Source organism: Antechinus flavipes, chromosome 4 (assembly GCF_016432865.1).
Source record: "Antechinus flavipes isolate AdamAnt ecotype Samford, QLD, Australia chromosome 4, AdamAnt_v2, whole genome shotgun sequence".
NCBI classification, from domain to species: domain Eukaryota; kingdom Metazoa; phylum Chordata; class Mammalia; order Dasyuromorphia; family Dasyuridae; genus Antechinus; species Antechinus flavipes.
Window position 1 is genome coordinate 327,055,817 of NC_067401.1, and position 72,089 is coordinate 327,127,905.

Consider the following 72,089-nt stretch of genomic DNA (forward strand, 5'->3'; position numbering starts at 1 on the left):
CAAGGTTTTGCTCAAAAACCCCCATTGTAGAAGATTGCACAACATCCCAAAACAATATTCATTTTTGAGAGCTTCAATTAGGAATTTTTACCTCTGCGATTTTCTTTAAAAAAAAAAAAAAAAAAAAAAAAAAAAAAAAAAAAACCTTTTTATTTACAAGATATATGCATGGGTAAGTTTTCAGCATTGATAATTGCAAAACATTTTGTTCCAATTTTTCCCCTCCTTCCCCACACTATGTCCCCCAGATGTCAGGTTGACCAATACATATAAAATGTGTTAAAGTATAAGTTAAATACAATATATATGTACATATACATACAGTTATTTTGCTGTACAAAAAGAATAAAACTTTGAAATAGTGTACAATTAACCTGGGAAGAAAGTAAAAAATACAAGCAGACAAAAATAGAGGGATTGGGAATTCTATGTAGTCCTTCATAGTCATCTTCCAGAGTTCTTTTGCTGGGGGTAACTAATTCAATTCATTACCGCTCTATTGGAACTGATTTGTTACATCTCTTTGTTGAAGAAGGGCCATGTCCATCAGAATCGATCATCATAAAGTATTGGTGTTGAAGTATATAATGATCTCTTGGTCCTACTCATTTCACTCAGCATCAGTTCATGCAAGATCTTCAGACCTTTCTGAAATCATCCTGCTGTTCATTTCTTTCTTTTTTTGTATTAAAAAAAAAAAAAGTTAATAGCTTTTTATTTACAAGTTCTATCTATGGGTAATTTTACAGAATTGACAATTGCCAAACCTTTTGTTCCAATTTTTGCCATCCTTCCCCTCCCCACCCCCTGCGATGGCAGGATGACCAGTAGATGTTAAATATATTAAAGTATAAATTAGATACACAATAAGTATATATGACCAAACTGTTATTTTGCTGTACAAAAAGAATCAGACTCTGAAATATTGTACAATGAGCCTGTGAAGGAAATCCAAAATTCAGGCAGGCAAAAATATAGGGATTGGGAATTCAATGTAATGGTTCTTAGTCATCTCCCAGAGTTCTTTCACTGGATGTAGCTGGTTCAGTTCATTACTGCTCCATTGGAACTGATTTGGTTCATCTCATTGCTAAAGATGGCCAGATCCATCAGAATTGATCATCATATACTATTGTTGTTGAAGTATATAATAATCTCTTGGCCCTGCTCATTTCACTCAGCATTAGTTTGTTTAAGGCTCTCCAGGCTTTTCTGAAATCGTCCTGTTGATCATTTCTTACCGAACAATAATATTCCATAATATTCCTATACCATAATTTATTCAGCCATTCTCCAATTGATGGGCATCTACTCAGTTTCCAATTTCTGGCCACTACAATATATTTTCCCAGTTTATTGCTTTCCTTCTAATCTTGTCTGCATTAGTTTTGTTTGTACAAAAACTTTTGAGTTTGACATAATCAAAATTTTCTATTTTGTGATCAATAATGATCTCTAGTTCTTCTTTGGTCATAAATTCCTTCCTCTTCCACAGGTCTGAGAGGTAAACTATCCTGTGTTCCTCTAATTTATTTATAATCTCATTCTTTATGTCATGAACACATTTTGACTTTATCTTGGTGTAAGGTGCTGGTCATTTATTACAGAACAACAATATTCCATAATATTCATATACCATGTTATGGAATATTGTTGTTCTGTAAGAAATGATCAGCAGGATGAATACAGATAGGCTTGGAGAGACTTACATGAACTGATGCTAAGTCAAATGAGCAGAACCAGGAGATCATTATATACTTCAACTACAATACTATATGAAGATGTATTCTGATGGAAGTCGATTTCTTTGACAAAGAGACCTAACTCAGTTTCAAACTGATCAGTGATGGACAGAAGCAGCTACACCCAAAGGAAGAACACTGGGAAATGAATGTAAACTATTTGCATTTTTGTTTTTCTTCCCTGGTTATTTTTACCTTCTGAATCCAATTCTCCTGTGCAACAAGAGAACTGTTTGGTTCTGCATACAATATGTGTAAGACACATATTGTATCTAGGATATACTGCAACATATTTAACATATATAGGACTGCTTGCCATCTAGGGGAGGGGGAGCAGGGAGGGAGGGGAAAAATCGGGACAGAAGTTAGTGCAAAGGATAAAGTTGTAAAAAATTACCCTGGCATGGGTTCTGTCAATAAAAAGTTAATGTAAAATAAATTAAAAAATCAAGAAAAAATATTCATATACCATACTATATTCAGCCATTCTCCAATTGATGGGCATCCCTTCAGTTTCTAGTTTCTGGCTACTACAAAGAGGGCTGACACAAATATTCTTGCACATACAGGTCCCTTTCCCTTCTTATGATCTCTTTGGGAAATAAGCTGAGTAGGATCACTGCTGGATCAAAGGGTATGCACAGTTTGATAACTTTTTGAGCATAGTTCCAAATTGCTCTCCAGAATGGTTGGATGTATTCACAATTCCACCAACAATGCATCAATGTCCCATTTTCCTCACATTCTCTCCAGCATTCTGCATTATCTTTCCCTGTCATTCTAGCCAATCTGACAGGTGTGTAGTGTTATCTCAGTGTTGCCTTAATTTGCATTTCTCTGATTAATAATGACTTGGAGTATCTTTTCATATGGCTAGAAATAGTTTCAATTTCTTCATTTGAGAATTGTCTGTTCATATCCTTTCACCATTTGTCAATTGGAGAAAGGCTTGATTTCTAATAAATTAGAGTCAATTCTTTATATATTTTGGAAATGAGGCTTTTATCAGTACATTTGACTGTAAAAATGTTTCCCAGTTTGTTGCTGCCTTTCTAATCTTGTCCACATTAATTTTGTTTCTACAAAAATTTTTCAATTTCATGTAATCAAAATTTTCTATTTTGTGATCAAAAATAATCTTAGTCATAAATTCCTTCCACTTCCATAGGTCTGAGAGGTAAACTATCCTATGGTTCTCTAATATATTTACAATCTCATTCTTTATGCCTAGGTCATGAATCCATGTTGACTTTATCTTGGTATAAATGTTAAGTATGGATCAATGCTTAATTTCTGCCATAATAATTTCCAATTTTCCCAGCAGGTTTTGTCAAACAGGGAGTTCTTATCCTAAAAGCTGGAGTCTTTGGGTTTGTCAAATACTAAATTGTTAAAGTTATTGACTGGTTTGTCCTTTGAATCTAACCTATTCCACTGATCAACTAGTCTATTTCTTAGCCAATACTAAATGGTTTTGGTAACCACTGCTTAAAAATATCATTTTAGATCTGATAAATTAAAAAATCAAGAAAAAATATTCATTTACCATACTATATTCAGCCATTCTCCAATTGATGGGCATCCCTTCAGTTTCTAGTTTCTGGCTACTACAAAGAGGGCTGACACAAATATTCTTGCACATACAGGTCCCTTTCCCTTCTTTAAGATCTCTTTGGGAAATAAGCTGAGTAGGATCACTGCTGGATCAAAGGGTATGCACAGTTTGATAACTTTTTGAGCATAGTTCCAAATTGCTCTCCAGAATGGTGATTAGATCTGATACAGCTAAGGTGGACTAGAACAATTTGATTTTTCTTTTCATTAATTCCCTTGAAATTCTTGACCTTTTGTTTTTCCTTATGAACTGTGTTGTTATTTTTTCTAGGTCATTAAAATAGTTTTTGAGGAGTCTAACTGGTAGAGCGCTAAATAAATAGATTTGTTTAGGTACTATTGTCATCTTTATTATATTTGCTTGCTCTGTCAAAGAGCATTTAATATTTTTCCAATTGGTTAGATCTGACTTTATTTGTGTGGAAAGTGTTCTATAGTATTGCTTATATAGTTTCTGGTGTTCCCTTGGCAGATAGATTCCTAAATATTTAATACTATCAGTAGTTACTTTAAATGGAATTTCTCTTGTAACTCTAACTGTTGGATTTTGTTAGTGATATATAAGAATGCTGATGACTTATGTGGGTTTATTTTGTATCCTACAACTTTTCTAAAGGTGTGGATTATTTCTAATAGCGTTTTAGTAGAATCTCTGGGGTTCTTTAAATATACCATCATATCATCAGCAAAGAGTGATAAATTGGTTTCCTCTTTACCTACTCTAATTCCTTCAATCTGTTTCTCAACTCTTATTGCCAAAGCTAGCATTTCTAATACAATATTGAATAGTAATGGTGATAATGGGCAACCTTGTTTCACTCCTGATCTTATTGGGAATGGTTCCAGTTTATCTCCATTACATATTTTGCTTACTGATAGTTTTAAATAGATGCTATTGATTATTTTCAGGAAAAACATTTATTCCTATATTCTCAAGTGATTTTTTAATAGGAAAGAATGTCGGATTTTATCAAATGCTCTTTCTGCATCTATTGGGATGATCATATAGTTTTTGTTAATTTGGTTACTAATATGGTAAATTATATTAATAGTTTTCCAAATATTGAACCAGCCCTTCATTTCTGCTATAAATCCTTCTTGATCATGGTTAATTATCCTGTGGATGATTTTCTATAGTCTTTTTGTTAAAATCTAATTTAAAATTTTAGCATCAATATTCATTAGGGATTTTGGTCTATAATTTTCTATCTCTGTTTTCAACCTACCGTGTTTCCCTGATAATAAGACCTATCCCGAAAATAAGCCCTCCCCTTACTGTGTAACATTCCTCTAAAATAAGCTTTCCCCAAAAAATAAGCTCTATTGAGATTGCTACTGTAGTGAAGGTAATCCCCTGCGCTACACACTACATTAAGTATGCACCGTTTCCTCCCCTTCCCCTGGGTGAAATGCATGCCACGCTCTGAGCTGCATCCAATCAGAGCTGCAGCAGTGAGTGCATCATCCTGTTCCTCCCCAGTGATTTGCTTGCTGGCGCCATTGAGAGCAGTGCTGTGGAGGAGAGCTGAGGCAGGACAACATAAAAAGGGCATGAAGGAGGATAAAAGGGGCATGATGGAGGATAAAAGAAGAACTCACGGGGCATGATGGAGGATAAAAGAACTCAGGGGGCATCATGGAGGATAGAAGGAGCACTCAGGGAGCATGATGGGGTTAAAACATTATTGAGGGGCATGATGGAGTGAAAAGAAGGACTGATGGTCATAATTTTATTATTCTGTCTGCATAGGTCACCTGTGTTTTGGCAATTCATTTGGATGGAAAGAAAGCTACACATCTAATCATCAGTAAGGGCAAGAAAGATAAGATTAAACGTGTATCAGGCATTTACATTCTTGAAACCGAAAAAGCCTAGTGTACACAAACCGTTATAAGAAAGTGGGTTGATTTAATGCTGCCACTTGTTATGCGAGGTAACCCAAGAGGTCTGATAATCTGGGATTCAGCCAGCACTCACCGCGCTAAAAAAATGAAGAATTTCCTTACACAGAGAAGAATAGATCAAGTAATGATTCCTTCAGGAATGACTACCTATCTCCAGACCCTTGGTATTATAATAAACAAGCCATTCAAGGACCATTTGTGCATGGAAGTCAATGACTACATTGAAAATAGAACAGAAAGAAATCAGCGTGGAAACTTTGTGAAGCCCTATCTGCAAGAAATCCTGACTTGGGGGAAGAAGTCATGGGATAAAATTACTGACAGTTGTGTCACCAAGGCATTATGAGCAGGTTAACTGGAGAAGACATGTTCATTTAAAGAGAGCTATATTACTGGACATGACAGATTGGGTCCACTTCTTCTGAAAGAAATAGAGATGCAAGACATACAGAATGGAATTCAGGGTATGGACACTTATGACGATGTTGTTGAAGAAGATGACATGATCATTATTGAATAAAGGTACTTTTTTTTTTTGTTCACATTTACCTGTTTATTAAAATTGCTGTCAATGTTCATTAAAATAAGCCCTCCCCTGAAAATAAGTCCTCTGGTGTTTTTCTGTCCAAAAAAATAATAAGACAGTGTCTTATTATCAGGGAAACACAGTACCTGGTTTAGGTATCTGTTCCATGTCTGTATCATAACAAGAATTTGGTAGGCCTCCTTCATTCCCTGTTTTTTCAAACAGTTTATATAGCATTGGGGCTAATTGTTCTTTAAATGTTTGGTAGAATTCACATGTAAATCCATCCAGTGCTGGGGATTTTTTCTTAGGAAATTTACTGATAGCTTGTTCTATTTCTTTTTCTGAAATGGGACTATTTAAGCAATTTACTTCCTCCTCTGTTAATCTGGGAAGCCTATATTTTTGGAGGTAGTCATCTATTTCACTTAGGTTATCAAATTATCAAATTGGCATAAAGTTGGGCCAAGTAACTCCTTATTATTTCTCTAATTTCTTCTTCATTGGTGAAAAGTTCTCCTTTTTTTTTCATTTTTAAGACTAACAATTTGATTTTCCTCTTTCCATTTTCTAATCAATTTACCAAAGGTTTATCTATTTTATTGTTTTTTTCATAAAGCCAATTAATAGTTTTATTTATTAATTCAATAGTTTTTTTTTTTACTTTCAATATTATTAAATTCTCCTTTTAATTTTAGAATTTCACATTTAGTATTTCATTGGGAGTTTTTATTTTGGTCTTTTTCTAGCTTTTTAAGTTGCAACCCCAATTCAATGATCTTCTCTTTCCTTATTTTATTCAAGTAAACCTCTAAAGATATAAAATTTCCCTTTATTTTCACTTTGGCTGCATCCAACAAATTTTGGTATGATGTCTCATTGTAGTCATTATCTTGAGTGAAATTATGAATTGTGTCTATAATTTGCTATTTCACCCAATCATTCCTTAAGATGAGATTATTTAATTTCCAATTACTTTTTGGTCTATTTACCCCTAACTTTTTGTTGAATGTAGTTTTTATTGCATCATGGTCTGAAAAGAAAGCATTTACTATCTCTGCCTTCCTGCATTTAAATTTGAGGTTTTTATGTCCTAACATATGGTCAATTTTTGTATCTGTTCCATGAACTGCTGAGAAGAAAGTATATTCCTTTCTATCACCATTCAGTTTTCTCTAAAAATCTATCATACCTAATTTTTTCTAACATTCTATTTACTTTACTTTCTTTCTTATTTATTTTGTAGTTTGATTTATCTATTTTTGAGAGTGCAAGGTTGAGATCTGCCACTATCATAGTTTTGCTGTTTATATCTTCTTGCAACCCTCTTACTTTCTCCTTTAGGAAGTCAGATGCTATACTACTTGGTGCATACATGTTTATTATTGATATTGCTTCATTGTCTATGCTACCCTTTAGCAAGATATAATTTCCTTCCTTATCTCTTTTAATTAGATCTATTTTTGCTTTTTTCTTGAACTGAGATAAAGATGGCTACCCCTGCGTTTTTGACTTCAACTGAAGCATAATAGATTCTGCTCCAACCTTTTACCTTTCCTCTGTATGTTTCTCCCTGCTTTAAATGTGTTTCCTGTGAACAACATATTGTAGGGTTCTGACTTTTGATCCAGTCTGCTTTCTGCCTCCGTTTAATTGGATAGTTGATCCTAGTCACATTTATGGTTAAAATAATTAATTCTGTATTTCCTGCTATATTATTATTCCCAGATTATGCTTTTCTTTTTTATTGTTGCCTTTTATCCTCTTTACCAGTATTAAACTTATCGGCACCACTTGCATCATTCAGCTCTCCCTCTTTAGGATCTCTCACATCTCTTTGAATCCCTTCCCTTTTCTTGTTCCCTTCCATTATTACTCTTTTCTTTTTCTCTTTTCCTCTCCCACTTTTTAATGAGGTGAGTGAAGAGTGTCTGTAAATCAAATATGTCAATTATTTTCTCTTTGAGCCAACTCTGTTGAGAGCAAGATTCACACAATGTCCCCACCTCCCACCTTCTTTAAATTTCCTCAGATATGATAGATTTCCTTTGCCTCTTAGTGGGATATAGTTTCCCTCTTTTTATCTCCCCTTTCCCCTTTTTCTGACATTATCCCCTTTCCATTTATACTTCCCTTTTTTATATCAGTAAAATCAAATTATATATGTATTATTTATGTATATCTCCAACAGAGATATACATAAAGTTATCGAGTTCTTTTCACCTTTTTCTGCTTCTCTTGAGTTCTATGGTTGGAGATCATTTTTTTTTGTTTGTTTAATTCCTGCTATATTATTATTCCCAGATTATGCTTTTCTTTTTTATGTTGCCTTTTATCCTCTTTACCAGTATTAAACTTATCGGCACCACTTGCATCATTCAGCTCTCCCTCTTTAGGACCTCTCACACTCTCTTTGAATCCCTTCCCTTTTCTTGTTCCCTTCCCTTATTACTCTTTTCTTTTTCTCTTTTCCTCTCCCACTTTTTAATGAGGTGAGTGAAGATTGAAATCTGGAGATTTTCCCAGGATAAATTCTGGGTGAAGGCAAAAAAAGCCAAAGAGAAGATAATCTTTCTCTTGGGTTAGTCCCTAAGATTGGATCTAGTCTAAATGAACCCAGAGTTCTGGGAGGCCATGAATAATATAAAGTCAAAAATGAAATGATTCCCATATTCATGGTGATGTAAATTCTATCCTCTTTAACCTTTTTTTGGGGGGGCCTGATGTAAACTGTATTCTCTTTGTGGGGAAGGGTGCTCCTGATTCTCAAATCCTGGGAGGGGCACACCTTTCCCAGGCAACTCCCAGATAAGTAATCTCATTCAATTGGAAATCTCAGTCTGGGGCATAGTTTTCCTTAGAAACAAATGGAATTCATCACTTTCATTAAATTTCCATTTTCTTCCATGAAGAAAATGCTTAGCTTAGCTGGGTAGTTTATTCTTGCCGGCATTCCAAGTTCTTTTGCCTTTCAAAATATCAGATTCCAGGCCTTTCAATCTTTTAATGTGGGATTAAATAGATCTTCAGTGATCCTTATTGTGGCACCTCAGTATTTGAATTTTTTTTTCTGGCTGTTTTTATTCTTTTTTACTTATTCTGATAATTCTGAAATTTAGCCACAATATTCCTTGGAATTTTTATTTTAGGGTCTTTTTCAGAAGGTGTTCGATGAATACTTTCAATGACTTTTTTACCTTCTGATTCTATTACATCTAAGAATTTCTCTTTGATGATTTCTTGTAAAGTAGTATTTATGCTCTTTTTTTCATCATACTTCTAAGTCCAATAATCCTCAGATTATCTCTCCTAGATTGTTTTTCCAAGTAGATATTTAAAAATTTTTATAGTTTTTCTTTTTTTCTTTTTTTTTTCTTTTTTTTTGGTTTTGCTTGACTGATTCTTGATGTCTCAGTGAATCATTCATTTCTAGTTCAGTTCTGATTTCTAATGAGTTATTTTCTTCATTAGCTTTTTTTTTTTTATATTTCTTTTTGTATATGTTCAATTGGGTTTTCAAATGAGTTGTTTTGCTCTATAGAATTTTTTTCCATTACCCTATTTTTAAATTATTAATTCATTTTTTTTTTTACTGAGTTATTTTCTTTTTCCAGTTCACAAATCCTACTTTCTTGGGAGTTCTTTATCTTTTCTAATTCACAAATTGTCCTTTCCTGGGAGTTCTTTACTTTTTCAAATTCACAAATTCTGTTTCCCTGAATTTCCTGGGAGTTCTTTACCCTTTCCAATTCACACCAGGAAGTTGTTACTCTCTTGCATAGCTTCTCTTTCCTTTCCCCATTTTTCTTCTAGCTCTCTTTTAAGATTATTCTCTCTCTCTCTCTCTCTCTCTCTCTCTCTCTTTTTTTAAATAACTTTTTTTATTGATAGAACCCATGCCAGGGTAATTTTTTTTTTTACACCATTATCCCTTGCATTCACTTCTGTTCCGATTTTTCCCCTCCCTTCCTCCACCCCCTCCCCTAGATGGCAAGCAGTCCTTTACATGTTGAATAGGTTACAGTATATTCTAGATACAATATATGTGTGCAGAACCAAACAGTTTTCTTGTTGCACAGAGAGAATTGAATTCAGAAGGTAGAAATAACCCAGGAAAAAAAAATGCAAGCAGTTTATATTCATTTCACAGTGTTCTTTCTTTGGGTGTACCTGCTTCTGTCCATCTTTGATCTGAATTAACTCTCTTTATCGAAGAGATCCACTTCTATCAGAGTATATATTCAAACAGTATCGTTGTTGAGGTATATAATGATCTCCTGGTTCTGCTCATTTCACTTAGCATCAGTTCATGTAAGTCTCGCCAGTCCTCTCTGTATTCATCCTGCTGGTCATTCCTTACAGAACAATAATATTCCATAACATTCATATACCACAATTTACTCACCATTCTCCAATTGATGGGCATCCTTTCATTTTCCAGCTTCTAGCCACTATAAACAGGGCTGCCACAAACATTTTGGCATATACAGGTCCCTTTCCTTTCTTTAGTATCTCTTTGGGGTATAAGCCCAATAGAAACAATGGTGAATCAAAGGGTATGCACAGTTTGATAACTTTTTAAACATAGTTCCAAATTGCTCTCCAGAATGGCTGGATGTGTTCACAATTCCACAAACAATGTATCAGTGTCCCTGTTTTCCCACATCCCCTCCAACATTCCCCATTATCTTTTCTATCTGACAGGTGTGTAGTGGTATCTCAGAGTTGTCTTAATTTGCATTTCTCTGATTAATAATGATTTGGAGCATATTTTTATATGTCCATAAATAGTTTCAATTTCTTCGTCTGAGAATTGTCTGTTCATATCCTTTGACCATTTATCAATTGGAGAATGGTTTGATTTCTTATAGATTAGTCAATTCTCTATATATTTTGGAAATGAGGCCTTTATCAGAACCTTTGTTTGTAAAAATGTTTTCCCAGTTTATTGTTTCCCTTCTAATCTTGTCTGCATTTGTTTTGTTTGTACAAAAACTTTTCAATTTGATATAATCAAAATTTTCTATGTTGTGGTTAATAGTGATCTCTAGTTCTTCTTTGGTCATAAATTCCCCCCTCTTCCACAGGTCTGCGAGCTAAACTATCCTATGCTCTTCCAATTTATTTATAATCTCATTCTTTAAGCCTAGGTCATGAACCCATTTTCATCTTATCTTGGTGTATGGTGTTAAGTGTGGGTCAATGCCTAGTTTCTGCCATACTAATTTCCAATTGTCCCAGCAATTTTTGACAAATAATGCATTCTCATCCCAGAAACTCGTGTCTTTGGGTTTGTCAAACACTATATTATTAAAGTTATTGGCTGTTTTGTTCTTTGAACCTAATCTATTCCATTGATCAACTATTCTATTTCTTAGCGAATACCAGATGGTTTTAGTAACCGCTGCTTTATAATATAATTTTAGATCTGGTACAGCTAGGCCACCTTCATGTGATTTTTTTTTTCATTAATTCCCTTGAAATTCTTGCCCTTTTGTTTTTCCATATGAACTTTGTTGTTATTTTTTCTAGTTCATCAAAGTAGTTTTTGGGGAGTCTGATTGGTATAGCGCTAAATAAATAGATTAGTTTAGGTAGTATGGTCATCTTTATTATATTTGCTCGCCCAATCCAAGAGCATTTAATATTTTTCCAGTTGGTTAGATCAGACTTAATTTGTGTGGAAAGTGTTTTGTAGTTTTGCTCATAAAGTTTCTGATTTTCCCTTGGCAGATAGATTCTTAAATATTTTATACAATCACTAGTTACGTTAAATGGAATTTCTTTTTGTAACTTTAACTGTTGGGTTTTGTGAGTGATATATAAGAATGCTGATAACTTATGTGGGTTTATTTTATTCCTGCAACTTTGCTGAAGGTGTGCATTGTTTCTAATAACATTTTGGTAGAGTCTCTCAGGTTCTCTAAATATACCATCATATCATCAGCAAAGAGTGATAATTTGGTTTCCTCATTGCCTATTCTTATTCCTTTAATCTCTTTCTCAACTCTTATTGCCAAAGCTAGCATTTCTAAGACAATATTAAATAGTAACAGTGATAGTGGGCAACCTTGTTTTACTCCTGATCTTATTAGGAATGGTTGCACTTTGTCCCTGTTACATATGATGCTTACTGCTGGTTTTAAATAGATGCTACTGGTTATTTTAAGGAAAAGTCCATTTATTCCTATACTCTCAAGAGTTTTTAATAGGAATGGATGTTGGATTTTATCAAATGCTTTTTCTGTATCTATTGAGATGATATATGGTTTTTGTTAATTTGATTATTAATATGGCCAGTTACACTAATAGTTTTCCTAACATTGAACCAGCCCTGCATTCCTGGTATAAATCCTACTTGATTGTGGTGTATTATCCTGGGGATGATTTCCTGTAGTCTTTTTGCTAATATCTTATTTAAGATTTTAGCATCAATATTCATTAGGGAGATTGGTCTATAATTTTCTTTCTCTATTTTCAACCTACCTGGTTTAGGTATCAGTACCATGTCTGTGTCATAAAAGGAGTTTGGTAGGACTCCTTCATTCCCTATTTTTTCAAATAGTTTATAAAGCATTGAGGCTAATTGTTCTTTGAATGTTTGGTAGAATTCACATGTAAATCCATCTGGTCCCGGGGATTTTTTTTTAGGGAGATGGTTAATAGCTTGTTCTATTTCTTTTTTTGAAATGGGACTATTTAAGCATTTTACTTCCTCCTCCAATAATCTGGGAAGCCTATATTTTTGGAGGTAGTCATCCATTTCGCTTAGGTTATCAAATTTATTGGTATAAAGTTGGGCAAAGTACCCCCTTATTATTTCTTTAATTTCCTCTTCATCAGTGGAAAGTTCTCCTTTTTCATTTTTAAGACTGCCAATTTGATGTCCCTCTCTCCTTTTTCTAATCAGATTTACCAAAGGTTTATCAATTTTATTGGTTTTTTCATAAAACCAACTCTTAGTTTTATTAGTTCAATAGTTTTTTTTTTTTTTTTTACTTTCTATATTATTAATTTCTCCTTTTAATTTTAGAATTTCAAATTCAGTAATTGATTGGGGGTTTTTAATTTGGTCTTTTTCTAACTTTTTAAGTTCCATGCCCAATTCATTGATCTTCTCTTTTTCTATTTTATTCAAGTAAGCCTCTAAGGATATAAAATTTTCCCTTAGTACTGCTTTGGCTGCATCCCATAAATTTTGATATGATGTCTCACCGTTGTCATTATCTTAAGTGAAATTATTAATTGTGTCTATAATTTGCTGTTTCACCCAATCATTCTTTAAGATGAGATTATTTAGTTTCCAATTACTTTTTGGTCCATTTACACCTAACTTTTTGTTGAATGTAGTTTTTATTGCATTGTGACCTGAAAAGAAAGCATTTACTATTTCTGCCTTCCTGCATTTAATTTTGAGGTCTTTATGTCCTAATATATGGTCAATTTTTGTGTAGGTTCCATGAACTGCTGAGAAGGAAGTATACTCCTTTCTGTCACCATTCAGTGTTCTCCAGAGATCGATCATACCTACTTTTTCTAATATTCTATTTACCTCTTTAATTTCTTTCTTATTTGTTTTGTGATTTGATTTATTTAAATCTGAGAGTGCAAGATTGAGATCTCCTACTATTATAGTTTTGCTGTCTATTTCTTCTTGCAACTCTCTTAACTTCTCTTTAAGGAAGTTAGATGCTATACCACTTGGTGCATATATGTTTAATACTGATATTGCTTCATTGTTTATAGTACCCTTAAGCAAGATATGGTTTCCTTCCTTATCTCTTTTAATTAGATCAATCTTTGTTTTTGCTTGATCTGAGATAAGAATGGCTACCCCTGCTTTTTTTACTTCACCTGAAGCATAATAGATTCTGCTCCAGCCTTTTACCTTTAGTCTGTATGTATCTCCCTGTTTTAAATGTGTTTCCTGTAAACAACAGATTGTAGGGTTCTGACTTTTGATCAAGTCTGCTATCTGCCACCTCTTTATGGGAGAGTTCATCCCATTCACATTTGCAGTTAAAATAACCAATTCTGCATTTCCTGCCATCCTAATATCCCCAGGTTATACTTTTCTTTTTCTTGCCCTTCTTCCCTTCTTCCCTATTGGTCCCACTAATGTCGCACAGCTCTCCCTCTTTAGTATCCCTCCCTCCTCTCTTTGAATCCCTTCCCATTTCTTGTACCCTTCCCTTATTACTCTTTTTCCTTCTCCCTTTTCCTCTCCCACTTTTTAATGAAGTGAGAGAAGAATCTCTGTAAAACAAATATGTCAATTGTTTCCTCTTTGAGCCAACTCTGATAAGAGTAGGATTCACACAGTGTTCCTCCCCCTCTCTATGTTCTCTCAGATATGATAGGTTTCCTTTGCCTCATTGTCGCATGTAGTTTCCCTCTTTTTATCTCCCTTCTTCCCTTTTTCTGACACTATCCCCTTTCCATTTCTACTTCCCTTTTCTATGTTATATCAGTAAAATCAAATTATACATATGGTTTTTATGTATATTCACAGCAGAAATACAGTTCTCAAGAGTTCCTTTTACCTTTTTCTACTTCTCTTGATTCCTGTTGTTGAAGATCAAATTTTTTGTTTAAGTCTGGTTTTTTCCTTAGAAACAGATGGAATTCCTCTATTTCATTAAATGTCCATCTTCTTCCATGGAAAAAAAATATTCAGCATAGCTGGATAGTTTATTCTTGTCTGCATTCCAAGTTCTTTTGCCTTTCGGAATATCCGATTCCAGGCCCTTCGATCCTTTAATGTTGAGGCAGCCAGATCTTGCGTGACCCTTATTGTGGCATCTCTGTATTTGAACTGTTTTTTCCTGGCTGCTTGTAAAATTTTTTCTTTAGTCTGAAAATTCTGAAGTTTGGCCACAATATTCCTCAGAGTCTTTATTTTAGGGCCTTTTTCAGAAGGTGGTCGATGAATTCTTTCAACGCCTCTTTTCCCTTCCAGTTCTGTTACTTCTGGGCAGTTCTCTTTGATTGTTTCTTGTAAAATAGTATCTAGGCTCTTTTTTTCATCATAATTTTCTGGTAGCCCGATAATCCTCAGGTTATCTCTCCTAGATCTATTTTCCAGGTCTGTTGTTTTTCCAAGTAAATATTTGACATTTTTTTCCCAATCTTTCATTTTTTTGGTTTTGCTTGACTGATTCTTGATGTCTCAATGAATCAGTCATTTCAATTTGTTCAGTGCTGATTTTTAGTGAGTTATTTTCTTCATTAGCTTTTTTTACTTCTTTTTGTATATGTCCAATTGAGTTGTTTTGCTCTGTGGAAATTTTTTTCCATTTCACTATTTTTTTTTTTTTTAGTGAGTTATTTTCTTTTTCCAATTCGCAAATTCTCTTTCTCTGCACTTCTTGGGAGTTTTTTACCTTTTCCAATTCACATTTCAGGAAGTTGTTTTCTTTTTCCACTTTATCAAATTTTTCTTTTAGTGAGTTATGTGCCTTTTCTGTGCTCTCTTGCATAGCTTCTCTTTCCTTTGCCCATTTCTCTTCTAGCTCTCTTTTAAGGTTTTGAATAGTCTCTTCTAGGAGAGCCTTTTGTATTGGAGTGGAAACAATTGTCTGGAGACTGTCTGCTATTGGTCTCTTCAGGGTTGAAAAACTGTTCTCTCTCTGTGTAGAAACTATCAATCATTCTTTTGATTTTTTTTACTCATTTTGTTAAAGCCTGTAGGGTCTGCCTTCAGAGCCAGGAGATTACTAGCTTCCTCTGCAGAGCAGTGAGAGGTGTATGGATGGGTAGCTGTCCTGTCAGCTGGCTACAAAAAGCAGTGAGGTACTGGAGTGCTCTGGGAAAGAGTTCCCCATCTGAAAGTAACTCAGGCCTGCAGGTCCGGGCTGGGAAAGTGCCCTTCAAACAACCCAGTTGTGTGAGATAACAACTGCCCTGGGGCTAGACACTTAGCAGTGAGAGTTTCACTGCCCCAAGCCAAACGCTGCCCTGGGGCTATGGGTATTAGCAGCTGAGCAGTGAATGGATTTGCAGGGACTGGAAGTGTCTGCTGGGAAAGTGCAGTCAGCACGGGAGGTTCTAGTGCCCCAGGCTGAGCCCCCCACTCTGCAGATTAGAGGCTGCCCAGGCTGTGCCGCCCTGCCGTGCAGATTAGTAACTGCCCCTGCAAAAGCCCCGAACTGCAGGATGTTGCCACAGGGCTGCAGTAAAGTCTGTCTGAGTCACTTCCGAGTTTGAGGGGTTACAGCCAGATCTTGTTAGGTTCTGGCGTTTTTTAGAGGAACCTCTGTTTTAGGTTTTAATTTCTCTGCCAGTTTACTGCTTTGTAGTCAAGGCAAAGCATAGCTTATAGCAGAATCATCTCTATAACTTCTTTAGCCACAGAGATCACCCCCGCTTCTGGTTTCCTCAGGATGCTAGCCTTTCGCTGCCTGTGCTAGTCTGTTACTGGCCCCTCAGGACAAACCTTTCCTGGAGAGCTTCCGGATGGACTTCGGCTGGTAAATTGTAGTGCTTCTAATCTTCCTGAATTTAACCAGTGAAGAGCTATTTTTGAGCTGGATTAAATAGTTGGTTATGAGGGGAATGAGAGGAGCTTAGAGAGTCGTGTGTGCCTGCTCCGCCATCTTGGCCCCACCCTAAGATTATTTTTCATACTTTGTTCTAGGAGAGCCTTGTGTGATAAGAACCAGGTTACATCCCTCTTTGGGTATTGCCTGGAGACTGTCTGCTATTAATTTCCTCAGGGTTGAAAACCTGCTCTCTTTCTGTATAGAAGCTATCTATCATCCTTTTGATTTTTATACTCATTTTTAAAAAATTTATAGCATCTCCCCTCAAGGCAAGGAAGTTACCAGCTTCCTCTGCATAACAGAGATAGGTATATGGACAGTAGCTATCTTATCAATGGGTTGCAAAGAGTGGCCGAGCTGCAGGGGTGCTCTGGAAAAACTCCACACTGGAAGTGACTTAGGCCTGAGTCCCACGGGCCCAAGCTGTGGATGCCCTGCAAGGAACCCTGCTGTGAGAATTAGTGACTGCTTTGGGGCTAGAGCCTGAGCAGTGAAAGTGTCACTGATATCCCCACTCCCTCTCAAAAGCCCTCCTGGGGCATTAGCAGTTGCCCTACCCCTCACAGAACTGGAAGTATCTCTGCCTAGGGAGCACAGTCACGCTGCACAAATTCTATTGCCCCAGGCCAAGCCCCACCACACTACAGAGGCTGCCCTGTACTATGCCCCTCTCTTGTGTGGATTTGTGACTGCCCCCATGAAAGCCTCTGCTGCAGAATGTTGCTGTACAGATGTGTTGTGGCCCGTGCTAGTTCCTTTATTTCTGGTTTTGTGTGGATATAGCCAGATCCTGTTAGATTCAGGCATTTTTTAGAGTACCCTCTACCTTTGGCTTTAATTTCTCTGCTGGTCTATTGCTTTGCAACCAAAACAGAACAGCCCAATCTATGGTAGAGTCCAATTTGTAAATTTTCCAACCATGGAGATCAATCTTGCCCCTGGTCCACTCCAGATGCTAGCCTCTTGTTCTATCCTAGTTTCTGTTGGTCTGCTTCTATCAACTCAGCACAAAGCTTTTCTGGCGATCTTCCAGATTATCTTCGATTAGTAAATTGTACTTCCAATCTTTGTGAATTTTACCAGTCAAGCACTATTTTTGAAGCTGATTTTAATAATTAGTAATGAGGGTATGAGAGAAGCTCAGAAAGTCATGTGTGCCTTCTCCGCCATCTTGGCTCCACCCTTCCCCTTCTATTTTCAACCTTAATTTTCCCTCTTTGCAAATTTAAATCATTATTCATACTTCTTCCTTGTGGCATCAAATAGAACAAAAGTTCAAATACTTTTCCATGTGATTAAGCTACAAACTTTTGAAGATATCTATCCTGTACTACTGAGGCAGCTAAATATGTCCAATATCATATCCTATATTTTCAAAAGAGGAGAATTTGCTTATCAAAGTATGCATTTAAAATGTATTCACTAGTTAGAGCCATGTCAACCGCTAAAATAAATTTAAAATAAAGATTTTTCTCTACTTTTGTACACACTCAACAAATTCACATAGAGAAATGCTAAGGGAGTAGTACTGAGAGTTAAATAGATATTTGAAGGATAGTCAAGATTTCCATAGGCTGACATAAGTCTATGGTTGCTTTAAAAAAATTACTTACAGTCAATGGATCTATATTAAATTCTTACTCTGTCATTTACTAGCTGATCATTTGTTGGTGACCTAGGGAAAATCACTTGGACTATCAGGGTGCCCCTGTTATCATTTACAAAATGAAGAGAGTTAGAATAAGTGATATCTATGATCCCTTCCAGTTGTAAATGATATACATAATTGAATTATCACATTTGAATTTTAATATCCTCATTTATTTGTATGTGTAATGTAATGATGTACCATTCTATGTTTTACACTTAGAAATAAAATTTTGAGATTAAAATTACTAACAAAATTTAACTTTCTTTTTAATAGTATAATTTATTATATGCTGTAAGAAATGCTATATTGAGATGTTTAAAAAGTTTGAGAGACATTGTTTCTGGTTAATTAATAATCAATTTTTTTTTAAATTAGGCTAGCATATAATCAATAAATTGAGATCAGGAGTTGTTTCAGAAACTAAGGAACCTGCAGAAAGACCACAATGTTAAATGCCCTTGAAAAAGAGTGTGTTCTTTATAGTGAAATTCTCCTCTCATTGGTTAACAATTAATGAGAGAATGGATATTATAATGAGAAGCAGGCCTTCTCCAGTGAGGGGCTGGGCATATGGCTTTGATAAGTCAGAGCTATTGAAAAATATAAACTCATCTTCACCCAGACCATCTAAGCTGAATTCAATGGGCCTGAATTCACCTAGGTGAGATTCCTTTTACCCTTTAATCAGATATAAGCCCTCTCTCTGGGTGGGATCCCATCCAAGATTGAGGAGACTATCTCATTGTCAGAATTGTCTTTCACAAGGAATGAGTTTTGAATGAAGAATTTAAAAGTGAAAAAAAAAAACCACTAATAACTACTCTATTAATAATTGGTTATTAATAATACAAAAGAGGATCTTTGTATCATATATAAATTGATTATTAATATAATAACAAACAATCATTTTCCTCACACATAGATATTTATGTGAGTTTACAAATGTGTCAAGGCAGCAATTGTTCACTTCTGTATTTTTTGGATGCCAGGAAAGTTTTTTGTTTGTTTGTTTGTTTGTTTGTTTGTTTGTTTTTTTTTTTTCATCCTGTAATATTAAGATTATTTCCCTAATCCACCTGGATGATAGTTTGATCAGAGCCTTTTAAGTAACTTCTAGTTTTCTTATACTCTGGCTTTGGTTCATTAACTTTTCACCTAGGGAATCTAGTAAACAGAGAAAAATCAATTATTACTCAATCCAGTTCTTGAAACTTTCTAGAAGACCTGTCCAACACAGAAATCGTGACCCTAGAGATTTCTCTTTTATAGAGAATATATATTAACTTTGCCAGTTATTTTGCTCTGTGAGTTTTCCCATCTTTCTTCCTATACTTCTAGCCTCATTACCCCTGTGTAAGCTGGCCCTTATTTAAAAGGCCTGAAATACTGTAGCTTCAAATTCTACTTCTGACATTCAATATTCTTTTCTTTTGTATATTCATAACACACTTTACTGATTTTTAAATATCTATTTTTCTCCTTGAGATTTACCCTCCAAAGAATTATGAGAAAGTCAGAAAAATCTGTGACTTTCTAAAAAAATAACAAAATCCTGTTGAGAATCATCCTAAATTGTATTAGTATGTGAATTTTGAAAATTACAATTTTTTTTTCATTTTAACTATGACTATATGTTTTCTGACTTTAGCAATCACTGAAGTCATTCTTATCTTGGAATATAAACTTTTAATAGAGTAAATAAATATACCAGGGAGCCCTGAGAGGCAAGAAATTTGAAGACTAAATTCCTCAAACTCTCTCCTCAGCTGCAACTGGTATCTTTCTGATCAACTTTTGCTGCCTATGCCCAAGAACACAAGCCATGGACATCCAGTTCAGAAATCACTATGGACATGTCTATAGAAAATTGAGAGATTAAAATTAATAACAATTTGACTGTCTTTTTAGTAATAAAATTAATTATATACAGTATGAAATGCTAAAAACAAAAAGCACTTTTGATCTTTAGTACAAAATGAAAGTTATTGAGTCCCAAGATGTCATTGGGTGATTGAGGTTTAGGACAAATTCTTAAAGAAGTTAACAGTTCTGGCCCAGTCCAGTTCCTTTTCCTCTTTTGGTAAATGATCAGGTAAAATAGTGTACCACCTGAAAATAGTACTACTATTTTCTGACTATAGATAACAAACTTCCTAGGTAAATGCTGTGCAAATTGGATGTAAATGTATCCTAATGCAAATGTTAAATAAATTTTGCCTACTGTAAACATAAAAAAAAAAAAATCAAAATATAGCCAAGAGAAAACATAATCAATCATACAAATCCTAGCACTTGGAGAATCAGAGGATACAAGAAAATGCTGGAACCATTTCAAATTGACTTGTATAAACTGATCATTAATTTTTTAGTGTGAGCATTTAGACTTCAGTAATTGGCAAACACTACAAGTCAGAGAATTATATATTGGTTAATTGGTAGTCTAAACTTTAAAAAAGAGGTAGAAAAATATAAATAATGCATATTGAAGTTAAATATCTGTATCTATCTCTCTCTCTCTCTCTCTCTCTCTCTCTCTCTCTCACACACACACACACACACACACACACACACACATATATATATATTTTTTCCTAGACATACCAGCACATATCCATCTAAGATCTTTGTGGAAACTGCCTGTATATGATAGGATATATAAGGAAAGCTAGACATTTTAGTATAGTTTACCTTGATTTTGTTATTTTTATTGATTCTATCCTAAGAATAAAAGTGTTTTATTTAGTATCCAACTGTCCTTGCTTTTTCCTTTTAAAATGTCTTCATTATCTCAGAGAATATACTGGATTTAGGGTTATGATGTCCTTAATTTTGATTCTATTTTATACATTTACTAATTGTATGAAACTAAGTAATTATTTAATCACTCAACCTCAGTTTCATCATCAACAGCTTAAAAATAGGAATTTCAGAGTAATTATGAGGAACAACATAATATTTATAAATGTCATTTGATATGAATCTAAATTCTATATAAATAGTATCTGTTCCTTAGTAACCTGAAATGATCAAGAAAAAAATAAGTTTCAGGAAAAGTCAGCATTGCCAGAGGTGTTCCCTTAAGAAATGATTACAAATTCATGATCCCTAATCCAGGTGTTAGTCATATAGGTTCCATAAACTAGATTTCAAAAAGCTTTTGAAATTGGACTATATTTGAATATAGTTAGTTTTCTTTGCAGTCCTATTTTATTTTATGTTTTTAAATTATCATTCAAAATAATATTATTCTAAGGAGACCATAGCCTTTATTTTAATCCAGTCATTTTTCAATAGTGTTTAACTCCTTATGATTCTATTTGAGGATTTTCTTGGTAAAAATACTGGACTGGTTTGCTTTTGTAGGGTTTTTTTTTTTTTTTAATGAGAAAACTTGGACAATCAAGATTAAATGATTTACCCAGGTTTACAAAACTGGTAAATGTCTGAGGCCAGATTTGAACTTAGGGAGATGAGTCTTCCTGACTTCAGGTTTGAAGTTCTATGAAGCTCTATGCCATGAGTTACCAAGGTTCTCTAGACTGCCAAATGGGTCTCAAACAGAAATAGTAGCAGCAGCAACAACAGTGAAAAATCTCTGCCTTGGATAGATAGTGAATCAGGGCAGAAACCCAAGCAAATGGATGGAATATAGATGATCCTCTACTCTTTGAGAGTCAGACAGAGTTCAATATATTCTCATCAGAGTTTTTGTAAGGTATTTTATTCAACATAGAGAGAAGCATGTTCCTGTTATGGTCAGAGATAAAGTGTATTTAGTTTAAAGAAAATGCACATTTTTATTCATTTATGCATTTTAATGCATTAATTGTATGTCTGTGTTTGTGTGTGTTTCTGTATTTGCATGTGTGTGTTCTATCAGCTTCCAACAAGGACTTAAAAGAACAGCCTGGATAACCAAGCTCTGATTCATTTCAGCTTTTCATGGAACTCATTAATCAATAAACATCTAATTATATTTTTCTTTCTCAGGATGAAATTACTAAATGATTCCACTGAATTGAACATATACATTTGGAACCTGTACTAGGTTAATGGGAGGAAAGGCTACAGTGATACTAAAGAAAAATCACCTAAGTGAATAAACCTGGCCTACTGCAAGCATTTGCTTTCCAGCTAAGCTTGACTCTGATCTCAGTTTCCTGGTTCACTCCCCACAGCTGTTCCAAACCTGGATTTTCTCTATTTTCCCCTTCTCTTTAACCCTCTACCATTTATGATAGATAAGCTTACATCTTCATTGAAAAGATTGATCTCTTTACCTCTCATTGTCATGGAACATACCCTGTCACTATATCTACTTCCTTCTCCTATCCTACAACATTAGGGAAAGGTATCTTTCCTCCAAAAGGAAATTTTATCGGGTTGAGGTACTTCAGCAATTGCTTCAATCATTCTTCTAGTTGTTACTTCCCTTTCCATACTAAACATATTCTTACCCTTATATTTTTCTCCCTACCTTCAATGTCCTACTCCTCTATCCTCTGACAATCTAGATCCTTGTAGTTGTTTCTGTGACCATATCAAGTTAACTTCTCCCTAAAGCCTTCCCAGATTTATAGTGTAATATTTTGCTTTAGCTTTTATTTTTAATTCCATTACCATTTAAATAGAAGTCCATACCTTTAAATAACTCAAGAGTACATAACTAATATTCATCTCCTTAGATTGTATTCTGCCTTTCTCAGTGTGGTGTGAGGTACATTGTAGGCACTGGTTAGAGTTCTGTTGTAATTCAAGTATGTAGTTTCTCATCCTAATAAAAATATAACTTTTTCACAATAGGGGATGATATCTTCCACTATCTGCCATTTAATAGTGTAACAACAACAACAACAAAAAAGGACTGCCTCAAGAGTTTGAAAACCTGCATTCAAATGCTATTTCTTCTGTACATACCTGGTTGATATTAAATAATTTCATTAGCCACTCTAGGTCTTTGTTTACTCACATAAGAAAAAAAGGCGAATAGACTTGACTTGTGAGTCTCTTTCATTCTATGATCTAATGAATGAGAATGTATTAAATGCCTACTGTGTTCAAGATTCAATGACACTGCAAAGTTGAAAGACAAAATGTAAACACAATCCATGCCTTCAATATCCAAGGAGCTTGCATTCTACTAGAGTAATAAAACACATTTTAAAAAGTAAATAAATAGTTGACTTGAATAAGTGGAAACATATCTGTAGACATAAGATTGAGCACTGTGAGGACACCCTCTGAGGACATAAAATTATCTTTATGCAATGATAAAGTAGTTTAGTGGAATATTTATAGCCTACTTCAATTTTATAGGAAAGCATTTTATCCAAGACTGGTTTGTGTAAAGAAAAAAATATATAGAATGATGATCAAATATAGCATGAAGTATGTGAACATTTTAAAGCTATTTCAATATAATTAGGATTTTTGGTATCATTATATTGTATTTTATCAATTATAAAAACAATATGACTCTGAGACATGTTCCTAGGTTTTCACACTATCAAAAGGGTCCATAATACTAAAATGATTAGGAATACTTGCTATTTGATTGCGCTCATTTCACCAAGATGCCTTCTGTAATCCATATACTTAATGATTGTTTATTCTTCCCATTCAGATATGTAGTTTATATGCCCGCCTATGTTTTGAGTTTGCTGATGGAAAGAATCATATCTTTAACTGTCTATGCCAGAAATAATTTTACAGTGGTATGGTACAATAAAAAAGCATCTGCAGATTGAAGTCAAGTTATTAGGTGACTTGAATTTTGGATTTTACCTCCTTTTAATCATGTGATATAGATCAAGCAACTTAATCTCTGTGAGCCTCTTTTATTAAATAAAATTTGTGAATTGTAATTTTGTGAATCTTGTGAATTTCTCTATTAATTGATAGGGATTAAATATTTAGTTTGAATAAGTAGCGTGAAACATGAGCAATTTTTAAAAAGCCATTTAACTCTGAGAAAAAAAAAAAAACAAACCAAAATACCAACCTGAAGATTGACTAGATGTTTCTTCAAATGTGCAAAAGTATATTAAATACCGAATAAGATGAGTTATGTTCTGTTTCCTTTGGGCAGCTCACAAAGTATGAGCTTGAAAGATAGCCTTGTAAATTTAGGTTAGGCACAAGGATTAAACTATTGATTGTAAGAAATATTTGCCATTGTAACCTCCCTCCATTGATATAAATGTCCTCCTACTCCTTGCCTCCAAATTACTCATCTAGTACAGGGAAAGATCTGTAATATAGAAATGAGGGGTAAGGGTGGGAGATGAGGTAAAAAAAAAATACCATTAGATTTTGAAATGTTTTACAGTATAAAGAGTCTGATTAGGACCCTAGTTTCCCAAAGTCTTGGATGATTAAGGAAAGTACTTTTCTTTAAATGTCAATCTTTGCATTGCTTCATAAAAAGAAAGATAAGAAATGCAAGATGAGCATGAAGTACTTTGAAGAAAAAAAAAACAATAACACATGTCTCTGTGTGCCTCTCTGCGGGTATGACCTATAAATTCAGTATGAATAAGAAAAATAACAGGGCAGGCAAAAAACATCCATTTGATTTCAGCCAGCATAAGAGAATCATAGCATCCAAGACTAGAGAAATAATAGTATCCCTATACTACATTCTGATCAAAACTCCACTTGAATTTTGTTTTCAGTCCTGGATGCCACATTTTTGGAAGAATGTTTACAAGATGAATAGCATCAACAGAAGATAACTAGGTTAATATAAGGCCACTGAGATTGTGCCACATAAAGATCAGTGCAAAGAACTGCTGATGTTGTATAATGAGAAGATAAAAGAAATAGTCTATTATTTGTCTTAAAGTAGAAAGATAGCCAGTATATGGAAAAAAGATTGTTTTTTTTTTCCTCTTCTGGTGCCAGAATGGTAGAAATAGGACAACATAAGTGAAAGCTGGAATGAGATTGATTTAAATCTGCTGTATGGAGGAAGTGGGAGGATAAAAATTTAATCACAAAAAAATGTTAATCATGAATATTATTATCAAAATTTGAACCTGTCTCACTAGGTACAAAATGATCCATGGAGAAAAGACTAGATGGCTATTTTTGGGTCTTCCTTCTTTATGGAGGTATGGGACTAGATGACTTCTGGGTTCCATCTGACCATGAGATTCTGTGCTTCATACTCCTATCTGGTTAAATATTTATGCATCAACATTATAACTCTTTTCTTGTCCTCCTTTACATCTTTTGAAGTACTTATGTATCATGACTAAAAGATTCAGATCCAGTCCAAATACCTGCAGGGCCTCAGTATATGCACGCATATGTATATGACTATTTCCAAAAAGAATTCAAAATGTATTTTATAATTGCAAAAGTTTAGAGAGGTCATGGCTCTGCTAAAAAGGGTAGACATCATTTAAAATATGGTTATCCTTGATTTGAGGTAAATCAGTTTGACACAGTTCCCAAACTACTCCCAGAAATTAATACAGCATATAAAATACATCAGCTGAACTTCAGAGCACTGAAAACTACTCCAAATGACTGGGAAATTAAGGGTCATTATTTAGCTTCAGTGAATGTCAAGGACAGAAAAAACAAAGAAGGCAAAATGAAGTTTTAACTCTATTAAACCATGAGTTAAATGGCTGGGGAATCACCTAGAAGAGGCCTGAATGAAATGCTTTTCAGTGATCACCAGCACTTTACCAGAACTGGTAAAACTTTACATATCTTATGATCCAAATAATATGTTTGATTCCAGACTTGAATTTTGTCTGCATTACTAGACATAGTGTAATTATTGAAAGGATGAGGGTGTGAATTTATTCAATGTGCTGCTTACTTTTATCCCAACTATTCCATATCCATTTTATTCATTTATTATCACATCATCCACCTTAACCCAGGGACATTTGGTAATTAAGGCTATTTTTTAAAGTTATAGTTGTTGGATACCCATTGTTCTGGAGTGAAGAAAATGGCAAAATATCTGAAAAAAACTAGAAGAGTACAAAACAGATTCTAGGCTGGCCTAAAGTATTGGACAAAAAATTAAATCTGAACATAAGAGAGAGGAAAAGGGCCAGTTATTCTGGAAAGGAAAATTACAAAGATAAGCTAACTATGAAGAGTGTTTTACTTTTGATGGTTAGTAGTCTCACTTTGTGGAAGTCTTTAAACAAACAAACAAAAAAAAGTCTTGATGATTACTTGTTAGATATTTTTTTAAAGTGGGAATTAATATTCAGGTAGAGATGGGTGGCAGGATTGTCCTTAAAATAATTTCAATTTTGTTTCTGTGATCCTAAAGGACTTTTTATATTTAGCCACATTATATTTCATTTCTTTATTTTTTTTCTTCTAGGCAATTGAAAAATATCAGTATCTTTCCTGACTGTTAGATAGTGTGTTAACTATTCTTCATTTTTATTTCATCTGCAAACTTGATAACCATGCCAGCTAAAACTTTATCCAAGTCACTTATGAGAAATAACAGAGATATATATTTTAAGTTATTAATTAATGGCTTTTCTCCAAATTGTCATGTGCCCATTAATACTTTCTTAGACTTTTCAACCAATCATATTCAATAAACTGTGTATTACCTAGCCAACATCTCTCCATTTATCTTCAAGAGTAGCACAAAAACTCAGTTAATGTTTTGCTTAATCTAAGTATTGCAATTTTTCAAACAATCCTGATGCACTAATCTTATAATCTTTTTTTTTAATTAAAGCTTTTTATTTACAAAGCATATGCATGGATAATTTTTCCAACATTGACCTTTGCATAACCTTTTGTTCCAAATTTTCCCCTCCTTCCCCCCACCCTGTCCTCTAGCTGGCAGGTAGTCCAATACATGTTAAATATGTTGAAATACATGTTTGATCCAATATATGTATATATATTTATATAATTATCTTGTTGCACAAGAAAAATCAGATCAAGAAGGAAGTGAAAGAAATACTGAGAAAGAAAACAAAATGCAAGGAAACAAAAACAGAGTGAAAATGAGAATGCTATGTTGTGTTCCACACTCTGTTCCCATGGTTCCCTTTTCTGGGTGTGGATGGCTCTCTTCATCACTGAACAAGTCAAACTGGCCTGAATCATCCCAATATTGAAGAGAGCCACATCTGTCAGAATTGATTATTGTCTAGTCTTATTGTTGCTTTGTATATGATCTCCTGGTTCTGCTCATTTCACTTAGCATCAGTTCATGTAGTTTCTCTAGCCCTCTCTGAAATCATCCTCCTGGTCGTTTCTTACAGAAAAATAGTATTCCATAACATTTCTGTACCATGATTTATTCAGCAATTCTCCAACTGATGGGCATCTACTCAGTTTCCAGTTTCTAGCCACTACAAAGAGGGGTGCCACAAACATTTTGGCACATACAGGTCCTTTTCATCTTTGTAATATCTCTTTGTGATATAAGCCCAGTAGTAACACTGCTGGATCAAAGCGTATGCACAGTTTGCTAACTTTTTGAGCATAATTCCAAATTGCTCTCCAGAATGGTTGGATATATTCACAGTTCCACTAACAATGTATCAGTGTCCCAATTTTCCCACATCCTTTCCAACATTCATCATTACCTATTCCTGTCATTTTACCCAATCTGAGAGGTGTGTCTCACAGAGTTGTCTTAATTTGAATTTCTCTGATTAATAGTGATTTGGAGCGCCTTTTCATGTGGCTACAAATAGTTTCAATTTCTTCATCTGAAAACTGTCTGTTCATATCTTTCAACCATTTATCAACTGGAGAATGGCTTGAACTATTTTATAATTTGAGCCAATTTTCTCTATATATTTAGAATTGAGGACTTTTTCAGATCCTTTGGATGGAAATATGTTTTCCCAGTTTATTGCTTTCCTTCTAATCTTGTCTACATTAGTTTTGTTTGTACAAAAACTTTTTAAATTAATATAATCAAAATTATCTATTTTATGATCAATAATGGTCTCTTATTCTTCTTTGGTCACAAATTCCTCTTTCACACAAGTGAGAGATAAACTATCCTATGTTGTTCTAATTTGTTTATAATATCATATTATAAAATATCATAAAATAGGTACTTGGGAGTTTGATTTGTATAACACTAAAAAATAGATTGGAGAGTATTACCATTTTTATAATATTTCCTCAACCTATCCACGAACATTTGGTATTTTTTTCTAGTTGCTTAGATCTGAATTTATTGGTGTGGAAAATGTTTTGTAGTTTTGCTTATATAGTTCCTGACTTTCCCTTGTAGTTTTGCTTATATAGTTCCTGATGAATTCCCAAATATTTGATATTATCAACAATTATTTTAAATGGAATTTCTCTTTGTATTTCTTGCTATTGGATTTGTTAGTGATGTATAAAAATGATGATTTATGTGAATTGATTGTATATCCTGCTACTTAGCTAAAGCTGTGGATTATTTCTAATATATTTTTAGTTAATTCTCTGGGTTCTCTAAGTATACCATCATATCTGATAAGAGTGATAATTTAGTTTTTTCCTTGCCTACTCTAATTCCTTTAATCTCTTTTTCTTCTCTTATTGTCAAGGCTAGCATTTTTAATATAATATTGAATAGCAATGGTGACAGTGAGCAAGCTTGTTTCATCCCTAATCTGATTGGGAATGGTTCCAGTTTATCCCCATTACATATGATGTTTACTGATGGTTTGAAATAGATGCTACTGGGTATTTTAAGGAAAATTCCATTTATTCCTATTCTCTTTAGTATTTTTAATAGGAGTGGTTGGATTTTATCAATTTTTTTTGCATCTATAGAGATAATTATATGGTTTTTGTTAATTTAGTTACTGATACAGTCAATTATGCTACCTTATAATGCCATATAATGGTTTCTTTGCCTCTTTCTGAGATATAATTTCCCCCATTTTACCTCCACTTTCCCCCTTTTTTTTTTTGTTGCAAAATCCCTTTCAACTCTAGTTTCTAGTTTATATTACAATAGTAAAATAAGATTTTACAGATACTATCAATGCATATCCATAACAGAAATGTAGTTCTCAGTTTTTTTTTTTCTTTTTGCATTTTTGTGATTCTTTTTTAAAATAACTTTTTATTGACAGAACCCATGCCAGGGTAATTTTTTACAATATTATCCCTTGCACTCACTTCTGTTCTGATTTTCCCCCTTCTTCTCTCCACCCCCTCCCCGAGATGGCAAGCAGTCCTATACATGGTAAATGGGTTACAGTATATCCTAGATACAATATATGTGTGCAAGACCAAACCGGTCTCTTGTTGCACAGGGAAAATTGGATTCAGAAGGTATAAATAACCTAGGAAGAAAAACAAAAATGCAAGCAGTTTATATTTACATGTGCCTTCTCCACCATCTTGACTCCGCCCTCCCCTTTTTATGATTCTGGTGAGTTCTATATTTGGAGGTCGAAATTTTTCTTTAGCTCTGGTCATTTCATCAAAAATAAATGGAATTGGGGACTTCTGGGGGCAGAGCCAAGATGGCAGAAAAGGCACACATGACTCTCTAAGCTCCTCTCATTCCCCTCATAACCAACTATTTAATAATTCAGCCTCAAAAATAGCTCTTTACTGGTTAAATTCATGAAGATTAGAAGCACTACAACTTACCAGCTGAAGTCAGTCTGCAAGATCTCCAGGAAAGGTTTGTCCTGAGGGTCCAGGAACAGATTAGCACAGGCAGCAAGAGACTAGAGTCCTGAGCAGACCAGGGGCAGGGGTTACCTCTGTGGCCAGAGAAGTTATAGAGATGACTCTGCTATAGGCTAATTGCTCTGCCTTGACTACAAAGCAGTAAGCTGGCAGAGAAATTAAAGCTTAAAACAGAGGGTACTCTAAAAAAATGCCAGAACCTAATGAGATCTGGCTGTAACCACTCAAACCCAGAAGTGATTCAGGCAGACTTTAACACAGCCCTGTAGCCATATCCTGCACTTGGGGCTTTTGCAGGGATAGTTACAAATCTGCACGGCAGGGGGGCACAGCTTGAGCAGTCTCTAATTGGCACAGTGGGGGGCTCAGCCTGGGGCAATAGAACTTCTCCAGCAGATTGTGCTTCCTGGGCAGACACTTCTGGTCCCTGCAAATCCACTCACTGCTCAACTGCTAATATCCACAGCCCCAGGGCAGGCTTTGGCTTGGGGTAGTGAAACTCTCACTGCTCAGCATCTAGCCCCAGAGCAATTGTTATCTCACACAGGGAGAGTTCTTTGCAGGGCACTTTCCCAGCTTGTTCTTGCAGGCCTGAGTCACTCTCAGGTGAGGAACTCTTTCCCAGAGCACTCCAGTACCCCGCTGCATTTTGTAGCCGGCTGGCAGGACAACTACTCGTCTATACACCTCTCACTGCTCTGCAGAGGAAGCTGCTAACTTCCTGGTTCTGAAGGCAGACCCTACAGGCTTTAACAAAATAGGCGTTGAAAGAATTCATCGAACACCTTCTGAAAAAGACCCTAATATAAAGACTCCGAGGAATATTGTGGCCAGACTTCAAAATTTTCAAACTAAAGAAAAAATTTTACAAGCAGCCAGGAATAAGCAGTTTAATAACTGAGGTGCCACAATAAGGGTCACACAAGATCTGGCTGCCTCAACATTAAAGGATCAAAGGGCCTGGAACCAGATATTCCGAAAGGCAAAAGAACTTCGAATGTAGCCAAGAATAAACTACCCAGCTAAGCTGAGTATTTTGTTTCCTTGGAAGAAGACAGACATTTAATGAAATAGAGGAATTCCATTTGTTTCTAAGGAAAAAAACCAGACTTAAACAAAAAATTTGATCTCCAACAACAGGACTCAAGAGAAATAGAAAAAGGTAAAAGGAACTCTTAAGAACTGTATTTCTGTTGTGGATATACATAAAAACCTTATGTATAATTTGATTTTACTGATATAACATAAAAAAGGGAAGTGGAAATGGAAAGGGGTTAGTGTCAGAAAAAAGGGAAAAGGGGAGATAAAAAGAGGGAAACTACATGCAATGATGAGGCAAAGGAAACCTATTATATCTGAAGGAACTTAGAGAGGGGGAGGAACATTGTGTGAACCCTACTCTCATCAGAGTTGGTTCAAAGAGGAAATAATTTACATATTTATTTTACAGAGATTCTTCTCTCACTTCATTAAAAAGTGGGAGAGGAAAAGGGAAAAGTAAAAAGAGTAATAAGGGAAAGTTATAAGAAAGGGGAAGGGATTCAAAGGGGGGAAGGGATTCAAAGGGAGGAAGGAGGGATTCTAAAGAGGGAAAGCTACGTGACACAAGTGGGACCAATAAATTTAATACTAGGGAAGAAGGAAAGGAGGGCAGGAAAAAGAAAAGTATAATCTGGGGATATTAGGATGGCAGGAAATACAGAATTAGTAATTTTAACCGTAAATGTGAATGGGATGAACTCTCCCATAAAGAGGAAGCGTATAGCAAACTGGATCAAAAGTCAGAACTCTACAATATGTTGTTTACAGGAAACACATTTAAAACAGGGAGATACATACAGAGTAAAGGTAAAAGGCTGGACCAGACTCTATTATGCTTCAGGTGAAGTCAAAAAAGCAGGGCTAGCCATCCTTATCTCAGATCAAGGAAAAGCAAAAATTGATCTAATTAAAAGAGATAAGAAAGGAAACTATATCTTGCTAAAGGGTACCATAGACAGTGAAGCAATATCAGTATTAAACATATATATGCCAAGTGGTATAGCATCTAACTTCCTAAAGGAGAAGTTAAGAGAGGTTGCGAGAAGAAATAGATAGCAAAAGTATAATAGTGGGTGATCTCAATCTTGCACTCTCAGATTTAGATAAATCAAACCACAAAACAAATAAGAAAGAAATTAAAGAGGTAAATAGAATATTAGGAAAATTAGGCATGATAGAACTCTGGAGAAAATTGAATGGTGAGAGAAAGGAGTATACTTTCTTCTCAGCAGTTCATGGAACCTACACAAAAATTGACCACATATTAGGACATAAAGACTGAAAATTAATTGCAGGAAGGCAGAAATAGTAAATGCTTTCTTTTCAGATCACAATGCAATAAAAACTACATTCAACAACAGCAACAAAAAAAGGTGTAAATAGACCAAAAAGTAATTGGAAACTAAATAATCTCATCTTAAAGAATGATTGGGTGAAATAGCAAATTATAGACACAATTAATTATTTCACTCAAGATAATGACAATGGTGAGACATCATACCAAAATTTATGAGATGTAGCCAAAGTGGTAATAAGGAGAAATTTTATATCATTAGAGGCTTACTTGAATAAAATAGAGAAAAAGAACATCACTGAATTGGGCCTGCAACTTAAAAAGCTAAAAAAAAGACCAAATTAAAAACCCCCCAATCAATTACTAAAATGGAAATTTGTTGGAATCCTTACTAACTGCTAAGTAATTAGAGTTGATCTAATCTTACAAGAAGATGTTTTGGGCAGAACCTGAAACAAGGTACTAAGTAGAACTACCCATAATCCCTCTCTCTGGAAGGAGCATAAATAGGCCAATGGGCCAGTCGGAGAGGTCTTGAGAGGAAGACGCTACAAGTCGAGATTTCACCGGAATGACATGAAGACTGGAGCTCCAAATTGTGGTGATATTTTTCTTCTCAAAACACAGCCAGGTGATAAAAGTTCAGATCTTTTATTGTTTCCAATATAGCCCGGTTAGCTTAGAGGCCTATCTCTCTGCTTGGTTCCAAGAGCTCTCTCCAAATGTCTTTAAATCCAAAGGTCTGGTCCTTCAGCCTCTGCCTCTGCTTTCTTCAGCCTCCCCAGCTCCAGTCTTCATGTCATTCCGGTGAAATCTCGACTTGTAGCGTCTTCCTCTCAAGACCTCTCCGACTGGCCCATTGGCCTATTTATGCTCCTTCCAGAGAGAGGGATTATGGGTAGTTCTACTTAGTACCTTGTTTCAGGTTCTGCCCAAAACATCTTCTTGTAAGATTAGATCAACTCTAATTACTTAGCAGTTAGTAAGGATTCCAACATCTCGCTCTTGGAATAGTCAGTCACTGGTCCTGTACTCTAATCCTTTCCAGCTTGGTAGGACCTGCCAGAAGTTTGTGTTCCCCTGGCTCAGTCTTTGAGAATCCCAGGTCACTTTCACATCAAGAAGAGATAGACGAGTACTTATGACTTTTGCAGAGGACCATTTAACCTATACTATAAAAAGATGTTGGAATCCTTACTAACTGCTAAGTAATTAGAGTTGATCTAATCTTACAAGAAGATGTTTTGGGCAGAACCTGAAACAAGGTACTAAGTAGAACTACCCATAATCCCTCTCTCTGGAAGGAGCATAAATAGGCCAATGGGCCAGTCGGAGAGGTCTTGAGAGGAAGACGCTACAAGTCGAGATTTCACCGGAATGACATGAAGACTGGAGCTGGGGAGGCTGAAGAAAGCAGAGGCAGAGGCTGAAGGACCAGACCTTTGGATTTAAAGACATTTGGAGAGAGCTCTTGGAACCAAGCAGAGAGATAGGCCTCTAACAGAGATGGAAGATCTCTCTTATCTCCTTCTGGGGAGCCCAGCACCAACTTGCCGCGGAGAGAGGGCTTCTGGCGTAGCTCCACTGAAATCCCAAAAGTGTTCTCTGCAGCAGAGTCGTTTCTCTCGAGTCTAGCGCGATCAGCCAGCCAAGAGGAAAAAAATGTATTCTGGAATGGCTGTCTCGCCTTATATGTGAACCTTCTGAGAGAATGGGATTATGGGTTTTCTCCCATAGTGCTCTCTGGCCCAAAGAGCTTTAAGGTGTGGACTTTGAGTAAAGGTGGGAACACAAGCCTTGTCTTGATTAGTTCTACTTAGTACCTTGTTTCAGGTTCTGGCCAAAACAACTTCTTGTAAGATTAGATCAACTCTAATTACTTAGCAGTTAGTAAGGATTCCAACAGAAATTCTAAAATTTGAAAGAGAAATTAATAATATAGAAAGTAAAAAAAAAAAAAAAAACTATTGAACTAATAAATAAAACTAAGAGTGTGTTCTATGAAAAAACCAATAAAATTGATAAACCTTTGGTAAATCTGATTAGAAAAAGGAGAGAGGAAAAATAATTGGTAGTCTTAAAAATGAAAAGGGAGAACTTTCCACCAATGAAGAGGAAATTAAAGAAATAATAAGGGGCTACTTTGCCCAACTTTATGCCAATAAATTTGATAACCTAAGCTAAATGGAAGTCTACCTCCAAAAATATCAGCTTCCCAGATTATCAGAGGAGGAAGTAAATTGCTTAAATAGTCACATTTCAGAAAAAGAAAGAGAACAAGCTATTAATCAACTCCCTAAAAAAAATTCCCAGGACCAGATGGATTTACATGTGAATTCTACCAAACTTTCAAAGAACTATTAGCCCCAATGCTTTATAAACTATTTGAAAAAATAGGGAATGGAGCTAGAAGAAAAATGGGAAAAGGAGAGGGAGGGTTGGCAAGAGAGTCTGGAGAAGTCATCCCACTCAGTTAAAGAGAGACTGGATAAAGAAATAAAATCCTTGAAAAATAGGATTGGTGAACTGGAAACAGAAAATAGCTCTCTAAAAAACAAAATTGGCGAAATGGAAAAAAAATCCACAGAACAAAAGAACTCAATGGGACAATTAGAAAAGGATTTTAAAAGAGTGAGTGAAGAAAACACTTCATCAAAAATCAGAATCGAACAATTGGAATTGAATGACTCAAGGAGACAAGAAGAATCAGTCAAGCAAATCCAAAAAAATCAAACAATGGAAAAGAATGTGAAATACCTTCTGGGGAAGACAACAGACCTGGAAAACAGATCCAGGAGAGATAATCTGAGAATCATTGGACTCCCAGAAAAGCATGATGAAAAAAAGAGCCTGGACACTATTTTCCAGGAAATTATCAAAGAGAACTGCTCAGAAGTCATAGGAACAGAGGATAAAATAGACATTGAAAGAATTCATCGATCACCTACTGAAAGGGATCCTAAAATCAAAACAACAAGGAATATAGTGGCCAAATGCCAGAACCCTCAGATGAAGGAAAAAATATTGCAAGCAGCTAGAAAAACCCAATTCAAGTATTGAGGAGGCACAATAAGGATCACCCAGGATCTGGCAGCATCCACATTAAAAGATCGAAGGGCCAGGAATATGATATTCCGAAAGGCTAAGGAACTTGGTATGCAACCAAAAATAACTTACCCAGCGAGAATGAGCATCTTTTTCCAGGGAAGAAGATGGACATTCAACGAAGTAAGCGAATTTCACCTATTTTTGATGAAAAAGCCAGAACTTAACAAAAAGTTTGATCTACAAATATAGAACTCAAAAGAAATCTAAAAAGGTAAAGATTAATCTTGGGAACTATATTTGGCTATAAAGATGTATAAAGAATACATGTATACCTTATTCTAGAAACTGATGTGGAAAGGACATTGTACCAGAAAAAGGGTAAAGTGGGGGTAGTACATCTCATGAAGAGACATAGGAAACCTATTATATCTGAGAGAAAGAATGGAGGGGGATGAATATAGTGGGTATCTTACTGCCTTCAGAGTTGGCTTTAAGAAAAAAAAAATTAGACATATTCAATCTATGGTGAAGCTTCTCCCACCTCATTGAAAAGTGAGAAGGGAAAAGTAAAAAGGGAAGGAATAAGCTAAGCGGAAGGGAATACGGAAACTGGGAGGGAAAGGGGTAAGATAGGGGGAGGAACTCTAAGGCGGGGGGAGGGATACTAAAAAGGGAGGGCTGTGAGAAGCAAGTGGTGCTCACAAGCTTAATACTGGGAAGGGGGGTAAAGGGGAAAGAAGGGAGAAAAGCATAAACAGGGGATAACAAGATGGCAAGTAATACAGAATTGGTCATTCTAACTATAAATGTGAATGGGGTAAACTCCCCCATAAAGAGGAAGCGGTTAGCAGAATGGATTAAAAGACAGAATCCTACAATAAGTTGTTTACAGGAAACACACCTGAAGAGGGGAGATACATGCAGGTTAAAGGTAAAAGGTTGGAGCAAAATCTACTATGCTTCAGGTGAAGTCAAAAAAGCAGGGGTAGCCATCCTGATCTCAGATCAAGCTAAAGCAAAAATTGATCTAATTAAAAGAGATACGGAAGGCCACTATATCTTGCTAAAGGGTAGCATGGATAATGAAGCACTATCTATATTAAACATATATGCACCAAGTGGGGTAGCATCTAAATTCTTAAAAGAGAAATTAAGAGAGCTGCAAGAAGAAATAGACAGTAAAACTATAACAGTGGGAGATCTTAACCTTTCACTCTCAGAATTAGATAAATCAAACCACAAAATAAATAAGAAAGAAGTCAAACAGGTAAATAGAATACTAGAAAAATTAGATATGATAGATCTCTGGAGAAAATGTAATGGAGACAGAAAGGAATACACTTTCTTTTCAGTAGTTCATGGAACCTACACAAAAATTGACTATATATTAGGACATTAAAAACCTCAAACTCAAATGCAGTAAGGCAGAAATAGTAAATGCATGCTTTTCAGACCACGATGCAATGAAAATTACATTCAACAAAAAGCCAGGGGGAAGTAGACCAAAAAATAATTGGAAACTAAATAATCTCATACTAAAGAATGATTGGGTGAAACAGCAAATCATAGACATAATTAATAACTTCACCCAAGAAAACGATAATAATGAGACATCATACCAAAATGTATGGGATGCAGCCAAAGCAGTAATAAGGGGAAATTTCATATCTCTACAGGCCTATTTGTATAAAATAGAGAAAGAGAAGGTCAATGAATTGGGTTTGCAACTAAAAACTAAAACCCCCAGTCAAACACTAAACTTGAAATTCTAAAAATAAAAGGAGAGATCAGTAAAATTGAAAGTAAAAAAACCTATTGAATTAATTAATAAAACTAAGAGTTGGTTCTATGAAAAAACCAACAAAATAGACAAACCCTTAGTAAATCTGATTAAAAAAAGGAAAGAGGAAAATCAAATGGTTAGTCTTAAAAATGAAAAGGGAGAACTCACCACTAACAAAGAAGAAATTAGAGCAATAATTAGGAGTTACTTTGCCCAACGTTATGCCAATAAATTCGACAACTTAAAGGAAATAGAAGAACACCTCCAAAAATATAGTTTGCCCAAACTAACAGAGGAAGAAGTAAATATCCTAAACAGTCCCATCTCAGAAAAAGAAATAGAACAAACTATCAATCAACTCCCTAAGAAAAAATCTCCAGGACCAGATGGATTTACATGTGAATTCTACCAAACATTTAAAGAACAATTAACTCCAATGCTAAATAAACTATTTGAAAAAATAGGAATTGACGGAGTCCTACCAAACTCCTTTTATGACACAGACATGGTACTGATACCTAAACCAGGTAGGATGAAAACAGAGAAAGAAAATTATAGACCAATCTCCCTAATGAATATTGATGCTAAAATCTTAAATAAAATATTAGCAAAAAGATTACAGAAAATCATCCCCAGGATAATACACTATGACCAAGTAGGATTTGTACCAGGAATGCAGGGCTGGTTCAGTATTAGGAAAACTATTAGCATAATTGACTATATCAATAACCAACCAAACAAAAACCATATGATCATCTCAATAGATGCAGAAATAACATTTGATAAAATCCAACAGCCATTCCTAATAAAAACACTTGAGAGCATAGGAATAAATGGACTTTTCCTTAAAATAGTCAGGAGCATATATTTAAAACCATCAGTAAGCATCATATGCAATGGGGAAAAACTGGAAGTTTTCCCAGTAAGATCTGGAGTAAAGCAAGGTTGCCCACTATCACCATTTTTTTTAATATAGTATTAGAAATACTAGCCTGATCACAAAATAGAAAATTTAATTACATCAAATTAAAAAGCCTTTGTACAAATAAAACTAATGCAAACAAGATTAGAAGGGAAGCAACAAACTGGGAAAACATCTTCACAATTAAAGGTTCTGATTAAAGGCCTCATTTCCAAAATATATAGAGAACTGACTCAAATTTATAAGACATCAAGCCATTCTCCAGTTGATAAATGGTCAAAGGATATGAACAGACAATATTGATCAGAGAAATGCAAATTAAGACAACTCTGAGATACCACTACACACCTGTCAGATTGGCTAAGATGACAGGAAAAAATAATGATGAATGTTGGAGGGGATGCGAGAAAACTGGGCCACTAATGCATGTTGGTGGAGTTGTGAACAAATCCAACCATTCTGGAGAGCAATCTGGAATTATGCCCAAAAAGTTATCAAATTGTGCTTACCCTTTGATCCAGCAGTGTTTCTATTGGGCTTATATCCCAAAGAAATACTAAAGAAGGGAAAGGGACCTGTATGTGCCAAAATGTTTGTAGCAGCCCTGTTTGTATTGGCTAGAAACTGGAAAATGAATGGATGCCCATCAATTGGAGTATGGCTGGGTAAATTGTGGTATATGAATGTTATGGAATATTACTGTTCTGTAAGAAATGACCAGCAGGATGAATACAGAGAGAACTGGCGAGACTTACATGAACTGATTCTAAGTGAAATGAGCAGAACCAGGAGATCATTATATACTTCGACAATGATATTGTATGAGGACATATTTTGATGGAAGTGGATTTCTTGGACAAAGAGACCTAACTGAGTTTCAATTGATAAATGACGGACAGAAGCAGCTATACCCAAAGAAAGAACACTGGGAAACAAATGTGAACTATCTGCATTTTTGTTTTTCTTCCTGGATTATTTTTACCTTCTGAATCCAATTTTCCCTGTGCAACAAGAGAACTGTTCGGTTCTGCAAACATATATTGTATCTAGGATATACTGCAACATATCTAACATATATAAGACTGCTTGCCTTCTAGGGGAAGGGGTAGAGGGAGGGAGGGGAAAAATCAAAACAGAAACGAGTGCAAGGGATAATGTAAAAAAATTACCCTGGAGTGGATTCTGTCAATATAAAGTAATTATTAAATAAAATTTTTAAAAAATAGGGAATGAAGGAGTCCTATCAAATTCCTTTTATGACACAGACTTGGTACTGATACCTAAATCAGGTAGATTGAAAGCAGAGAAAGAAAATTATAGACCAATCTCTCTAATGAATATTGATGCTAAAATCTTAAATAAGATATTAGCAAAAAGACTACAGAAAATCATCCCCAGGATAATACACCACGATCAAGTAGGATTTAACCAGGAATGCAGGGCTAGTTCAATATTAGGAAAACTATCAATATAATTGGCCATATTACTAATAATCAAATTAACAAAAACCATATGATCATCTCGATAGATGCAGAAAAAGCATTCGATAAAAGCCAGCATCGTTTCCTATTAAAAACTCTTGAGAGTGTAGGAATAAATGGACTTGTCCATAAAATAATCAGTAGCATCTATTTAAAACCAATAGTAAGTATCATGTGCAATGGGGACAAACTGCAACCATTCCCAATAACATTAGGAGTGAAACAAGGTTGCCCACTATCACAGTTACTATTTAATATTGTATTAGAAATGCTAGCTTTGGCAATAAGAGTTGAGAAAGAGATTAAGGGAATAAGAATAGGTAATGAGGAACCCAAATTATCACTCTTTGCTGATGATATGATGGTATACTTAGAGAATCCCAGAGACTTTACTAAAAAGTTAGTAGAAACAATCCACACCTTTAGCAAAGTTGCAGGATATAAAATAAACCCACATAAGTCATCAGCATTCTTATATATCACTAACAAAACCCAACAGTTAGAGTTACAAAGGGAAATTCCATTTAAAATAATGACTGATTGTATAAAACACTTAGGAATCTATCTGCCAAGGGAAAATCAGTAACTTTATGAGCAAAACTACAAAACACTTTCCATACAAATTAAGTTTGATCTAACCAACTGGAAAAATATTAAATGCTCTTGGATTGGGTGAGCAAATATAATAAAGATGACAATACTACCTAAATCTATTATTATCTTTATAATATAAATATTAACCTATTTATTTAGTGCTATGCCAATCAGACTCCCAAAAAACTATTTTGATGAACTAGGAAAAAAAAAAGTTCATATGGAAAAACAAAAGATCAAAAATTTGAAGGGAATTAATGAAAAAAAAATTAAATGAAGATGATCTTGCTGTACCATATCTAAAATTACATTATAAAGCAGCAGTTACCAAAACCATTTGCTATTTCCTAAGAAATAAAGTAGTTGATCAATGGAATAGGTTAGGTTTAAAGGACAAAACATCCAATAACTTTAATAAATTAGTGTTTGATAAATGCGAAGACCCTAGTTTTGGGGATAAGTACTCACTATTTGAAAAAAAAAATTGCTGGGAAAATTGGAAATGAGTATTGCAGAAACTAGGCATTGACTCATACTTAACACCGTACACCAAGATAAGGTCAAAATGTGTTCATGACCTAGGCACAAAGAATGAGATTACAAATAAATTGGAAGAGCATAGGATAGTTTACCTCTCAGACCTATGGAAGAGTAAGGAATTTATTTCCAAAGAAGAACTAGAGATCATTATTGATTACAAAATGGAAAATTTTGATTATATCAAATTGAAAAGCTTTTGTACAAACAAAACAAATGCAGAGAAGATTAGAAGGGAAGCAATAAACTGGGAAAACATTTTTGCAGTCAAAGGTTCTGATAAAGGCCTCATTTCCAAAATATAGAGAGAATTGACTCTAATTTATAAGAAATCAAGCCATTCTCCAATTGAAAATGATCAAATGATATGAAAAGACAATTCTCAGATTAAGAAATTGAAACTATTTCTAGCCATATGAACAGATACTTCAAGTCATTAAGACAACTCTGAGATACCACTACACACCTATCAAATTGGCTGGAATGACAGAGAAAGATAATGGAGAATGTTAGAAGAGATGTGGGAAAATAGGGACACTAATACATGTTGGAATCCTAGTGTTTATTCAACTTGAAACAAGGTGATAACTCAAGGGAGATGTTAGAATCCTAATGTTAACTCAATGTAATTGATACAATGCTTGTGTTTACACCGTTAGTCATTGGAATTCACAAGTATGGGAGATTCACAAAGTTAACTGTGTAACTTTGTGAATTCACACCTCCCTTGAAGCTCTTTAGGCCAGAGAGCACTCTGGGAAGAAATCCATAATCCCTCTCTCTCGTATCCCACAATTCTTCTCTCTCATATATAAGAAATAGACAGAAGCTCTCAGACAGAGTTGAACTGAATTTAGATTGAGAGGGGAGCGTCAAGTGAGTTCAGCCAGAAGCCCTCTCTCACGGGAAAATAAGACTCATAACAACTTTAACTTGTTGTTGGCTGGAGCCAGAGGCAGATGCAAAGGACAAAGCTGCAAGAGCTCTTGGGAGGCAAGACAGATTCAACTTGTAGCTGAATTGGAGGCTGAAGAAAGCAGAGGCAGAAGCAAAGGACAAAGCTGCAAGAGTTCTTGGAACCAAGCAGAGAGATAGGCCTCTAAGCTAATTGGGCTAAATTAGAGACAATAAAGGATCTGAACTGTTATCACCTGCTTGCATTTGGGTAATTATTGATCTGAACTGATACTAAGGCTGCCTCCAGAAAACCTCCCTGAGAAACCTGCTCTCACCCAGAGAGAACTATTATTTTAAAGAAGAAAAACACCACAAATACATTGTTGGTAGAATTGTGAATACATCCAGCCATTCTGGAGAACAATTTGGAACTATGTTCAAAAAGTTATCAAACTGTGCATACCCTTTGATCCAGCAGTGCTACTACTGGGCTTATACCCCAAAGAGATACTAAAGAAGGGAAAGTGACCTGTATGTACCAAAATGTTTGTGGCGGCCCTATTTGGAGTGGCTAGAAACTGGAAAATGAATGGATGCCCATGCATTGGAGAATGTTTAGGTAAATTGTGGTATATGAATGTTACAGAATATTATTTTTCTGTAAGAAATGACCAGCAGGATGAATACAGAGAGGCTTGGAGAGACTTACATGAATTGATGCTAAATGAAATGAGCAGAACCAGGAGATCATTATATACTTCAACAATGATACTGTATGAGGATGTATTCTGAAGGAAGTGGATTTCTTTGACAAAGAGATTTAACTCAGTTTCAATTGATCAAGGATGGACAGAAGCAGCTACACCCAAAGAAAGAACTCTGGGAGATGAATGTAAACTGTTTGCTTTTTAATTTCCCGGGTTATTTTTACCTTCTGAATCCAATTCTTCCTGTGCAACAAGAGAACTGTTCAGTTCTACACACATATATTGTATCTAGGATATACAGTGACATATTTAACATGTATAGGGCTGTTTGCCATTTGGGGAAGGTGGTGGAGGAAGGAGGGGAAAAGTCAGAACAGAAGTGAATGCAAGGGATAATGTTGTAAAAAATTACCCTGGCATGGGTTCTGTCAATAAAAAGTTATAATTATGAAAAAAATGAAATTTGAAAAGTATAGTACAATTATTAATACTTGTCTCCCTTCACTGAAATAGCTTATAAATTATATCACCTTATTTGGGAAGAGGAACCAAGGCACAAAGAATTTAAGCATAAATGAAGAAAAAATTATCAGCTCCTCTGAGTATACAAGGGAAATTATCTATTTGCTTCAGTACATGCAGATAAGTATTTCATTTTCCATTTTGTGCATATCTATGTCTGTAAATATAGATATAATTGGGTAGATTTTTCCTAGCCTCGCAGTCACCAAAAAGAAAATTTGAATTGGCAAAACCATTGAACTTCTATTAATATATAAAACTTCATAAGTACCTAAGTGAAATGTAGTAGATAATTTATCTTTTTCTGCATCTTGTCATTCCCCTAAGTGCTCCTAAAGTAAGTCCCTTATAGAAATATCAAATGGGGATAATCTAAGAACTTCCCTTACATAGGCTACAATTATTTTAGTTTCTGATTGCAGGCTTAGTTTCTCAACATAGAAAAAGTGTTATCATTTACCTAACAATACTGAAAAAACTATGATTATGCTTGTGATTGGCTTCTTGGTTCATTTAGTCATTTACTTCCCTTAACAAATGGGATTTCCATTTATCAAGAAACAATTTTTACAGTGAACGTGTGAAATAACTTTAAATTTTGCAAAGCATCTTGCTCAGCATATTTATCTCACAGTAAGCTGTGATTGACTGTCCTGTGTTAGAGGTATGTTGATCTCTTGTCCTTAGTCTAAACTTGTCCCTCCGGGGGGCATTCCTCCTGATGTGCCCTGTCAAACTTTAGATTTAGCTTAATTTTTGTGTGGATCATCTGTTATATTAGCCATGCTTATCAGATAATTAATTTATCTCTCTAGTAATTTTAAATTGCTCTTTTCACTTCAGTGAATCCTAACAGTTTATCATGATGGCAATTCATTAATATTTTGACCCTTTGGTTCATAGGAGTCCTCAGAGTTGCATGTTTCTTGTCTAAAACATATAAAGAAAAGAAATGCTGATTTCAATTTTCCCATTATTGAATAGTGAATTACTCTAGTCTTTTATTCTTGAGTGGTCACCCACTCATTTCCTTGTGAGTTCCCCAAAGCTATGGACAATTACAATTTTCTTGATGTCTTCAATTGTTTGTCTAATCTATCTGGATCTTTATGTTTGTATGCTAATTAGTAGAGGTGTTAGAGGGGGATTGCTCACATAAGTATGTATCTTTTCAATACTGCAACCAAACCAGATTAGGGCTAAAATGTTTAACTGGTTCCATGACTTAGTAAGTGTTTCTTTGCACAAAATGGATTTAAATTTCCAGGTATCTGAATATAACTGCTGTATACAACACTGTGAAAACTGGGGGAGTTGTACAGAAAATTTCATGTTTAACCTTTAGTAATGATGGTGGTAATTGAGAGAATCTTATGAAGAGAAAAATAATTTTTTCCATTATACAATAATTGCAAATTATAAATTGTACTTGGAAAATATATTTTGAAAATAAATCTCCAGTAATAACAAAACCAGCAATAATCATGATCATGATTATTTCTCACATAAAATGAATAACCATTGTCATTTTTAGTAATCACTCTGCTACCCAGATTTACCACCACCATTATGTAATGTAATGTAATATAAAGATAATGCAGTAATACCACAACTATATTTTTTATTTTGTTTTTGTTTTATTTTTTGTAGTATGAAAAAAAAATTGCTATAGAAAATGTACCCATTCCCCATGGAATGAAATAACTATCCTAAAAATGACAACAAGAAAGGGACAGAGGTATCACCTAGATGTTAGTTCTTAGTAGAGATTAATTTTAAAAAGCATATCAGCAAAAACACAAATGACCAGACTCCCCAAACCAAAATAAGAATAATACTAATAATAACAACAATAACAAAAATACAAACAGGCAAAAAAGCAAATAAACAGACAGCAATCCAGATTTGTGGGCTACTAGCTATTGTGCCCAAGAGTTGATCCATATTCATCTTTTAGACTACAAAAACCTAAAGCTCTTACAAAAGTTGTAGTTTAGTCTTTCCTAAAATATCCTATTAATTTAAAACTAATTTTTCTTTTAAAAAAATTAAAACCTGATTTTAAATATACTTCTTTAATTTCCCCTTAATCTAGAAGAGTATAAATTACTCAACAACTGCTAGTCAGAATTGCTGGGGCAAAAATTTTTCATCTATATTCCTTCAGTAAGATTGGGAACATGGTAATTAGATTCTTAATTTATTAATTGGTCAACCTAAAATTCTAGCTTATTGAAATCTTGGATCCTTAAGCAATGTGTATGATATCTCTGCCAACTTTTTTGTCATCTGAAAATTTGTTAAGCTATGAATTAATTGAAGTATTTATCTATCACTGAAGCATTTTACTAGAAATATTATTACAGGTTAAAATCCATTTGTTATACATTTTGTGTGGAATCTAGTTATTTAAGACATTCTTAATTCACTTGATAACTATAATCTTCTGTTCCTGACTGTACAAGTAGCCTGCAAAACTCCCTTGTGCAACCTGAAATAGATTAAAGTATAATTGGAAAAAAATTAACAAAAGGAAAACTACAATACAACACAGATTATGATAATTAGTGATTTTTTTATGTCATTATGCAGCTAGCAGTCATCCATTGCTATTTGTGTTTGGCACCACTGTTCTACCTTGTAAAGCAAGATATTAAAAAAGCCCTTTTGGCAAAAGACATGTACACTGTATCAGTGACATTAGATCTATTAATCCAATTTTTCAAAACCTATTTTAATGTGCAATACAAGTTTATTTTTTTTAATTCCTCACAAACCATCCCAGAATCCTAGAACTGGCTATCTCAAATGCAATCGTTCTGGTTACAATTTAACTTATCCTTTTATTCTTTGAAAGGGCATTGATACGATATATAGATGTAGATATAGATAGATATGTATATCTATATATAGATATAGATATATCTTGTAATATATGTGATATAATTAATATGATATATATATATAAAATCAACATATATGTGTGTGTTGTAATATATGTGATATAATATACAATATAATATATGTGTATATCAAGATTATCATAAACTATATAAATGCATATAATATAAGAGAATCTTGATTTTGCACAAATCATCATTAGTGATTTTTCTTTTTTGAAATCTAGAACTTTTTGACTTGAAAACTTCCTGTCCTTTCCCCTCCCATTTGTTGCTTTCAATATAATCCTACTTGTTTACAAGAATTGTTAGAAATGAGTGGTTAAATTTCAAACAATTGTTTTCCTAGTTTCACCCAAAATGTGAATATATATAAGAAAATTCCTAAAATAAATTTCTTTAAAATGGTAATAATGTAATTTTGAAAAGAAGATACAGTGGTTTAAAATTCATGATTGTAAATGGGATTGCTTCTTAAACAGAAATAAAGAATGAAGGCATATTTGAGGGAGTGTGCATTTTTTTATCTGAGAATAATTCTAAAACTTGTTGATTTCTTACCTAGGATATATTATGTTCTTATCACTTAATTTTTCTCCACTAAAATTGAGTTACTGATCAGTGATCTTTAAATTTCATTTCAGTTCTGACAATCCACGATTCTCTAAGGGAAAGAGTTGTAATTAATTTATTTGCAATATAGCTTAGACATGCATATATGTGTGTGTGTGTGTGTGTGTATGAATACATCTCAAATATATATTTTACATTTGTATGTCATGTATAATATTTCTATTATATGCACATGTAGTATACATGTGCACAATTACATATGCATAGTATCTGTGTTTTTATTTTATATATACATATCTACATATTAATATTTTATCTATATACACATTCTATATAACTTTCTGTTTCTCTGCAAGCTCCTATTATTATCCGAGGATGGAAATTTGAGCCAAATATACTTATGATTTAAAAGCTCCAAAAGCAAATACAGTTGTATTAGAGTGATATTTTAGATGATTTATGGTTGAATTTAATGCTATTATTATTTCATGTGCATTTTGGCAAATCTCAATATATTTTTGGCTGCAAGACAAATACACACACACAGAAATATACATACACACATATATGATATCCATGTCAATTGTATATTATGCATTTGTATGTAATATATATTATTTTTATTATATGCACATGCAGTATTTATGTATATATTTGTACAATTAAATGTGCAAAGTATCTATGTGTTTTATTTTATATACCTATATCTACATATTCATCTTCTCAGTATGTTTTTGGCTGCAAGACAAGTACACACACACACATACACACACACACACACACACACACACATATATATACATGCCAATTGTATATTAAGCATTTGTATGTAATGTATAATGTTTTATTATATACACATGTAGCATATATGTATATATTTGTACAATAAAATGTGCAAATTATCTATGTGTTTTATTTTATATACACATATATACATATTAATTTTTTTTGTTTGTTTTTTATGTATCTATACATTCTAACTTGCTGGTTCTCTGCAAGCTCCTGTTATTATGCAGGGATGAGAATTTGAACCAAACATACTTATGATTAAAAAGCTCCAAAAGCAAATACAGTTGTATTCGAGTAGTATTTTAGATGAATTAGGACTAAGTTTAATGCTATTTCTTTTTATTTCATGTGTACTTTGACAAATCTCAGATATGTTTCTGGCTACAGGACAAATATATATAGCCTCATGTATCTATCCACTCTCTCCATCATTCATTCATTCTTCATTTATTTATATCAGTTCATCAGTATAATACCATATCTTCAATTACCCAGGTGGGCATCATAATTATAATTCCATTCCCCTCTTTTTAATTACCCACTTGACATGCAATTTGCTGTTTCAGAATCATGTTCTGGGTGCATTAATAACTGTAGCCTGTCCAATGAACTGATTCTAAACACTGTGCATTGCAGTGTTTCACCCAGCATTTTGTGGAATCTGTTTTGTATTTCAGTTAATGATGTAATGTCTCATATTTGCACATTGTTTAAAATGAAAAACAGGTTTTCTGCAGTTGCAAGCCCATCATTTTATTGGTTCATATGACAGGTAGGGCACAATTTAGGCAAAAAAAAAATGAAATAACTTTCAACTGGTGGACTTGATCAGAGCGGGTGACATTAAATAATTAACAAGTTCTCTTTCTGAAACACACTTCATGCTTTAATTAATATTGCTTCTTAAAATAAGAGTTGTTTACCAGGGTTGTTCCTGAAAGCTGATTGCTGCTTAAAAAAAAAAAAAAAAAATCTTAGACATGACTATGCCCAAGGGATTGCTTTCACTTCATTGTTTATAATAACTACAAACAAAGAGCTGCAAAAGCTCATCTCACCATGAGGCATCCTGACAATCTGCCAGTTTAGCCACCAATAATAATGAGACTGGCACAAGCAATAAGCTCAGCACTAATCTAATGAGGGCCTGCTTCAATTGCCCATTGATATTACAGCAGCTGCTAAGCACCCGATGTTTAGGACATGCAAACAAGAGGTGTGTCTTCAACCAGTTGCAAGATAATTACCCCCACAATATGGCCTTGATAGTACACAGAAGCAGCAGCATCTTATTTCCCTCTGAGATTTCTTAGAGATAGATCCTCTACTCTTGAGCATACATACACACACACACACACATATTAATGAGGTCATCTACCAAAATGAAAATGGAAAAAAAGGCTCAATTATCTTTCTAGCAAGCATCCATGCAAATAGCAACATACATGTGATTTATAGGCTTGTACTTATAAGGCCTGTGTGATGTCACTTCCTTCACTTAGTTCCTGTGGTGAATGCAATTATGAACAGATGGGCAAATGACATGATTCCACTACTAATGAACTTCCCTACTGAGGGAGAGGACAGTGCATTACCCTTTTCTACTTCAGAATCTTAATTATCACTTTTTTCCCCTTCTCCAGCATGATTATTACACAAGCAAACAACTTGGAATTTAAGTCATGTTGATGGAAGATTATGGACATTATTAACTGCCTCTGCTCTGGTTAGAAAGCAACAAATGCTTCAGAATGCCTTAGAATAAGACATCTAACTCAGGTAGAGCTGACACATGAGGTCTCAAATTAAATATTTATGTGGAAGAGAGATCTAAGTAAACATGTCATGTATTTGTTCAGGAATAAATGTCTCTTATTCCTTTGTTCTCTGCTTTAATAAATAAATCAAGTAGGGAAGGAGCATAATGAAAAAAAAACAAATCCAAAGGAAATGTTATATTTTAGTATTATGTCCACATCTGTACATAAATAACATGTTTGACTGTAAGTGACTCATATCAGTTTAATGATCTGTCTAGTCATGTTACCTAATAGAATCACTCAAATCTTGACCAGTGTATTATTTAACCATCTATAAACTAAATTCCAAGAAACCATGAATCTGACATCAAGAAGAAGATGAAAAAAAAAAAACATATTGGCTTCAGATCTTCATTGGTTGAGTATGTGAAGTCCCTTCAAGTTTATCAAAGTGCCAGTTGCTCTGAGCAAAATTAGGGCTTTCTTAATCCTGAAATTTTTAAGGAACATGAATAGGTACATATAACTGAAAGGAAAAAAAAAATAAGTTTTAAGAGGTACTCAATTCAGGGAATATAAATACAAGCAAGCAAAATAATCTTTACCTTCAAAATGCTTACATTCTAGTAGGGGAAGACAACCCATAAAAAAGAATGGTAGACAAAGAAGAGATTCTTAGAAGCAAATATCAGGAATGTTGACATGATATGAAAGTGGATAGGAAATAAAGAATCTAAATTCAGACCAGATCAAGTGAAATGCTTACAAATCAGAATTGGAGTTCTTGGTCAGAGAAGAAAGATACAACACAGGAATTTGGCAGCTTGGAGATGGTATAAGGAGCATTATGGATGTAGGTTCATCCAGGCAATTCTCATCAATCAGAAGCCCAGACTCCCAGCATCAGAGTTTGAATTCCTGGTCAGATGAGGAGACTGAAAAATAAGACCATGTCAACTTTATAATATCAAGATGTGAAATGTAAGCCTATTCTTGAGCATTCCTTGGATTTCAAAATAAATCACAACCCAAGAATTAACTTGAATTTCTTCAAACCACTTTTAAAGAAGCATTATTCATTTTCTCCTAATTTCTAACATCTTTAGTACCTCTAAAACTGGAGTTCAATTACTAGATTCAGATATTCAGGGATTACTTAACACTGGAATAAAAATCCCTGATAGTATTCATCTCTGGTCCCCTCTGGTAAACTAAAACTGCTTTCTAGAAATTGGATGAAGTAAAAATTTAAGTTCTGGAATGACTGTTTTAGTGAGAGTCAAAGCAAGTAGTTTGAAGGTAAATAAAAAGAGCTATTACATAAGAGATTTCTTTTAGTGTTGATAGGCCTACATATAGATTTAATTTCTTCATCTGAAAACTTCCTGTTAATCTTCTTTGAGCCTTTATTAATTGGGCATGACATAAGAGATACAGGACAATCGAGGGGATAGAAGGATGAAGGAAGGCTATTTTTTTCAGGAAGGGGAGATATGCATATGTTTATAGGAAATGACCCATTAATCATAGAAATATTGAAAATAAGTGAAAGAATGGCATTATAGAAGGGAAAAATCTATCAGGAAAGACAAGAAAGAAATGAGGTCACGTGCAATTGGTAGGGTAGAGGAAGAAGTAAAGCCACTTCTTCATGCAAGGAAAAGAATAAGGATAACCCAGGGACAGAAAGCATTTGAGTGATAATGAGATGAGAAAGAGGACAAAAAAGGGAACTCATGGAAAATGGCTTAATTTTTTCCAGTAAAATATGAGACAAAATTTTCCACTGAAAAGGTGGAGGAAAGGGAATGCATGGAAGGTTTGGGGATAGTTGAAACGGTTTGAAAGAACCACGGAGGATAGTGTATTGAGAAGGAAAATATAGCAATATTGCTTAGAAGCAATGAGGGCCTCGTTGAGATTGTATAACATTATTTTGTAAGAGATCTAATTTGAACCATTTAATTTTTCTCCATCTTTGTTCAGCAGCTCATTTATAAGTGTGAAGATGGAATATGTTGAGACTAATCCAAGATTAAAAGAATTGGTTGGGCACAACAAATTTTTCCATCAGATAGTTTGAAATAGTTTAATGCCACTTCCCCTAAAGTTCCACCATGATATCTCATTCACAGTCTGGCCCCTTTTGACATATTTTTGTCTTCTTACATATCACGCACTTCTATTTATTTGGTGTATTAAGCATATATTTATATATGTAAAATGTATATGGACAGTCTTCTGACTATGAGAAGTCTTTACACTTCCAGGAATTAATCAAGACAGAAGGATTAGACATCATCTAAGATAGTTGAACCTCTGCAATTTATGCAAAATATGAATTATGCAAAAAAATAACTTCAGCCACTTCCATGGTCTAAGCCATTAAAAGCCCTAATAAGATAACAATACAGTAGCAAAGAAAGCAATCTAATTCCTTAGAGGCTTAAAAGCCTGAACTTCATTAACCTCCCACAGTGACACACAGGTACTATACAAGCAGACACATGGGATAACAGCTCAATTCATATTGCGATTCAACTTTGCTACTTTAAACTCCCACCAATGCTGAAGAAAAGGCAGAAGGTCCTTTTGAAGAGAAGAGTGGTATGGAAGCTCTCTTTTAGATTACAGATTTCAGCTGAGAAACAGTGGGAATTGGGGAAGGACATGAAAGTATACATGCATAAGTGTGGCTTCATGGAATGCCATTATGTCTAAGGGAAAGAGCATCTAGCTGGGGTCAAATATATCATCTCAGATGTCATTTGGATATAGACTAAGATTGATGAGACATGAATCACCAATATCAGAGGAGCCTGAAAAAGCATTGAGATTCATCCTCTAGGGAAATAACCATCAAAGTTGGTGACCAAAAATGAGCAAAAAAGGAATATGAGGGAAAAAAAAAATTGAAATTACCAAAGATCTTAGGAGGAATGGGACATAGTGACCTTGAGTGAGCAGATCAACAATCAAGAAAATACTTAATAATGGAAGGGAATATGATCTCTAGATCAGCTAAATAGGCCCAGACATATATGAAGAAATATTACAAAATAAGGGAAAATGAATTCAAGCTCTGATGAGAGAAAAGACTGTGGATTCCCAAGAGAGCATTGAAACACAGCAAGATGTCTTTAAATGGTTCAAAAGAGAAATAAGAATTATTTAAGGAGAATTTATAACCTGCACAGCAGAAATAATTGTCAGAAAAGGGAAACTTGAAGCCATAAAAGAAAGCTTCACTAAAGAAATATAAATGAGAATAAATGATTGGGAATAAAATATATATAAAACTGAAGAAAAAGCTGAATGAAATGATTTAGTCTAGGAACTATACACCAAGTCAAAAAGTTGAATACCATAATGCAAGAAATAATACAAGAAAAGTATCTAGTGCTTTTGAACACAGAAAGCAAAGTGCCAGTTGAAATAATCCATGAATAAATTCTAAGAAAAGTATAAATTCCAAAATATATGAATATATGTAAATCGTATATGTAGTTAAATCAATAATAAACAGCAAATACTAAGCACAACCAGGTGAAATATTTCCAAATAGAAAAGAAAAAATAATTCAAATGGTATATGAATATTCCATAATTAACAGGAACTTGTGGAGGGAATTAAATGTTTTCCAAAGAGCAAAGGTATTCAAAACACAATCCAAGTTTGCATACTCCATAATCTTGAGCTTAACCATTAATGAAAAAAGATGACTATTTAATAAAAAGGAGAAAATTGAAATACTCTTTGCAAGAAAATGAGACTTAAATAAATTAATTGCTTGCTTTTTGAATACATTGAAAACAAGAAATACCAGAAAGGCAAAGGAATACAGCAACCAGGTAAAACAATAATAAATTATTGACTCTGAAAAGCATCATTTTTTTTTTCTTTTTAGATTGTACAAAAAGACAAGGATGAAAATAGAAGTGAAACAGAAGTGGTGATTTAAAAACAGTACTGAAATTTCATGGACTAAATTTTTTAATAATCTGCCTACAAAGGAGGAACTTTCCCCCTGATACTTAAATGTAATGTAGGAAGACATATAAAAGGAGAAAGAAGAAAAACAGAGGGAAGTATATAATGCACCCTGATTAAAAGATTGACAATGCAATGATATAGCTTCTGTAATCTCTTGGAAAATAGAGAACCTATAGGCAAAAGAAAAAGAAGAAAGAGAGATTTAAGCAAAGGGAAAACATAGAAATCTTCTTTCAGGAGTAAAAATACCCTGATCTATATTCATTTTTTTTCATTTCCCCCTTACCATTATTGCCTTCTCAGGAAAAATTGTCTTGTATCTACTTTGGTAAATATACCTTCTCTTTTTAATTAAAAAAAAAACTGTGACTTCTTTAATAGTGACAAATGTATTTTTGATAAAATTGATTTATTTTATTATCCTATATATTTTATATGTTTCAAAATATGATTGTGAGAATGGTTCTATAGATAGTACTAAAATAACAAAGAGGAATATGACACAAACAAAATTAAGAATTCTTGATTTAGAAAGAAGCCCCTGAGCTGTATTTTAAAGGAAAGTAGATTAAAAGTAATGAGAGAATACATCCAGGTCATGGAGAACAACCAATAAAAAGGCACAGATCCTGGAGACAGAGTTTCAAGAATTAGAAGGTTAGTTTTTCCTAATTATAGATCATGTGAAACTGTGTAATGTCTACTAAAATTGCAGATGTAGATAGGGTCAGATTGAGTGGTTCTAAATGTCAAAGTATATTTTATCTTTGCCAGGGGTAATAGAAAATCACTGAAGATTTGGAGTAGAGAAATGACATGGCCAATCATGTATTTTTGAAAACAAACTGTCCTTGATATAGGATCTATGAGAATCAGTTGTCTATTCTTAGTTGTCATAGAGAAAAGGTCAAAATAAACATCTAATTAAAATACAACAAAGACTAAAATATGAAAAAGGTAATGCATAATAGCATTCACCTTTCAGCTTAAGCCTGGACAAATCAGCAATTAATTATGAAAACTTAGAAATAATTGAAGTCAAAGCTACTGACTTAGTTCACTTATCACTATTTTTTTCTAAAGTTTAACCAAAATAAAGAAGGCAAAAGGAAAGAAGCCAAAAACTAAAAAAAAACAAAAAAAAAAAACAAAAAAACAAAACAAAACAAAACACACACACACACAAAAAAAAAAAAAAAAAAAAAAAAAAAAACCTACTGTAGTCAGCAAAGTTTGATCTTTTTTTTCCATGCATTGTAAGATGACAGCCAAGGGTAACATCAATTTATAATACTAACTCATTTACAGAAGTCTACAGGGGAGTTGTATTAGTTTATAAGGAAAGAAAAAATAGCAAAAACACAACATAGTTAAAGAAAATTAAATGAGACAGAAATGGACAATTTCATTCTTAGAGGATTAATAATTGACAATGCAAAGATGTCAACAAATACTGAAATGTAAACCATATTAAACATTTCTATAATAGTATATTTTCATTGTATGTGGGAAAGAAACAAGGGAAGTATTCAGGTGGATGAATAGTTGTTTTGATGGTAAGTCTTTTTTTTTTTTTTTTTTGCTGAGGCAATTGGGGTTAAGTGACTTGCCCAAAGTCACACAGCTGGGAAGTGTTAAGTGTCTGAGGCTAGATTTGAACTCAGATTCTCCTAACTTCAGGACTGGAGCTCCATCCACTGTACCACCTAGCTGATCCCACAGTCTTTTTAAAAATAGAATTATAATTATTAATTCAGTTGGGTTGAAACAAAATTGCATAAGAGAAGAAAGAAATTAAAGGAGTTATAGTAGGTAATGAGAAAACTAAATTATCACTCTTTTATATGATGGTATACTTAGAGAACCCCAGAGATTCTACTAAAAAGCTATTAGAAATAATACACAACTTTAGCAATGCTTCAGGATTCAAAATATATCCACATAAATCATCAGCATTTTTGTACATCACTAACAAAATCCAACAACAAGAGATACAAAGAGAAATCCCCTTGAAAACAATTGCCAATAGTATAAAATATTTGGGAATCTATCTGTCAAGGGAAAGTCAGGAACTACATGAGCAAAACTACAAAACGCTTTCCACACAAATGAACTCAGGTCTAAACAATTGGAAAAATAACAAGTGTTCTTGCATAGGTCGGGTGAATATAATAAAGATGACAATTTTACCTAAACTAATGTATTTATTTAGTGCTATACGAATCAAACTCCCAAGAAACTATTTTACTGAACTAGAAAAAAATTACAACAAAATTCATTTGGAAGAACAAAAGGTCAAGAATTTTAAGGGAATTGGTGAAAAAAATGCAAATGAAGGTAGCCTAGGCCCAGATATAAAACTATTATTAAGCAGCAGTTTTCAAAACCATTTGGTCTGGCTAAGAAATGGACTAGTTGATCAGTGGAATAGGTTAGGTTCACAGGACAAAATATCAGTGACTATAGTCTAGTGTTTGACAAACCAAAGACCCCAACTTTTGGGATAAGAATTCACCATTTGACAAAAACGGTTGGATAAAGTGGAAACTAATAGGGCAGAAACTAGGCATTGACCCACACCTAACACTATGTACCAACATAAGGTTAAAATGGGTTTATGATCTAGACATAATGATATTATAAAGAAATAAGAAGAACATAGGATAGTTTACCTCTCAGATGTGTGGAAAAGGAAGGAATATGAAACCAAAGAAGAACTGGAGATCATTATTGATTGTTGGAATCCTTACAAACTGCTAACTAATTAGAGTTGATCTAATCTTACAAGAAGATGTTTTGGCCAGAGCCTGAAACAAGGTACTAAGTAGAACTAATTAATACAAGGCTTGTGTTCACACCTTTACTCATTGGAGTTCAATGAGTTCATACCTCCCTTGAAGCTCTTTGGGCCAGAGAGTACTATGGGAGAAAACCCATAATCCCTCTCTCTGGAAGGAGCATAAATAGGCCAATGGGCCAGTCGAAGAAGTTCTTCAGAGTGAAGAAGCTACAAGTCGAGATTTCGCCGGAATGACATGAAGAGTAGAGCTGGCTGGAGGCTGAAGAAAGCAGAGGCAGAGGCTGAAGGACCAGACCTTTGGATTTAAAGACACTCGGAGAGAGCTCTTGGAACCAAGCAGAGAGATAGGCCTCTAAGCTAACCGGGCTATATTGGAGATAATAAAAGATCTGAACTTTTATCACCTGGCTGCTTTTTGAGAAGAAAAAGCTCACCACATTTTGGCGCCTGAACAGGGACCGATTCAGATCCATCTGAACTAGATCACAACATTTTGGCGCCCAACGTGAGGCTAACAGACCCCCTCAGGGGATTTCAGTGGAAAAGCTCCGATCCTGATTCAAGTGGAAAAGCCTCTGATCCTGATCCAGTGGAAAAGACTCTTCAACCCAGAAATTAGGGTGAATGCAACAAAGAAATTTTGTTAAAAGAGTTAAAGTTGAATTTCAGCTAAGATGGGACAGATATTTAGAAAACAGCCTGTTTCTGTTCAAAGAAAATGTTTAGAGAGCATTGTCAAAGTTATGGAAAGCCAAGGTTTAATTATAAGTTTACAGCAAATCACTGAACTTTTACAAACTGTAAAGGACATATGTCCTTGTTTCTCTCTTGATAAGGAATTAGATCTAAATGAATGGAAATTGGTTGGAGAGGATCTTTGTCAATTCTATGATAAAAATGGGCCTAACTCAATAATTAATACATATACTGTAATACAATTGGCTATAAGAAGTTATTTAAGTGATAGAATGATGAAAAGGAAAGTACAGGAGGAAGAAGTGCCAACTTTACTAGGTGAAAAGGAGGACGAATCAGATGAGAATGGAGTTAATTACAATTCTGAGTATGATACTTCACAGCAGGAGGAATTAGGTGATTCCACATCTCATGACCCTCCCCCCGCAATTAACCCTTCATGGGTGGAACAAGGGGGAGGGAGAGAGACAGAAACACAGTCAGCTTCTCCTGTAAAGCAGAATTTGACAAGATTAGAAAAAGCATTAATTAAAGCAAAAAATGAAGGAGAAGATATATCTGATTTTATAAATGCATATCCTGTGATTGAAAGGATTGACTCTTTAGGTCAAAAAGAGAGAAGATACACTCCTTTTAATTTGGGAAAAATTAAAGATTTGAAAAAGGGTTGCACTCTTTATGGGGCTACATCATCTTATGTGAAGATGTTACTGGATAATTTGTCTTGTGAAATCTTAACCCCGAATGACTGGAAATCCATCGCTAAAACATGTCTTGAACCGGACAAAATTTATTGTGGCTTTCAGAGTTTCATGAATTATGTAGGATTCAAGCCCAACACAATAGGCAAACAGGACAAATCACTTTTGACCAACTAGCTGGTCAAGGTCAGTATGCAGAGAGTTTAGAACAGATTTATTATCCCACAACAGTATATGAGCAAATTTCTAAGGCTGCAATAAAAGCTTGGAATTCTCTCCCTGGACAGAAAGATGGAAATAATGCTTTCACAAAAATAGAGCAAGGTCCCAATGAACCTTTTGCAGATTTTGTGGGACGTTTACAAACAGCTGTAATAAGAACCATTGGAGATAATGCAGCAACAGAAATAATGACTAAACATTTGGCTAAGGAAAATGCCAATGAGGTTTGCAAAAGAATTATATGGGGGCTAGACAAAGATGCTCCTTTAGAGGAAATCATAAGACGCTGTGCCACAATGGGCACAAATGCTTATTATGCCCAGACTATGATGAACATGGAAAGACAAGGTCCTTCTTGGCAGAGGAATTCTAGAGAAACTCGTCAATGTTTTCAGTGCGGAAAAGTTGGACATCTAAGAGCCCAATGTAGATACAGAGATACAATGAGAAGACAGGGTGAGAGAAAACCCAAAACCCCATGTCCAAAATGTAACCGAGGCTTTCACTGGGTCTCTAAATGTATATTGACCCAGAGGAAGGAGAGGCAAGGCCCAGCTCCAAAATATCAATCAAAGGACAGGTGGGGCATGATAGCAGCTGAGGTTACACCCAGAGAGCCTTTAGAAATTCAGGACTCTGATGTCATCAACCAACAGAAAAGCAATCAGGATTACAGTTGGGAAGAATACAGGCCTTTTAAGACAATAAGGCAATATCGAGTGCAACCAGCTCCAATTTAATTACCAGATGATGAGGAGAAATCCCAAATTTGGTAAATAGAAGGGAATTAGGTTAACTGCTTGGGGAAGAGGATCTTCTTATATTTCCACAGATGGAGAAAGAATCAAATGGCTGACAAGGATGAAACTGTTTTAGTTCTTGAAAAACCAGCAAGAATCATTGGGTTCCCTGAGATGAAAAATTGTTGATGAGACTTTTTGCAGTACTTCAGAGCTTACAGGAATTATTAGATTCCTGGCACATGAACTAATGGACAATGGATTGCTTATGGACTATTTCTAGGACTTATGGACATGTGTAAATCTTCAGGTTGATTCATGTTGTTACATTACTACTAACCTGTATTATATTGCTATGTGCTTATGTAAATTGTGTATAATGCCTCCCATATTGATGGATTTATGTATACCATGTATATCTGTTACAAAGTTCTGGCCCATATTGATGGATTTATGTGTACCCCCTCAGAAACCCCCTATGTTCTAAAACAAAAGAAAGGGGGAGATGTTGGAATCCTTACAAACTGCTAACTAATTAGAGTTGATCTAATCTTACAAGAAGATGTTTTGGCCAGAGCCTGAAACAAGGTACTAAGTAGAACTAATTAATACAAGGCTTGTGTTCACACCTTTACTCATTGGAGTTCAATGAGTTCATACCTCCCTTGAAGCTCTTTGGGCCAGAGAGTACTATGGGAGAAAACCCATAATCCCTCTCTCTGGAAGGAGCATAAATAGGCCAATGGGCCAGTCGAAGAAGTTCTTCAGAGTGAAAAAGCTACAAGTCGAGATTTCGCCGGAATGACATGAAGAGTAGAGCTGGCTGGAGGCTGAAGAAAGCAGAGGCAGAGGCTGAAGGACCAGACCTTTGGATTTAAAGACACTCGGAGAGAGCTCTTGGAACCAAGCAGAGAGATAGGCCTCTAAGCTAACCGGGCTATATTGGAGATAATAAAAGATCTGAACTTTTATCACCTGGCTGCTTTTTGAGAAGAAAAAGCTCACCACAATTGATCACAAAATAGATAATTTTGATTATATTAAGTTAAAACAAATTGTACAAACAAAACTAATAAGAAACAAAATTGCAGTCAGTTAATACAAATTTCTTGATGGAATTAGTTTGAATACAATTACAGGATTTTTTATTTTATTTAAGCTTGGTATTTTCAAAACATATGCATTGATAATTTTTCAACATTGACCCTTGCAGAACCTTATGTTCTGAATTATCTCCCCCTTCTCCCATTTCCTTCCCATTGCTAGATAGCAAGTTATTTGATATATGTTAAAGATGTGCAATTATTCTATACATATTTCTACAATTATTTTGCTGCACAAGAAAGATCAGACCAAAAAGAAAAAACTGAGAAAGAAAATAAAATGCAAGAAAAAGACAACAAAAAGAGTGAAAATGCTATGTTGTGATCCACATTCAATTTCTATGGTCCTCTCTCTTGGTGTAGATGACTCTCCTCATCACAGCTCAACTATCTCATTGGGTAATAGTCTTTTTTACATATATGCATTTTATTTTATTATTTATAAGTATTTTAATTTTTAAAAACACATTTCTTTATGAACATGTTGGGAGAGAGAAATCAGAACAAAAGTGAAAAACTATGAGAGAAGAAAAAAATTCAGAAAAAAGTTAATAGAGAATGTGTTGATTCAATCTTTGGAATGTAGATGATATTTTCTATCCAAAATTTATTGGGATTGCCTAGGATTATTGAAATGTTGAGAAACACCAAGTCTTTCATATTTGATCATGAAACACTCTTGCTATTACTATTTACAATGTATTCCTGGTTCTGCTTGTTTCACTTAGCATAAGCTCATGTTAATTTTTCTAGGCCTTTTCAAAAATCAGCTTGTTCATCATTTTATAGAACAATAATATTCTGTTACTTTCATATACCAAAAATTATTCATCCCTTCCCCAACTGATGGATATCTACTCATTTTCCAGTTTTTTACCACCACAAAAAGAGAGAGTACAAACATTTTTTAACATGTGGGCTCTTTTCCCTCCTTTATGGTTTGCTTAGGATACAAACTCATGGTGGTACTTCTGGGACAAAGCATATGCACAATTTTATAGCCCTTTGGGCAGAGTTCCAAAATGCTCTTCAGAATGGTTGGATCAGTTTATAACTCCACCAACAATGCATTAGTGTTCCAGTTTTCCCACATCCCCTCCAATATTTATCATTACCTATTCCTGTTATCTTAGCCAATCTGAGAGCCATGAGATGGTACCATAAAGTTGTTTTAATTTGTATTTCTCCACTCAATAATGACTTAGAGAATTTTTTTCATATGACTATATGAATTTAATTTTGTTATCTGAAATTTCATCATATGAAAATTGTCTGTTCATATTCTTTGACTATTTATCAATTGGAGAGTGAGGTGCATTCTTATAAATTGACACAGTTCCATCTCCTCACTTGAAAGATGGTGCTTATTCTTGCTGGGTGGTTAATTCTTAGTTGTAATCCCAGGTCCTTTGCCTTCCACAGCATGGTATTCAAAGCCCTCTAATCCTTTATTATAGAGGCTGCAAGACGTTGGGTAATCTTGACTATTGCTCATTGATACTTGAATTGTTTTGCTTGGCATTTTGCAGTAGTCTTTCCATTAGGTTATATTTTTTGGGTTTTGCATCAATGTTCCTTGGAATTTTCTTTGTTGGATCTTTTTTAGAGTTGAGCAATGATCCTTTCAATGGCTATTCCCTCTATTTCTAGTATATCAGGGCAGTTTTCCTTGATGATATCTTGAATAATGATATCTAGGTTCTTTTTTTTTTTTTTGATTATTGCCTTCACTTAGACCAATAATTCTTAAATTGTCTTTCCTAGATCTATTTTCCAGGTTGGCTGTTTTTTTTTTCCAATGAGATATTTTACATTTATTTCCCTTTTTCCTTCTTTTCTGTTTGATTGATTATTGATGTACCAAAGTATCATCAGCTTCCATTGGCCCTGTCCTAATTTTTAATATGATTTTCTTCAGATAAATTTTGGGTTTCTTTTTCCAATTGACTAATTCTATTTTCAAGATAATTTTTTTTCAGTGACTTTTTTTTTTTTTTTGCATTTGTTCTATTTTATTTTTATGGAATTAGTTTCTTCAGTGTATTTTTTTTTTTTTTTTGCATCTGACCAATTGCATTTTTAAAAAAAATTGTTTTCTTCAGCCATTTCCCCCTTTCTTTTTCCAGCTTGACTGTTTCTTGCACATATCTCATTTCTTTTGTCATATTTTGTTCTACCTTTCTTATTTGGCTTTTAAAATCACTTATGAGTGTAATGCCAAAAAAAAAAAAACTGAAGCAAGATAAGAGATTAGAGAGTTTTAATATTTTATTTGGATTTCTGAGAAGGATCGATTTTCTGGGATCAAAGGATCCATTTTAATCCCAGGGCTCATATCTCAAAGCATTCAGCAGCAGAAGCAGCATTGAATGTGTTTTTTTTTTTTTTTTAATATACGTGGCTCTAAGATCAGGGCTCTAAAACAAAGGCAGGGGATGGAGTCCAAAGTCTGCTAAGTGAGAATTTCCAAGAAGGGATTATCAATCCAGTTCTGACAGCTTGGGGATAGGACCATAAATTCTTAGAAATTGGGAGGTAAGGAGGTTTGCAACTAGAACCAGGAAATCTGGAGAGATAGAGGTAGAGGATACCAATTAGGTATCTGAGATAGGACATCTGGCATTTTATCTTTTGGAATGTCAGAGTGACCAGCTACAGCACTAATTACAGGAAAGAGGAATTGCAACTAGGGGGATTGAGGCAAAACAGTTAAGGAACTGAGGCAGAACAATTTGGGGAAATTGAGGCAGGGCAATTAGGGAAACTAAAGCACAACATGAGTACTTTTAAGAAGTGACACTGGGCTTGATACCAATTCATATCATTCTTTGAGATTTCCTTCTTGGACTTTTTGCCCTTGTCACAGTAGCTTTCTATGATTAAGGTTCTTTTCTATTTCTTGCTCATTTTCTTTCTCTCTTTTTGTATTTTTTTTCCATTGTTGAGCTCTGTTCCTGAGATAAAGGGTGTGCTGTCCCAAGCTCCCTGTACAATTCTAAGCCTTTGCTTTAAGCACAGGGTCCCTTTGTGTTTGGTGTTTTGCTTCTAAAAAGGGGTAGCTTTACCTGCTCTTTCCAAGAAACAGCCTGATTTCCCAGAGTTTGCCTTCTGAGCTAGAGCTGGAGGATGCCCAATGAGTCTGCTCTGCTATTGAGACAGTACATAGGATCTCAGTTACTGATTTATTGTAATCTGTCTGAGCTGGGTTGAGCACTCCTTTCCTCCAGTGAGATTAATCTTTCTTGAAATTTTTCCAATCCATCTTAACCCGGCTTAACTTTGCCATATTGGCTCCACCCCAAGAAATACTGTCACTCACTTTTCAGATCCAATTAATTATTGTTTTCCAAAGGATGTCCATTATATCTTTGCACAGAAACTCTTCTGTCAGTTTTCTCTCCCCTCACAAAATCATCTTATTTCAGGCCCCTACCACTTCTTACTTCAACTATCACAATGAAGTCTTCACTAGTTGCCTTGCATTCAATCTTTTCCTTCTTCAATTCATTCACAAAGATGTTCATTTGATATTTTATATTGATTGGCTCCCTGTTGCTTCCATTATAAAATACAAAGTTTTTATTTCTTTATTATGTAAAAACCTACAAAATTTCACTGCAACATGTCTTTCCACATTACTTAAAGGATATTTCTCTTAAATAATGCTATCATAAAATAATTTACTTAATCCTCCCCCCTTTATATGATAGCCTTTCTCCCATTTCTGATGCTAAGGCTAATCTGGTTTAATTTCCTCTCCTTACCCCTCCCCACTTCTTTCTCTTAAAGAAAAGAAGGAAATGAGCATTTATTAAGTAACTATTATTCCAATCATCAAGAGGATATTCCTAATTTACCAATTGTCATTGTAAATTATGGTGTGTGTGTGTGTATGTGTGTGTGTGTGTGTGTGTGTGTATAAATTTTTATCTTATGTCTTATATCATCCCAGAACAATGGAAGCAAGGACTATTTTTTGGATTTTAAAACCCTCACATATTACTTAGAACATAGTATATTCCTAATAAATACTAATTGATTGGTTGAAGACACAGTGACTGATCTAAAGAAGAAGAATGTGTTATACAGAATATCAGTGAAAGGAAGACATTTTCTGGATCAAGAGTTTATGTTTTTCTATTGGTCTTTCCTTTTTCTTCTGGTTAGAAGACTGTTCATATGATTTAATGAAACAAATAGTCTGGCATTTCTCATTTATCAATCCTCATAATTGTTCTTTATCAAATGAATTATAAATGAAGATATGCTTTGTAAAGAAGTATTTTCTAAGGGTGTTGATTTATACTTGCACAAAGCAAATTGGGATTATTTGGATTTTGAAACAGGCAACAGAAACATAAGTTGAAACTGTGGTAAATTATAACTGAAATTTTAAAGTTGAAAAGCCATTTTCTTTTTTTTTATTGAATAGAATTTTTCTAATTACATGCAAAGATCATTTTTAACATTATTTTTATGATTTTGACTTCCAAATTTATCTTCTACTTTTCCTTTCATTGCTCCTCCCTAAGACAGCAAGTAATATAAATAGGCCATTTACTTACAATTATGTTAAACATTTCCATATTTGTCATGTTTTGAAAGAAGTATCATAACAAAAGGAAAAAAAAAAGAACATAAGAAGCAAACTTTTTTTTTTTTTTAATGAAAACAGCATGCTTTAGTCTGCACTCAATTTCCATAGCTCTTTTTCTAGTTGTGGATACAATTTTCCATCAAAGTTTTTTGGAAGTGTTTTGGATAACAGTATTGCTAAGAAAAACTAAGTATATCATAATTGATTATAATGCCGTAGTGTTGTTACTATGCACAGTATTTGCCCAGCTCTGTTTACTTCATTCAGAATCAGTTTAATGTAAGTCTTTCCAGGGTTTTTTTTTTTTTTTTTTGAAATCCACCTATTCATCATTTCTTATAGCACAATAGTATTTTATTACATTTGTATACCACCACTTAGAAATGCTATCAATATTTCTGTGCATATGCTTTCTCCACTTTTATGAACTCTTTGGTATATAGACCTATTGGTCATATGGCTAGAGCACAAGGCTAGAAAAGTTTTATAACCCTTTGGGCATAGTCTCAAATTGTTCTCCAAAATAGTTGGATCAGTTCACTTTTTCACCAACAATTCATTAGTGTTCCAGCTTTCTTAAATCCAATCCAACATGTAGCATTTTCTATCCTGTCATATTTTTCAAATTGAAATGTGTGAGGTGATACCTCAGAGTAGTTTATTATTTTAAATTTGAATTCAAAAGCATTTTTTAATCAGAGAAAAATATGAACACATCAAAATTCATCATGAGATTCCAATGATAGTAAAGCATATTGTCCAATCAGAACCATCTTTTTTATCACCTGAAAATTAAAAATAAACTACCTGCTCAGTATTCTGAACTGTTTTAATCTAAATACCACTAATTAAATTTAGATCAGAGAATTGAAGTTTAAATGGTACAATGAAATCCCAAGGAATATAGATTTAAAAAGAAAAATAAAATTCTATTGGTAACAAAGGAACATAAAATAAGCACACATATTGAAAATATCATAGAAATATTGGCAAAGTAGTTTTGGAAGATAAACAAACATGAAATCTGTCTATTGTGTTTTTTAACCATACATGTTTTGAAGGTAAAATATGTAGTTTAGTCTGAATATAATTTGTTTATGGATGTGTAAGAACAGTTTAATTCTATATATAGTTACATATAGTATGCAAGCTGTTTCTGCTTTTATATTTTATAAGGAATTAAGAAAAAGGGTAAATGGAGAGTAGGTGTTAAAAGTTGACAAAATAGGGGGCGGAGCCAAGATGGCCAAGAAGGCACACACGACTTTCTAAACTTCTCTCATTCCCCTCATAACTAGCTATTTAATTCAGCCTCAGAAATAGCTCTTCACTGCTTAAATTCATGAAGATTAGAAGCATTACAATTTACCAGCTGAATTCAGTCTTGAAGATTACCAGGAAAGGTTTGTCCTGAGGGGACAGGAACAGACAAGCACAGGCAGCAAGAGACTAGCATCCTGAGTAGATCAGGGGCTGGGGTGATCTCTGTGGTAGAGAAATTATAGAGACGACTCTGCTATAGGGTAATTGCTCTGTCTTGACTACAAAGCAGTAAACTGGCAGAGAAATTAAAGCCTAAAACAGAAGGTACTCTAAAAAATGCCAGAACATAATGAGATCTGGCTGTAACCACTCAAACCCGGAAGTGACTCAGGCAGATTGTAACACAGCACTGCAACCACATCCTGCAGTTCTGGGCTTTTGCAGGGGCAGTTACAAATCTGCATGGCAGGGGGGCACAGCTTGGGCAGCCTCTAATTGGCACAGTGGGGGGCTCGGACCGGGGCAATAGAACTTCTCCAGCAGATTGTGCTTCCTGGGCAGACAGTTCTGGTCCCTGCAAATCCACTCACTGCTCAACAGCTAATTTCCACAAGCCTTGGCAGGCTTTGGCTTGAGGTAGTAAAACTCTCACTGCTCAGCATCTAGCCCCAGGGCAATTGTTATCTCACACAGGGAGAGTTCTTTGTAGGGTACTTTCCCAGCATGGCCCTCAGGCCTGCACCTACTCCCAGGTGAGGAACTCTTTCCCAAAGCACTCCAGTACCTTACTGCTTTTTGTAGCCAGCTGGCAGGACGGCTACCGATCCATACACCTTTCACTGCTCTGCTGAGGAAACTGGTTAACTCCTGGCTCTGAAGGCAGACCTTACAGGCTTTAAGAAAATGAGTAAAAAAATCAAAAGAACTATTGATAGTTTCTATAGAGAAAGAGAACAGCTTTTCAACTATGAAGAGACTAATAGCAGACAATCTCAGACAATTGTTGATCCCCAATACAAAAGACTCTTCTAGAAGAGACTATTAAAAACCTTAAAAAAGAATTAGGAGAAAAATGAGGAAAGGAAAGAGAAGCTATGCAAGAGAGTACAGAAAAGGCATAAAACTCACTAAAAGAAAAATTTGATAAAGTGGAAAAAGAAAACAACTTCCTGAAATGTGAATTGAAAAAGGTAAATAAAAAACTCCCAAGAAGTGCAGGGAAACAGAATTTTTGAATTGGCAAAAGAAAATAACTCGCTTTAAAAAAAAAAGATTAGTGAAATGGAAAAAAATTGCATAGGACAAAACAACTCAATAGGATATATACAAAAAGAAGTTAAAAAAAAAAAAGCTAATGAAGAAAATAACTCATTAAAGATCAGAACTGACCAAATAGAAATGACTGATTCATTGAGACATAAATAATCAGTCAAGCAAAACCAAAAAAATGTCAAATATTTACTTGGAAAAACAACAGACCTGGAAAATAGATCTAGGAGAGATAACCGAAGGATCATTGGACTACCCAAAAATTAAGATGAAAAAAAGAGCCTAGATACTATTTTACAGGAAATCATCAAAGAGAACTGCCCAGAAGTAATGGAACCGGAAGGTAAAATAGGCGTTGAAAGAATTCATCGAACACCTTCTAAAAAAGACCCTAAAATAAAGACTCCGAGAAATATTGTGGCCAAACTTCAGAATTTTCAGACTAAAGAAAAAATTTTACAAGCAGCCAGGAATAAGCAGTTCAAATACCGAGGTGCCACTATAAGGGTCACACAAGATCTGGCTGCCTCCACATTAAAGGATTGAAAGGGACTGGAATCAGATATTCCAAAAGGCAAAAGAGCTTGGAATGCAACCAAGAATAAACTACCCAGCTAAGCTGAGTATTTTTTCCCATGGAAGAAGATGGACATTTAATGAAATAGAGGAAATCCATTTGTTTCTTTTTTTTTTTTTTTTTTTTAATAACTTTTTATTGACAGAACCCATGCCAGGGTAATTTTTTACAGAATGATCCTTTGCACTCACTTCTGTTCCAATTTTTCCCCTCCCTCCCTCCATCCCCCTCCCCCTGATGGCAAGCAGTCCTTTACATGTTGAATAGATTACAGTATATCCTAGATACAATATATGTGTACAGAACCGAACAGTTCTCTTGTTGCATAGGAGGAATTGGATTCAGAAAGTATAAATAATCCAGGAAGAAAAACAAAAATGCAAGGACTTTATATTCATTTCCCTGTGTTTTTCTTTGGGTGTAGCTGCTTCTGTCCATCCTTGATCAATTGAAACTAAATTAGCTCTCTTTATCGAAGAGATTCACTTCCATCATAATACATCCTCAAAAAGTATCATTGTTGAGGTATATAATGATCTCCTGGTTCTGCTCATTTCCCTTAGCATCAGTTCATGTGAGTTTTGCCAGTCTTCTCTGTATTCATCCTGCTGGTCATTCCTTACAGAACAAGAATATTCCATAATGTTCATATACCACAATTTACTCAATCATTCTCCAATGGATGGGCATCCATTCATTTTCCAGCTTCTATCCATTACAAACAGGGGTGTCACAAACATTTTGGCACATACAGGACCCTTTCCCTTCTTTAGTATCTCTTTGGGGTATAAGCCCAGTAGAAACACTTCTGGATCAAAGGGTATGCACAGTTTGATAACCTTTTGAGCATAGTTCCAAATTGCTCTCCAGAATGGCTGGATGTTTTCACAATTCCAACAACAATGTATCAGTGTCCCTGTTTTCCCACATCCCCTCCAGCATTTCGCATTATCTTTCCCTGTCACTCTAGCCAATATGACAGGTGTGTAGTGGTATCTCAGAGTTGCCTTAATTTACATTTCCCTGATTAATAATGATTTGGAGCATATTTTCACATGGCTATAAATAATTTCATTTTCTTCATCTGAGAATTGTCTGTTCACATCCTTTGACCATTTAACAATTGGAGAATGGTTTGATTTCTTATAAATTAGTCAATTCTCTATGTATTTTGGAAATGAGGCCTTTATCAGAACCTGTGACTGTAAGAATGTTTTCCTAGTTTATTGTTTCCCTTCTAATCTTGTCTGCATTTGTTTTGTTTGTACAAAAACTTTTCAATTTGATATAATCAAAATTTTCTATTTTGTGGTAAACAGTGGTCTCTAGTTCTTGTTTGGTCATAAATTCCTCCCTCTTCCACAGGTCTGAGAGGTAAACTATCCTATGCTCTTCCAATTTATTTATAATCTCATTCTTTATGCCTAGGTCATGAACCCATTTTGACCTTATCTTGGTGTATGGCGATAAGTGTGGGTCAGTGCCTAGTTTCTGCCATACTAATTTCCAATTTTCCCAGCAATTTTTTGTCAAATAATGCATTCTTATCCCCAAAACTGGGGTCTTTGGGTTTGTCAAACACTATGTTATTAATGTTATTGGCTGTTTTGTCCTTTGAACCTAACCTATTCCTTTGATCAACTAGTCTATTTCTTAGCCAAAAGGAATTCCATTTGTTTCTGTAAAAAAAAAAAAACCAGACTTAAACAAAAAAAAAATTTGATCTCCAGCAACAGGAATCAAGAGAAGTAGAAAAAAGTAAAAGGAACTCTTGAGAACTGTACTTATATTGTGGATATACATAAAAACCATATGTATAATTTGATTTTACTGATATAACATAAAAAAGGGAATTAGAAATGGAAAGGGGATAGTGTCAGAAAAAGGAAAAGAGGAGACAAAAAGAGGGAAACTATATGCGACGATGAGGCAAAGGAAACCTATCATATCTGAGGGAACTTAGAGAGGGGAAGGAACATTGTGTGAATCCTACTCTTATCAGAGTTGGCTCAAAGAGGAAACAATTGACATATTTGTTTTACAGAGATTATTCTCTCACTTCATTAAAAAGTGGGAGAGGAAAAGGGAGAAGGAAAAAGAGTAATAAGGGAAGGGTACAAGAAAGGGGAAGGGATTCAAAGGAAGGAGGGAGGGATACTAAAGAGGGAGAGCTGCATGATGTTAGTGGGACCAATAAGTTGAATACTAGGGAAGAAGGGAAGGAAGGCAATAAAAAGAAAAGTATAATCTGGGGATATTAGTATGGCAGGAAATACAGAATTGGTTATTTTAACCGTAAATGTGAATGGGATGAACTCTCCCATAAAGGGGAGGCCGATAGCAGACTGGATCAAAAGTCAGAACCCTACAATATGTTGTTTAAAGGAAACACATTTAAAACAGGGAGATACATACAGAGTAAAGGTAAAAGGCCGGAGCAGAATCTATTATGCTTCAGGGGAAGTCAAAAAAGCAGGGGTAGCCATCCTTATCTCAGATTAAGCAAAAGCAAAGATTGATCTAATTAAAAGAGATAAGGAAGGAAACCATATCTTGCTAAAGGGTACTATAGACAATGAAGCAATATCAGTATTAAACATATATGCACCAAGTGGTATAGCATCTAACTCCCTAAAGGAGAAGTTAAGAGAGTTGCAAGAAGAAATAGACAGCAAAACTATAATAGTGGGAGATCTCAATGTTGCCCTCTCAGATTTAGATAAATCAAATCACAAAAGAAATAAGAAAGAAATTAAAGAGGTAAATAGAATATTAGAAAAATTAGGTATGATAGATCTCTGGAGAAAACTGAATGGTGACAGAAAGGAGTATACTTTCTTCTCAGGAGTTCATGGAATCTACACAAAAATTGACAATATATTAGGACATAAAGACCTCAAAATTAAATGCAGGAAGGCAGAAATAGTAAATGTTTTCTTTTCAGATCACAATACAATAAAAACTACATTCAACAAAAAGTTAGGTGTAAATAGACCAAAAAGTAACTGGAAACTAAATAATTTCATCTTAAAGAATGATTGAGTGAAACAGCAAATTATAGACACAATTAATAATTTCACTTAAGATAATGACAATGGTGAGACATCATACCAAAATTTATGGGATGCAGCCAAAGCGGTAATAAGGGGAAATATTATATCCTAAGAGGCTTACTTGAATAAAATAGAGAAAGAGAAGATCAATGAATAGGGCATGCAACTTAAAAAGCTAGAAAAAGACCAAATTAAAAAACCCCAATCAATTACTAAACTTGAAATTCTAAAATTTGAAAGAGAAATTAATAATATAGAAAGTAAAAAAAAAAAAACAACTATTGAACTAATAAATAAAACTAAGAGTTGGTTCTATGAAAAAACCAATAAAATTGATAAACCTTTGGTATATCTGATTAGAAAAAGGAGAGAGGAAAATCAAATTAATAGTCTTAAAAATGAAAAGGGAGAACTTTCCACCAATGAAGAGGAAATTAAAGAAATAATAAGGGTCTACTTTGCCCAACTTTATGCCAATAAAATTGATAATCTAAGTGAAATGGATGACTAGCTCCAAAAATATAGGCTTCCCAGATTATCAGAGGAGGAAGTAAATTGCTTAAGTAGTCCCATTTCAGAAAAAGAAATAGAACAAGCTATTAATCAACTACCTAAAAAAAAAAAATCCCCGGACCAGATGGATTTACATGTGAATTCTACCAAACATTCAAAGAACAATTGGCCTCAATGCTATACAAATTATTTGATAAAATAGGGAATGAAGGAGTCCTACCAAATTCCTTTTATGACACAGACATGGTACTGATACCTAAACCAGGTAGGTTGAACACAGAGAAAGAAAATTATAGACCACTCTCCCTAGTGAATATTGATGCTAATATCTTAAGTAAGATATTAGCAAAAAGACTATAGAAAATCATCCCCAGGATAATACACCATGATCAAGTAGGATTTATACCAGGGCTGGTTCAATATTAGGAAAATATCTGTGTAATTGGCCATATTAATAACCAAATTCACAAAAAACATATGATCATCTCAATAGATGCAGATAAACTATTTGATAAAATCCAACATCCATTCCTATTAAAAACTCTTGAGAGTATAGGAATAAATGGACTTTTCCTTAAAACAATCAGTAGCATCTATTTAAAAACAGCAATAAGAATCATATGTAATGGGGACAAACTGCAACCATTCCCAATAAGATCAGGAGTGAAACAAGGTTGCCCACTATCACCATTGCTATTTAATATTGTCTTAGAAATGCTAGCTTTGGCAATAAGAGTTGATAAAGAGATTAAAGGAATAAGAATAGGCAATGAGAAAACCAAATTATCACTCTTTGCTGATGATATGATGATATACTTAGAGAACCCTAGAGATTGTACTAAAAAGTTATTAGAAACAATCCATACCTTTAGCAAAGTTGCAGGAAAGAAAATAAATCCATATACATCATCAGTATTCTTATATATCACTAATAAAACCCCACAGTTAGAGTTACAAAGAGAAATTTCATTTAACGTAACTACTGCTTGTATAAAATATTTAGGAATGTATCTGCCAAGGGAAAATCAGAAACTTTATGAACAAAATTACAAAACACTTTCCACACAAATTAAGTCTGATCTAACCAACTGGAAAAATATTAAATGCTCTTGGATTGGGTGAACAAATATAATAAAGATGGCAATACAACCTAAACTAATCTATTTATTTAGTGTTATACCAATCAGACTCCCAAAAAACTATTTTAATGACCTAAAAAAAATAACATCAAAGTTGATATAGAAAAACTAAAGGTCAAGAATATCAAGGGAATTAATGATAAAAAAATCAAATGAAGGTGGCCTAGCTGTACCAAATCTAAAATTATATTATAAGGCAGCAGTTATTAAAACCATCTGGTATTGGCTAAAATATAAACTAGTTGATAAATGGAATAGGTTAGGTTCAAATGACAAAACAACCAATAACTTTAATAAGGTATTGTTTGACAAACCCAAAGACCCCAGTTTTGGGGATAAGAATGCATTATTTGACAAAAATTGCTTGGAAAATTGGAAATTAGTATGGCAGAAACTAGGTATTGACCCACACTTAACACCGTACACCAAGATAAGGTCAAAATGGGTTTGACCTTAAAGAATGAGACTATAAATAAATTGGAAGAGCATAGGATAGTTTACCTCTCAGACCTATGGAAGAGGAAGGAATTTATGAACAAAGAAGAACTAGAGATCACTATTGACCACAAAATAGACAATTTTGATTATATCAAATTGAAAAGTTTTTTGTACAAACAAAACTAACACAGACAAGATTAGAAGGGAAACAATAAACTAAACTGGGAAAACATTTTTACAGTCAAAGGTTCTGATAAAGGCCTCATTTCCAAAATATATAGAGAATGGACTCTAATTTATAAGAAATCAAGCCATTCTCCAATTGATAAATGGTCAAAGGATATGAACAGCCAATTCTCAGATGAAGAAATTAAAACCATTTCTAGCCATATGAAAATATGCTCCAAATCATTATTAATTGGAGAAATGTAAATTAAGGCAACTCTGAGATACCACTACACACCTGTCAGATTGGCTAGAATGACAGGGAAAGATAATGCGGA